Source organism: Pyrus communis, chromosome 15, assembly GCF_041283825.1.
Source record: "Pyrus communis isolate YQ-2024b chromosome 15, ASM4128382v1, whole genome shotgun sequence".
NCBI classification, from domain to species: Eukaryota; Viridiplantae; Streptophyta; class Magnoliopsida; order Rosales; family Rosaceae; genus Pyrus; species Pyrus communis.
In genome coordinates this window covers 118670-190758 of record NC_142579.1, presented here as the reverse complement: position 1 = coordinate 190758, position 72089 = coordinate 118670, and the positions used below count along the sequence as shown (strand labels likewise).

The 72089-nt window shown below is 37.9% G+C and overlaps 1 protein-coding gene and 1 pseudogene across 1 annotated transcript; one reads left to right on the top strand and one right to left on the bottom strand.

Moving 5' to 3' along the window:
* Positions 1 to 23357: 23357 nt before the first annotated feature.
* LOC148690309 (uncharacterized) lies at positions 23358 to 25004 on the top strand (annotated as a pseudogene).
* A 20843-nt stretch (positions 25005 to 45847) lies between these two features.
* On the bottom strand, positions 45848 to 49028 carry LOC137739251 (septin and tuftelin-interacting protein 1 homolog 1). Its single transcript, XM_068478810.2, is given in 3 exon segments — positions 45848 to 46158; positions 46161 to 48821; positions 48917 to 49028. Coding segments are annotated over 2 exon segments (2679 nt in total). The 5' UTR covers positions 48768 to 48821; positions 48917 to 49028; the 3' UTR covers positions 45848 to 46086.
* Positions 49029 to 72089: the final 23061 nt, after the last annotated feature.

The following is a 72089-nucleotide window of genomic DNA, read 5'->3' as shown; positions in this document are numbered from 1 at the left end:
ACATTCAGAGATCAAGTAAAAGACAAAACTTTTCGACGGTTATTAACGAAAACTCACAATTTAACGGTTATTTGAACTCCGATTTTGATGATTTTACAACTACACTCCCTGACCCTATATGAATGCAATGAATGAACTCGATCTTCAATTAAAAATTTTACACTAGTGGATACCACAAAATCTTATATTATACTTAATGAAAGTATGAATAAACTCTGAAGTGTTAGTGAATCTATTGTTTTGATGGGATACAGATTCTACGAAACTAGTTTCAATGATCCAATCGTCAAATATGTTTATATATACTTCAAGATCGCATATGCCAAAAATTGTAAAAAACAAATATTCAGAGATCAAGTAACGGACAAAGCTTTTCGACGGTTATCAACAAAAAATCACGATTTAATGGTTATTTTAACTCCGATTTTGATGATTTTTTACAGCTACACTCCTTGACCCTATATGAATATAATGAATAAACTCAATCTTCAATTTAAAATATTTATATTGGTGGATAACACATAATCTTATGTTATACTTAATAAAAGTATAAATAAATTTTTAGGTGTTAGTGAATTTATCATTTTGATGGGATGCGCATTCTACAAAATTAATTTCAACGATCCAACCTCAAATTTGTTTGTATATGTTTCAGGATCGTATACGCCAAAAATCACAAAGAACAAATATACAGAGATCAAGTAACGGAACAAAACTTTTCGATGGTCATCAACAAAAAATCACAATTTAACGATTATTTTAACTCCGATTTTGATGATTTTTTACAGCTACACTCCTTGACCCTGTATGAATACAATGAATGAATTGGATCTTCAATTTAAAATATTTACACTAGCGGATACCATAAAATCTTAAGTTATACTTAATGAAGGTATGAATAAACTCTTAAGTGTTAGTGAATCTATTATTTGATGGGATATGCATTCTACGAAACTAGTTTCAATGATCCAATCGTCAAACATGTTTGTATATACTTTGAGATTGCATACGCCAAAAATTGCAAAAAACAAACATTTAGAGATCAAGTAACGCTTTTCGACGGTTATCAACTAACACGATTTAGTGGTTATTTTAACTCCGGTTTTGATGATTTTTTACAGCTACACTCCTTAACCCTATATGAATAAAATGAATGGACTCAATCTTCAATTTAAAATATTTACACTGGTGGATACCTTATAATCTTATGTTATACTTAATGAAAGTATGAATGAACGCTTAAGTGTTAGTGAATCTATTATTTTGATGGGCTAATCATTCTGTGAAACTAATTTCAATTATCGAACCATCAAACTTATTTGTATATGCTTCAAGATCGCATACAATAAAAATCGCAAAAAACAAACATTCAGAGATCATGTAACGGGACAAAACTTTTCGACGGTTATCAACAAAAAATCATGATTCAACGGTTATTTTAACTCTGATTTTTTACAACTACACTCGTTGACCCTATACGAATACAATGAATTAACTCGATCTTCAATTTAAATTTACACTCATGGATACCATAAAATCTTATGTTATACTTAATGAAAGTATGAATAAACTCTTAAGTGTTAGTGAATCTATTGTTTTGTTGGGATACGCATTCTACGAAACTAGTTTCAACAGTCTAACCGTCAAACATGTTTGCATATACTCATGATCTCATGCGCCAAAAATTGCAAAAAGCAAACATTTAGAGATCAAGTAACGGGACAACTTTTCGACGGTCATCAACAAAAAAATCACGATTTAACGGTTATTTTAAATTTTGATTTTGATAATTTTTTACAGCTACAGTCCTTGACCCTATATGTATACAATGAATGAATTCGATCTTCAATTTAAAATATTTACACTAGTGGATATCACAAAATCTTATGTCATGATGATTGATGAAAATTGAGCATTTTGTAAATGGAATAACATGCAAGCTTTGAGTTCCATTGGCAAGGTTTAAACTTTTGAGAAAGTCTTCACAACCTTGAAAACAAAAACTCTTTCATTTTGCATATCCTTGCACATTTAATATTTTGTAATAGACTAGTAGTGTATGGATGTTTGTTTATGAGGGTCTTACTTTCTAGTGTAGATGTAATACTTAAACGACATGTGTTTTAATGTTTTGAAGTAATATTTATGTGGCAATGTGGCAATGTGTGGTATGTGCAAATTTAAGAAAAAAATATATTTTTCTTAACGGGTCATAACAGATCATAAAGGGTTGGGTAAAGTGACCCAACCTGTTAAGGACCCGTTAAGATAACGGGTGTGACACGACACGACCTATTAAGATAACAGGTATTACATGAAAATGACACGAACATGACAGACATGACCCGTTTGCCAAGTCTACCATGAACGCAAAACGGAAACACAAAAAAAATGATGTACCACCCTCACCCATGCCCATCCAACCTTTTTTTTTTTCTTTTGAACAAACTGCCCATCCAACTTATGTTAAAAAAAAGGGTAAATTACATTTTCATACCTCAGGTTTGGGGTATATTTCAATTCCTTACAACATCTTCAAAACATTTCACTTTCATACCTTCAGTACTATTTTATTTCAAAATAATACCTCCGTTACATTTTCTATCCATTGATCTGTTAAATGCTGATGTGGCTGCCAAATGTCTATCACGTGGCAAAAAAAAAGTAATTAAAAAAAAAACTTGAATTGAAAATAAAAATAAAAAATAAAAAAAAACTTGAAAACGTAGAAACCCACCCGACCCCCGTAACCCCTCTTCTCCCTCCCAAGCATCCCAACATCCCTAAACCAGTAACAACAACAACAACAAAGAGGAGGAAAAAACAAAAAAAAAATCCCAGAAATCATATTTGCGGGGGGCAGCCGCGACAGGGGGTGGAAGGGGGAAGGGAGCTGGGTCGGGGTGGGGGAGAGGGGGATGAGAGGGATAGTTTCAAAATTTTTTTTTTTTTTTCCTTTCTTCCTCCCTCTTCCTCTTCTTTTTCTTCTTCTTCTTGTTGCAAATGTGGGTCAGTTGGGAGGGGGGAGGGATAGTTTCAATTTTTTTTTTCTTTCTTCCTCCCTCCCTCTTCTTCTTCTTCTTCTTCTTGCAGACTGTGGGTCGCTGTGTGTTTCAATTTTTTTTTTTTTTTTTTTTTTAATTTTAGGTGAGAAAATTCAGGTTTTGGGTGGGATGGGAGGGGAGGTGAAGAGAGTGGAGGAGAGAGAGGTGGTTGGGATGCTTGGGAGGGAAAAGAAGGGTTGCGGGGGTGGGGTGGGTTTCTGCGTTTTCAAGTTTTTTTTTATTATTTTATTATTTTTTTAATTCATGTTTTTCAAAAAAAAAAAAAATTTTAATTATTATTTTTGCCACGTGGCAGACAATTGGCAGCCACGTGACATATATATGGCAGCCACTTTAGCATTTAACGGATCAATGGATGGAAAATGTAACGGAGGTATTATTTTGAAATAAAATAGTACTTAAGATATGAAAGTGAAATGTTTTGAAAATGTTGTAAGAAATTGAAATAGACCCTAAACTAAGGTTTGAAAATTTAATTTACCCTTAAGAAAACAAATTCAAGTTCACTTTATTTACAATTATACCACCGAACTTTAACTTAATTATGATACTACCATTGAACCTTCTTTTAATTACGATGCTACCACCGCACCCAAATCTAATATAATTATGATGTTGCCATCGCCTTCAAAACGTCCAAGCCTGTAGGATTTTCTCTGGTCAAATTTTATCCTTTTTTTTTTTATTTTTTTTATTTTATTATAGGAATCGTAGTAGATTGAAATTTCAAAAGAGCATTACATGCTTCCAGTTAAGGCGAAAGAACATCTTCTATGATTACACTTTTTGGGGGGAGGGGGGAGAAAACCGTTTGCTAGGTTGATAGGATGTAATACCAATGGGAGCAAGCTGATGAGCAGCTCCGTTAGTTAGTTGGCGAGTGTAGGCGAATGAAGCTTCAATGATTGATAGAAGAAGAGCCTTGGTGTCCTCAATCACCTGATCAACCAAGGATAGGTTTGGGGAAGAATCACGATCGGCTTCTACAATCTGAAGTGAGTCGGATTTGATCACAATATTGTGATAACCGCTGGCATGCGCCCAAACCAACCTTTCGCGAACAGTCATGGCTTCCACTCGGAGGGGGAGAACACGTCAACAAAACGACCGCATTTTGCAGCCACGAATGAGCCCTTGTCGTCTCTAAGGACAGTCACATAGCCATCTGATTTGGGATTTTTACCACCTACAAAAGTAAATATAAAAACACTTAAAAATACTTGCAAGAGAACAAGGTTATCGTAGTATAGCAACTCAAGCAAAGTCGTTTTCCACAGGGATTGAATGAAAAATTTGTATTTATACTAATCCTTAGTTAATTATTTAGAAAAAAGTTTTGAAAAGGTTGATTTTGAAATTTAAAATAATAAAAACGAATTTAAATAAAAATAATTAAATAATTGACAAAGAAAAGAAAGCAAAAGACAAAGGTTTTAGAAAACAATTTAAACACTAAGGTTCTGCTGTCACCATTAACAATCTTACGCAAATTTACCTATAATTTCTACATACAAGCTTTGAAGGTTAGGCTTTCCTAATACATATTTTCCTCGTGATGTTCAAGCGAAAACATATATCTAACATGCAACCTGTCTGTGATGTTCAGATCAAATATAAACATGCAAGACTCATTAAGCTTTGTGAAAACCCTTTGAAAAACCATGCAACCCTTAAGAGCGTGATGTTCGTCTTAAGTAAACTTACAATTACTAATCACAATAAGCCCTCTTCAATTTCAGGATGATGTCCGAACATAAATTACATCAAATTACTAGTCTAAAAATCCCTAATAGTTGCGAATCACTAAGACAATTAGATAGTTTAATCGTGATAATTAATAATTCAAAGCAAACATGCATCCATTCATAAGCAAATTAATAAAATCACATATTCATGCTAAGGTTCATGGCTTCATCCTAACAAATGAACTAGTTACGAACAATCATAATAAAAAATATTATTAAGAACATAGAAATAAAACACCTTGAAAATAAACTTCCAAAACTCTCTAAAGTAGTGCGTGTGTTCTCTCCCCCACAAAACCCTAATGGCTAAAAAGCCTTATTTATACTACTCCAAATTAAAATCCTCGTAGAAAAGGTTTTCTAAAAACTAGGAAATAAAATAATAAAAAGATATCTACGAATTACATTCATATTCTGACTAGGAAATCTGCCCAGCACAGAAATAACCACATTTTTGAACCTTCAGAGCTCCAAAACAGGCCTAAAATGACTCAAACTAAAGATTAGAGCCACCTCTTCAAGTTCCAAGAAGAGCCCAAGTCCAAAATGCATCATTTTCCAGCCCAAAAATCGCAAATAAACTCTGCAGCCCAATCTGCCAGCACTGTGCGCTGGGCATAAATTAATTCACCACCATCAGATGCTTCAGAATAAAATTATGAAATTTTGCTACAACCTTCTTGACAGACTCGCGAACCCACTTCAATTGGAATCACTCAAAAATTCCACAATTTGATTACTTTATGCTCAAAACAAGTTCGCATGTCCTACATTAAAAGCACATAGCAAAGCATCAAAATCTCGCCAAAATAATAACCAAAATACACCAAAAATAAGGAATAATATATAGTATAAAATCGACTTATCATTCATCATCGAATTCCAGGTGCCATCGATGTTCATCTTCAGTTTTCTTGCCGGAGGGCATAGCCATTTAGGCGAGGGAGGGTGTTGCATTGTGGTTAACGCAAGAGACACAAAGAGGTGGACAAAGTCCTACCACTAGTGGAGGCTCTTGGCCACTGAGATGTCTAGCGAACCGCAAGTTCCAATCCAGAGTTTAGTGTTTCGAGCCCTTTAAATTATCCATACGATCATCACGAAGATGTTGAAGCTAGATGAGGGACGTTTCTCTGCCACTTTCTATATGATAAATGAAACAAGAATATGTGTACAAAGTAAATGTTTGTATTAATGAATTTGTAGGGTTACAATCTCTTTACAACTTGATCCTCTTATTCGATCTCCAAAATGTGTAGATGTGTAGTGTTGTTCATCCAAGGGTCACGATGACTTGATCTTGGATGAACGAATGCCGCAAGGTTTTGGCTCTTGGCAATGGAGGAACCGGCATGTGTAGAGGTGCTTGGTGGTTTTTCACGGGATTTGACGAAGAACCCGAAGGATTTTCCGAGTCTTCTTGAGTGTTTGAGTGTTTGGGGGATTTGAGTGCCTACTTCATAATTTCAAAGCTTCAGTGTCTAGGTGTCAAATGATTTTTGGACCCTTTCTTTGTCTTGGAGCCTCCTATTTATAGACTCTCCAAACCTTGACTAAGGATGAATTTGGCCTTGATTGTGGGCTTGATTAATCGACGAAAGAATTAGGACTCTATTTGTGGGCATATTCGTGATTTGCTTCCATCAATTAACATTTGATTTAACTAAATTAAAATCAAATAATTCATTTCCACCATATCATTCTTGACGAATCGTTCGATTTTGATGAGTCATATCCATGTGTATGATTTTGCGAGACACATGGCGCATGCCACGTATGCCCTGGCCTGTCGAAACTTTAATGCATTGGTGGACATTTATTTCATCGAAATTTTGATGTTTACACTTTCATTGGCCCAGGTTGCTGGGGAGGAGGTGATGAAGCCCCTTAAAGGGATGCCTAGCGGGGAGGCAAGCCATGCACATTTCGCGTAATGGCAACTCGTCAACAAATGGATAATAGTTTCATTCACTTAGTGGCATATCACACATTCCCAATCAAAGGTGATGCGCCTTTTAGTGAGATTGTATCTGGAAGGGACGAAGTTGTTGCAAATTTTCCAGAAGCAGGTTTTGACTTTAGGGGGAACCTTGGCTTTCTAGACTTTGTCCCAAAAAACACCAGTGGAATGGGATGAGGAAGAAGCACGATTGCTGGACCTTAGGACAGATGAGCTAGCCAAGTGATAGGTAATTCGTAGTGAAAAGGTTCCCTTCTTCTCATAGTGCCAACAAAGTGAGTCCTAAGAGGAGTGAATGCTCAGTGGGATTGAGCGAATGGATTCCGCCTCACTGCCAGTGAATAAAGTCTGAATGATGTCATGCCTCCAGGATTTGCTGAATGGGTCGTTGAGGTCGGAGACCGCTGATACATTTCAACCAAGTGGTTTAGGGGAGAAAAGGCGAATTGAGAAGGGTGTAAGGATCCAAGGATCTTCCCAGATCATGATCGGATGACCGTCTCCCACTTTCCACCGATAGCTCACCATAATAACCTTCCGGGGCAATGCAAATATTGCTCTTCTAGCAGTAGGATGCACTTGGTTTGACAGAGGCCTCAAGGAAGTGTGGATTGGGGAAATACTTTGCTTTGAGGATGGTAGCAACCAGAAAGGAGGGATCAGTCAACAGTCTCTAGCCCACTTTGGCAAGCATACTAAGATTGAAAGCATGGAAATTTCGAAACCCAAGACTGCCCTCCGACTTGGGTAGACAAAGCTTTTCCCAAGAACATCAATACACTTCTTTTCCCCTTCATTACCACTCCATCAAAATGAAGCGATCATTATGTTTAAGTCATCAGAGAAATGCTTCAAAAGAAGGAAGCAGCTCATTGTGTAGTTTGGAATTGCCTCAGCCACTGTTTTTACGAGTAAATCCTTTTCGGCAGCCCTCAGTAGTTTTCCTTTCTAAGATTGCAACCTTTTCCCAAGATGATCCTTAATATCGGCAAATCACCGGCTCCAGTTGCTGCCCTTGTGGCATGCCAAGATATTTCTCATGGCACTCCACGCACTGCACCCCTAACAATGAAGCCAATTTGGAGTGGAGAGGCCGTTTGATATTCCGGCTGAAACAAAATGGTTGATCGACGGAGCACCCGAACAGACAGAGATACCTCGGAGAAGCCCGTTGTGTTCCTTCGCAATGACCAAGGTCGAGAGGCCCTCGGTACAAAGGAGAAATAATAGGGGAAATGGGTTCTCCCTAGTGGAGGCCACGAGAAGGGTGTAAATATATAGCCATGTGGGCAACCGTTGATGATGTAAAAGTAGGAAACCGACGATACACATACCATTATCAGTTCGATCCATTTCATAGAGAATCCCATTTTAGTTAGAACTCCACATAGATAGCTCCATTCAATTTGGTCGTAGGCCTTACGACTATCTAACTCCAAGGACATGAAGACGTTATGACCCTTATTGTGAGTTTTTTTCGTAGGAGAGGGCATCAAATATGTAGGGGGCGGTCAAATTTTTTCTTATCTTTTAGTGTATGTATCTTATGTATTCATTTTTTTATTAACAAGTTGCTGGCTTTTCAGCTGTTGTGCGCTAGCCCCCTACTAGTAAAGGGGTTGCTTGCTATAATTTATCTTTCATGGACGTTGATAAGATCCTTCTATTTAGCAGCACCTTAGGGGATGACATAGCCTTAAATATGAATAAATGTAAGTACTATTATTGGACTAATTTCGGACTACTGGGGTATCTAATCCCATTTACTCCCCTAGCTGACATATAATCGGAAATTTCTGATGCCAAGATGATGTTGTCTGAAATAAGTCATCCTGGTACGAAGACACCTTGGGATGGCGAAATGATATGTGGCTGCAGTGTTTTTAGCCTGTTGGCCATGACCTTCGAGGCAATCTTGAAAAACACATTGCAAAGGCTGATGAGTCTTAAATCGAATGCCTCCTTCGGGAATTTTATCTTATGTGAGGGAGACATAAATGAAGTTTATCTGCTTCAAAATTCTGCCAGAAGATAGGAAGGATTGGGTGGCGTAATGATGTCCGGTCCCACTAGCTATATTCTAGAATCGTTGAAAGAAAAATGGAGGCATCCTGTCGGGGCTAGGGGCAGTGGAAGGCTGCGTTTGGAACATTGCTTCCTTATCCTCAAGGGAATGTATTCTTTCTAGGAAGTGTTTCATTTCCGACCAGACACTATGGTTGATAGCTTGTAACACCACTTCATCCCTGGATGAATTTGAGGAAGAAAGAATTGATTTAAAAATAGTGGAGGATAGTGGTTTCAATGCCCTGATCATTTTCAATCCAATCACTATCCTAGTTGGTGAGGCCCCTAATTCGATTCTTAGCCTTGCGAGTGTTGGCCCATTGGTGGAAGAAACGGGTATTACAATCTCCATTACGAAGCCATATGATCCGGGAGTGCTGACGCCAGTATGATTCTTCTTGACTAAGGAGGTTGTTTAATATGCATAGAAGGTCAAACCTTTAAACATAAGCAGAATCGGAAAGGGGGTGGGCAAGGATAAAACCAAGCTTCGCATAGATGGCCTCAATTTCCTCTTTTCTGCCCCTAAACACCGTCTGCTGCCACTTGAGAAGAGTTACCCTTATAGCCTTGGTTTTTTTGTACAACCTGGTATATTAGCACCCCAATAACAGACAAGTTCCAAACATCTCGAATTACAATCTCACAATCTTCGTGACTCGCCCAAAATTCAAAACCAAAACTTCGTCGAAGATGGCGGCAGAGATGAGACGTACCGTCAGTTGAGATGATAATGGGTATGTGGTCCGTTGCACTTGGGTCGAGGTGCAGAACGGAGGCGTTATTGAAGGAATCCATCCAAGTCCTCGTAGCCAAAACTCTATCCAAACGTTCCTTGATACCGCCATTGCGAATGGTGATCCAAGTGTGGGGAGGGCCGAGGAAGCCGAGATCAACGAGGTTCCAGTCGTTGATTGCTTCTCTGAAGTTGAGTACCTAGATGATCGGTGTGAGAGAGAAGCAATCAACCACTACAACCTCGTTGAATTAATGTTAAAGCTTGAAACCCTTTTTAACATAACCTAACAAGTGGAAGAGTTTCAAACTCTTTCAAACTCGCTTCCGCTTGTTGGGTTTGTAATGTTAAAGCTTGAAACTCTCTCACACCCATTTGAATTAGTGTACCAATTTGTCAAATATCGATTTTTTTAGCAATTTTTTTTTCTAATTTGAAACTCTTTCAAACCACTACAACCTCGTTGAATTAATGTTGCCAATACTTTCTTAACTAACATATTAAGATTGAAAGTTTGAAGATTTTTGGATTTAAAGATCGAAAGATTGAAGGTTTTTACATGTCTAGATTGAAAGTTTGAAGTTTTTTGCATGTTTAGATAGAAAGTTCGAAGCTTTTGGCAAACTAAGATTAAAAGTTTGGATACAGACCCAACAAGAGGGAGAGAAAGAAGAATACAGAGACGTTTATACCCTTATAAGTTTCTAAGATGGATGAAATGTTTGGATGAAAAAATCAGAAATCTAGCAATAGGGACGAATTTGATTAATTATAAAAGTTTACTTGATAATTAGGTTAAATAAAATTCTGAGAGAAATTAGCAGTGCTTCACAATTCAAGAGGCAAATCAATAAATACTTCTAGAAAATTTAAAACACGCCCCCAAAAGAACCCAGCAATCTCAATCTTCGCAAAAAATAATCCCCAATTTTCTTCCATGATTTAGAAAGGCCAATGGAGTTTTTTTTTTTTTTTTCTTCTTTGAACATACGATATTATCTACATTAAGGGGAGGGGTTGGGCTAAGCCTTACAATGGGCTAACAGTAATGTGGTTCAAATTCATTTTTGACGAGAATCGAACTTCAGACCTCTCACTTACAAGTGAAGAGGAATACCACTAGACCGTAGTACTAAGTGGCATGCACGTGTTGTCCCATCATAGTTCCATTTAAACTCCACGAGAAACATGCCATTTTATGTTAATTTCAAGTGATATTCATTTTTATTTGTAAATTAAAGGTTTTAGGTTTTTTTGAACTGAAAATATCTTAAGTTTGAGTCCTATGAATTGTGAGTAATAGAATAGAAATTATTATAAACAAATATTTTGTTGTATAAAAAAAATTGGAAAGTGTTATAAATCCCGTATATGAACATTTTTTCTTTATTCAACTCCAATTTTTTTTGTTTATCTTCCATTCCCTAATTTGAAATTTGACCGATAAATTGTCTCCAAATAGAGGTCATTAAGGACTTTAGGGTGTAATTAATAGAATCAAGGGCTTCAGTAGACCTGGCAGCTTCTGACACGATACAAAAATAACGGATTTCGGGTCAACACGATAACTAATCTGGTCATTATCAGGTGATCCATTAAGAACACGTTAATAACGGATTCTTAACGGGTATACACGTGGGTAACACGTGGTGACCCATTTCGACCCGTTAAGAAAAAAATTATTTTGATAATTTTAAAGTTTAATTACTAAAAGATTTATTATAAAATACAATAGCCATATTAATATATACAATATATTCTATAGTAAATATATAGTTTTGTATTATTATTCTATATAAGTTAAAATAAAAAAAAGGTTTAGTCATTATTTATTTTTATTATGAGAGTTCCTTATTATCATTATTAGGATAAATTTTACTTAACATGTTGTTGTCCAAAATTAAAATAAACTAGTATAGTATTTGTGTAACAACCCGTTTCGAATTATAATATATTTTATCTTCGAAAGCGTGGAAATGACGAATTTGCCCTTGTAACGATGGGTGGTGGGTGTATAAGCATGCTAAGGAATTGGACCAATTACTTCACCTCCTACTTTCTTGGGTCCAATTAAAATTGTAGACTTGTTTTTGGACCAAATGGTTAGCCTAAACCTGCAACCCAATGGGATTTGAGGCAATTTAAAATTGCCCAGTTCCATGAGCCACACACACACACGTGCCCTTCTTCCCGTTTTTCTCTTCCTTCTCAAACTCTCTTCACGTCCGTACGACCAAACCCTCTAATCTTCAAACATCGTCACACACTCACAGATCAAGAGTGTAAGGATAACACTACCGTGCTTCCCTCAACTTCACAAGTCAAGCCGTACCCTTGGTTTAAGGAAATGACCACAGAAACTCAAGATACCCGAGCTCCGACAAGGAGTGTAATTTCTCCGACGTGATCGCGAAGTTCTTAGCTAGTTTTGAGACTTAGAAAGGTATTATTACAACTCATCTCGTGTTTTAGACTACTTTTGGTTAAGTTTGGACGTCGGAATGAGCTTGGTAGTGGGTGTGCAGGAGTAGCCAATTTTTCCAGCCATTTTTCATTGAAGTTAGGGCCTCATACAGGTATGGATGTGTTCTCCTCGTTGAGAGCTTCATTTTGGTACAAATTTCATGAAATTTGGTGTTGAAACGACGAAGATATTAAGGTTTAAAATTTTTCCAGAAACCGGCGAGTGCATCGGTGGCCGGCGCCGAAATTCGACGAACCATCGGAGAAGACAAGGAATATTCCGTCAACTTTGACAGAATATACTAACGGCGTAAGGTAACATCGTTAGTTTTTAGACAGTGCGTAAGGTAACATCGTTAGTTTTTAGACGGTATATGCTGATATTTAACGGAATATTCTCTAATGGCGTTAGGTTACCGTCTGCGTGCCAAGCACGTGCCTGCGCATGGCCGACGTGTAGGACGTTGGAAAATTATTCTAAAAACATGCGGATGCTCGGGGTGTTGAGTAGACCACGATAGTATATTCAAACACACCAATTGAGCAACGTATGAGAAGTTATTTCATAGTGATGGTTATGTGCTTTAAAATAACGTTAAATTAGTTGTTTCACATATAGGTGAGACGTTTCCGGAAGACGAACGCAGCCAGGTGAGACTTGGGGGTTACGACCCGGCTACATACCAGTGAATGGGCTTTTGGTTATATATATATATATATATATATATATATATATATATATATATGTGCATTATGTTTCCTAGAAACTGTTTAAATGGTTTTTACGTTTTAAATGCCATGTCATATGCATTACATTCTAGAATATGCATTTGTATAGTTGTGTATATTACTGCTTGACGTTGTGGACACTCAGGTAAGCCTCATGTGTGTATATTTTAATAGTAGTGATGATGTTGTGTATGATTATGCTGGATTACATTTAGTGATTTATATCCTGCACCCCGGTGTTAGTGCTTTACCCGAGGATAGGGCATAGCCTTCACGTGATCGTTCACTTGCCACACCACACATTCACCTTGGATCCAAGGCAGGTGTCAACCTGTCGTACAGACCACATTAGGTGGTTCCGACTCGTAGGTGACTTGTGATACTTTGCACAGCCTTCACGTGATTGTAGCACTTAAGCGTACTTATTTACACCTAGCATGTCGTACATACCACATAGATGGTTCCGACTCGTGTGCAGGATTTGATTTGATTGTTGAGTTATTGATTCAGCTGTATTGGTCACGTTAGGTGACTCCGGTTGATATGTCACTTTATATTAGTGCAACTCACCTGGCTTACTTATTCATGGTTAAGATGATTGTCATCGCATACACACGGTTTAGTTATTCTCGAGTATAGTTTTTATATATGTTTACAATATTATTCTCTGGAAAACTTATACGGGTTTTACAATGAGGGGTTATTACATTTGAAAAGATAAATGGATTTGAAAGTTTTGTTTTTGCCCACTAACACTTTCTGTTTTGCGCCCTTCCAGGTTCTAGATAGAAGTTCGTGTCGGTAGCTCACAAGGACTTCTCAGTGGTTCTGACAGACATCCACCAATGTAGGGTTTCTTTTATGAGCTATATAATTATTAAGGTAAGTTAACTAGTGGTTTTTATTTATTCGCATTTTTATATCATCACCACTTCCGCATGGCACAAATGGTTACGTCACCCTCACGTGACGGCCAGCATGCCTCGATTTAGGTCAGGGTGTGTCAATTGGTATCAGAGCCTAGGGTTGGCAGTCATGTATATTTTGTGAGTATTCTAATTATTTGATGTCTTGTGTCAAAACTATGCCGCCTTGTAAAAAGCCCCGCACTTTATCTGAGTCTAATTTCCCTGATATTACTCAACTTGGGGAAGCTATTGCTAATGTCATTTAGTCCTCATTTCATCCTTCCTAGAGGACTCATTTGGAGACAGTATATAACTTGAAGTTGAGTAACTTTGTTGGTACTGAGGGGCCCGAGGGAGCTGAGCATTGACTCAATCATGTCGAGAAAACTTATCAAGTGATGCAGAAGTAGGGAAATTTCCCTGAGGATAGGTGGGTTGAGACGACTACCTGGTTTTAGGTGTGGAGCCTGTATCTTGGTAGAGGCAGGAATCTTTTCAGTTAACACCAGTGGAAGCTGCAGATTGGGAGATTTTTAAGCAGTTATTTCAGAAGAGATTTGTACCCCCAGCGTATATAGACCAATAAGAAGCAAAAATTTACACGTTTAAGGCAAGGGAAGATGTCAGCTACTGAGTATTATCGGAAGTTTACCGATTTGTCTCGGTATTGTCCAGAGGTTGCTGAGATTCCCGTAGAGATGCTTCAACAATTTAAGTTGGGTACTAGAAAGAAATGGCGTTCTATGGTGACCACGACTCCCTACACCACATACCAGGAGTTTTATGAGATTTTACTGAGAATAAAGGATTCTGAAAATATGCCCAGTGACAGTGATGTAGAGGAAGAAAAAGATAATAGCCAGAAGAAAAACGATAGTAAAGATAAAGGTCAGTCATCTTTGGGACCTCGCAAGACGCAGAGTTTTATGAGAGGTGGTACTAGTTCTAGTTCTTCTAGTTGGGGTTTAAGTGCCACTGCGCTGCCGAAGAGCGGCCGTTCAGGCGGTTCCCCGCTTTTAGGGACAAAGAGGTTCTAGTAGTTATGGAGGTCCATTTTGCCGTAGATGTAACATTTGACATTTTGGAGAGTGCAGGCAAGGTAACAGGGGATTTTTTACTTGTGGCCAGACCTATAGCCCAATGGGATTTGAGGCAATTTAAAATTGCCCAGTTCCATGTGCCACACACACACACGTGCCCTTCTTCCTGTTTTTCTCTTCCTTTTCGAACTCTCTTCACGTCCATATGACCAAACCCTCTAACCTTCAAACATCGTCACACACTCGCAAATCGAGTGTAAGGATAACATTATCGTGCTTCCCTCGACTTCACAAGTATAGCTGTACCCTTGGTTTAAGGAAATGACCACGGAAACTTGAGATACCCAAGCTCTGGCAAGGAATGTAATTTCTCCGATGTGATCGCGAAGCTCTTAGCTAGTTTTGATACTTAGAAAGGTATTATTACAACTCCTTGTCGAAATGAGCTCAGTAATGGGTGTGCAGGAGTAACCGGTTTTTCAAGGATTTTTCTGATCATTTTTCGTTGAAATTAGGGCCTCAAACATGTATGGATGTGTTCTCCTAGTTGGGAGCTTCATTTGGTACAAATTTCTTGAAATTTGGTGTTGAAACGACGAAGATATTAAGGTTTAAAGTTTTTCCAGAAATCGGCGAGTGCATCGGTGGTTGGCGCTGGAATCCGACGAACCATTGGAGAAGACAAGGAATATTCCGTCAACTCTGATGGAATATACTAACGACGTAAGGTAACATCGTTAGTTTTTAGACGGTATATGCTGATATTTAATGAAATATTCCCTAATGGCGTTAAGGTTACCGTCAGCGTACTAGGCACATGCCTGCGTGTGGCCGTGCCTTGGCCAGCGTGTGAAGGTTCATGCAACTTCAAAAAATTATTCTAAAAATATGGGGATGCTTAGGGTGTTGAGTAGACCATGATAGTATATTCAAAACACCCCAATTGAGCAACGTATGAGAAGTTATTTCATAGTGATGGTTATGTGCTTTAAAATAACGTTAAATTAGTTGTTTCACATATATGTGAGACGCTTCCAGAGGACGAAACGCAGTCAAGCGAGACTTAGGGGTTACGACCCGGCTACATACCAGTGAGTGGGCTTTTAGTTATATATATATGTGCATTATGTTTCCCAGAAACTGTTTAAATGGTTTTTACGTTTTAAATGCCATGTCGTATGCATTACATACTAGAATATGCATTTGTATAGTTGTGTATATTATTGCTTGACACTACGGATGCTCACGTAAGCCTCAGGTGAGTATATTTTAATATTTGTGATGATGTTGTGTATGATTATGCTGGATTGCATTTAATGATTTATATCCTGCACCTCGATGTTAGTGCTCCGCCCGAGGATAGGGCCTAGCCTTCACTTGATCGTTCAACTCCAGCACCACATGCTAACCATGGATCCAAGGCAGGTGCCAGCCTATCGTACAGACCATATTAGGTGGTTCTGACTCATAGGTGACTTGCGATACTTCATATAGCCTTCGCGTGATCGTAGCACTTGAGCATACTTATTTACACCTAGCCTATCGTACAGACTATATAGGTGGTTCTAACTCATGTGCAGGATTTGATTTGATTGTTGAGTTATTGATTCAGCCGTACATGTCATGTTAGGTGACTCTGACTGATATGTCACTTTATATTAGTGCAACTCACCTGGCTTACTTATTCATGGTTAAGATGATTGTCATGGCATACACATGGTTTGGTTATTGTCGAGTATAGTTTTCATATATGTTTACAGTATTATTCTATGGGAAACTTATACGCGTTTTACAGTGAGGGGTTATTACATTTGAAAAGATAAATGGATTTGAAAGTTTTGTTTTTGCCCACTCACACTTTCTATTTTGCGCCCCTCCAGGTTCTAGATATAAGTTCGTGTTGGTGGCTCACGAGGACTTCTCGGAGGTTCTGATAGACATCCGCCAGTGTAGGGTTTTTTTTATGATCTGTATAATTATTGCTTAGTCTTCTGGATTGCACTTCGATACCTATGCTCTGATTGTGTGTCTTTACTCTAATCATATTCACTCGTACTTATAGGCTAGTCTACGGTAAGGTAACTAGTGATTTTTATTTATTTGCATTTTTATATCATTACCGCTTCCGCACAGCGCACATGGTTACGTCACCCTCACGTGACGGCCAACATGCCTCAATTAAGGTTAGGATGTGTCAATTTGTATAGGCAAGAACTAAGAAGACATACATACAAGTATGAAAAATGTGAAATAATATATAAACACTCGTGATTCATCATTATTCCTCCACGAGTAGATAATGGTTACACTTACATTATCGTTTAGATTTTTAAAATTCTCCAAACCCTTATGAATGATGTTTTTTATTTTAGGGAAAAATTAATAAAATTAATAATAATTATTGTAGAAGTGTAAAAAATGGAAAAAAATAATAATACAATCACTCATAGTGACAAGCTTTACAACTTTTATGAAGGGATCAGCTTCGAAATCCAACACTATGATCAATAAACCTTAATTTTTTATTTAACCGTCGATTGTCATTTACGTTTTATTCTTCTTACTAAATTTCATTTTTTAAATTTTATTTTTTGAAAATATGTTCATCTGGTGGATGTAAGAAGATGAACGGTTCAGATTTTTGATATCACGTTTCGATATTTACAGTTAACTGAAATATGAGTCAATGTCATATACTTTGTAGAAACTTTATAAACATCAAGCAATATTTTCACTAACCGTAAAACTCTAAATATAATATCAATGATCCAAACCGTTCATCTTCCTGTATCCTCTAATAGATCATGTTTTCAATAAAGAAAATCTGAAAAAACAAAATTTGATGAGAACAATCAAGCGTAAATGTAAACAACAATCAACGGTTAAATTTTGATTTATGATTTATATGATTATAGTGGCGAATTTCGAAGTTAAGCTCTTCATGAAAGTTGTAAAGCTTGTCATTACAAGCGTTTATATATTTTTTTTTCTATATTTTTTACACTTCTACATTAATTAAAAAACTATTAAAGACTTTACTTAAATAACAGCCGTAAGATAAATGAGAGTAAATCTGTACCGTTGGATTCCATTTCACTTATATTATTAGAACTTTTTTGGACGAAAAAACCCCTTCTCTATTCCAATATTTTCCAATTTCACCATTTGATCAATTTAGGTTAGCGAAAATATACTTTAAAGAAAAATGCGTTTTTATGTTTTGGATGTGATAACATAGTATGTATATACTTATTTACTATTATGTTTTTCTTTTGATTATTTATTGGTTTAAAATATATATTTCTTAACGAGTAACTGGTCGAGTCATATTACTTGTTAATATTATCGGGTCGGGTCATTTTACCCATTTATTTTAACGGGTGTTACACGACATGACCCGTTAAAATATCGGGTATGACATGAAAACGATACGAATGCCAGGTCTAGACTTTAGGTTATAATTAATAGAAAAAGGGAGCTATTTCATCAGGTTTCGTGGTTGGAAGTATACCAGTCATATCTTAATTCCCAAAACTGAAAAGAAACAAAAACTTAATCATTCATGTCTCCCGGTATTAATCAATAACCATCTTCAACTTCTACAAAGTTTACTTCGTAACTAATCAATAACCATCTTCAACTTCTACAAAGAATGGGGAAGTTGGATCCATTCTTTTTCCGAAAATGTATGGAGAGCATGACCCATCTTCAACTTCTACAAAGAATGGGGAAGTTGGATCCATTCTTTTTCCGAAAATGTATGGAGAGCATGACCACTAACAAATGCTTGAGACGGTATTTTAGACAGACTGGAGATTTTGAAGATCCTATGTATGGTTGCTTTCCTGCCGAATGCTTTGAACTGAGACCACCACAACACTAGCAAAGGATTGTCCCTCCTAATGATTTTCTAAGACAAAGGATTTTCACTAGCAAAGGATCTTCTAAGACAACTTGGCAAAACATCCCTCGTCATCCAACAAAGCAAACATAGGTCAAAACGCTTGATAGCATTATTTACCAAATGTCTAAAATCAAGTTACCGCGAAAGTGAGCCTTTCTCAAGCTTTGGCCAATGCCACTGGATTTGTGTGGTTTCGAGAAAAACGTTACCTTAAATATGCATCAAACTTAATCGCAGTCTTGGCAGAGCGATCAAGTCTTTAGAAGTTTTCATTCCAATTCGAAGCTATTTCACATAACGTACTGCTGTCAAAAAGAGAGAGACGATGTAGGAATCAATCACCAAGATAAATTATACCGACAAACATAATCATGCTGAAGAGCAGTACATGTTAAGATTTCCATAAACTAGTGCAAATCACAACACATAACTTGTTCGGGCTAGATCTATCCCTCGCATAGCTTCCTGGAATCTTGCCTGTCGGGCAAGGTTTTTACTCATAATATTATATGTCCAAATAAAAGGAGTTTAGGGCCCTTCCAACTATTTCTTTTATTACAATTAACATTAAAGAAGTAAGGTTAATTAGTTTAGCCCGATTAATCATCAAAATAAAACTTTGAACGAAAAGCAGTTGAAAATGATTTAAAACATAAAGAAAGATGCATTAAACGACATATCTACTTTACGTAAGTACAAACAAAAGAGGCTTGGGCAATATTATAACCTTGTCAGGCAAGGTCATCTTCTTGCAGCTACTTCTCTTTGTGTTTTACAAGGGTTGTAATCTTTGGAGAATGAAAGGTAAAACGAGTTTTACGAAAGGGATTCGATACTACAATGTTGGGGAGAACTAACAAAGCTTCTAAATCTTGACAAAAGATGGCTTTCTATGGTGAATCTATGACTAAGAGAACAAAGTCTAGACAAACTAAATCTTTCTGGTTTCTTACTTGTCTAAGGGCAAAGTGGGATGTCTTTTGATTGATTGGTTGAGTGTCCATGTCTCTGGTGCCCCTTGCTGCTTTTATAGACTTTTTAGCCCAACTGTTCAAGCCTTGCCTTTTGGTGATGGCCTCCGAAGCATGGTGAGTCACCACTTATTTACCTATCTATGCCCTCAAAAATTGTTTTTTTTGCTGAGGGTGAGCTGCCCTCTGTTGCCCATCACTTCTCTCATAGGCTTGTTGCCTATTCCTTGCCAAAATGATGTTTTAATTCTTCCTGGGCTGTCAACTTGTCCAAGCCCAATCCTCCCTTTGCTTTTTGTGGTCTCGGGCCTCCACTCTCACTAAGCCCATCATTAAATATCCACTCAAATAGTGCCCCCTTTAATCATTGTCAAGTCTGCTAATCTAGACATTGATAATGATTAAAATAAATTACATGCTGAAATTGGGTATTAGTGCCACTTAATTAGCCTTTTTAAACAAACCTTTGCACTAAACCACGATTTCCAAAGTTAATTGCCTGCCTATTAATTAACTTCTATTTCATTTTTCTCGACCACCTCCTTCAGCAAACTTGACTCTCTAAGTTCCCCAATCTCTTATTTTCAGCCTTTTCTTGCCTTAATTTCTAGCCACTCTTTCACTTTTTTCTCCCAAGTTCAACAATGGCTCCTAAATCGTGCACTGCATGTGAGTCTAGAGAAGGGATTGTCACCCTGCGTTGTCAGCTCAATGACCTTCATCACCTTCGGGCTGGCCTTAATATGTCTATTTTCTTTGACGAATAAGAAGTACATTCCCTAGGGCCTGCTTGAATTGCTCGAGTTCCTGTTGCAGTGGAAAACAACATGTTCACTGCCAACTAGTTCATTCCCAATCCTTACACAGCTGAGGTAGGAATTCTGCCTAAAATCGGTTTAATTTCAAGAGGGGTTTCCCCACACTAAAGGATGAAGCATGGTCTAAGTGGATGGATGAATTGGAGCCCATTTAGAAGTAGAAATGGACGGCAAATGGCATCTATGAGTTCATTATGATGTCTAAGACCACTATCCACATCAAGCACAAGCTTCTCTCAACAGTTATTCTCTTCTAGAACACAGGGACTAACACTTTTGATTTCAGAATGGGCCTTATGACTCCCACCATTCTAGACATGGCTTAGGTTTTTGGTCTGAAACCATTAGGCAGGTGTGTAGATATTACACATGACTGGTCAATCCCCTCTCATCCTACTGCTTAAGGCTTAGAGGTTTTTCAGTCCATCACTAGCTTGGAGTACAACTCCACTACATTCAAGAGATATGAGACCTCATTCGCGGGCTTCATTCCATTTACCAAGAAGATGTTCAGCCCGCCTTCTCCCACTGTTGACCTAACTCAGGAACACATGTACTTTCTCCTCTACTGGTTGAATAAGCATGTGTTCCCCAATAAATCCAATGGTGTGAAGCTAAAGTGGATCCCTCTGGTGGAGGCGCTGGATGTCAAATGACCAACTTTTCGCGAATAATGTCAATTGAGCTACCTAGATGGTGCAGCTCTAGCTTCAATGGTACTTCCCAAAGTTTCAGGCTGCCAAGTTAGACTTTCCAGAGGGAGTAGCTTTTGCCCAAATCGTAGCAGAGGCTCTCACCTCCAATCACTCTACCTTGGCCTGTCTATACTTCTTCAGAATCTGTAGAACTTGGGCTGATTTGGAATGAGGTGCCTCTATGCTCAAAAGGTACCCTTGGTTCTCGAACAACCTCTTTCAAGATTTCTTTAGGGATGATGCCAGAAGCTTCTGCAAGGAGAAATTTATTAGTTGCATCCAGCACAAGGACTTGGCTTAAGGAGTCCGGAGCAGCCGATTTCCAATCCCCTTCTTTGACTCCGTCCAGTGTGGAACTTCTTATCACCTTCGTTTTCCTTCTGAGGCTACATTTCGGGCAAGTAGGCGTAGCATAGAAATGATGAGCAAGATAACTCACACGCCCACAGCCCTCAACTTTGAGTGTACATCTCTGTTCACCACTTGGTGGTAGGCCAAGTAGTCTAAGAAGTGTGATGGAGATCTTAGAGAAACCCATGATAGGATCTTCGGGCAGGTCTTCTTCAAATCTTTTCCCAAGAAATAAGAATTTGAAAGCTGGAAGGAGGTCATCAACCAAAAAAACCAATTTATGCTAATAGGTAACCTACATTGCTGCCTCTTACTTCACTTTATATTTTCATAGTTTGTCGTTGCTAACTCCTTTCTTGATCTTGCAGCCCAAGGCAACCCTGATGAAATAGATGTCGGGCCAGAAGAATAGGCTGTTGATGCCTTGGTTCTTTAGGAGGTAATTGTAGAGGCAGCTAGGTAAGAAGCGGGCTCTAGCCATATTCCTAAGGATGCTGGGGACATTTCTGTGATGTTCAACGAGTCAAAGACAGAAGTTGGGCCTGAAGCAGAGATAAGGGCTTCTTGTCGGGCAAAATCTGCTGTTGTAGAGTCTTCTAACTCTAAGCCCAAGGGGACGCCTCAGGCTAGACTTAATTTCTCTGCTCCAAGAGCCACTTCTACCAAGAAGAGAACTAGGTCTCAAACCTCTCAAGCCTCCAAAATCACTTTCTACACTTCTAATTGAAACGGGCAGGAAAAAGAAAAAGATTGCCAGTAAGTGATTCAAAATTAGTTTTTCTTTATTTAGTTTCATATCCTTAAGTTTTGAGCTATTCCTGTTCTTTTTTGTGCTTAGGACCTGTTATCAGCAAAAAGCTTGATCCTTCTCATCAGGAGATGCAAGTGGATGAGGAAGGGCAGTAAAGTGATAAGGAAGTCATTGCCAAGATTCTGAAGGAGTTGAAGGTAACCTTTTTAAACTTTGAGTACTTACTTAATTCTGAAGTTCACTTCTCTTGTACTTAACTAGTTTTATTACTGTCCAAACCAAGCTTCTAAAGCAGAAGAAACTTCAGACATCGAGCCTTCTCTACCTCCAGTCCGACTTGCGCATCTTTCTCCTTCTCAGGCTGAGCCTTTAGAGGTAAAATTCTTCTTCTTAAAACTTGTCAACCTTATATTTCTAAGTCCTAGGTGTTGACTTTACTTCTGCTATTTTCCAGGCAAGGGGAGGCACCTCAGGACCTTAAGTCGGGCAAAAACTAGCTACTCATTCTTCTATTCCTCCAGCACTAGTAGTGATTCCTACCTCCCAGTTTAACCCAACAACTAGAGAAATACTCCACTTCGTAAAGGATGACAATGCCTCTGTAAGCCTTCTTCCCTTATGCCTTTTTTTAAGCTTTTCTCAACGTCTTTTCACTTTGAATTTATGCTTTATATTCTGTCTTTGCCAGTCTTCTCCCTTGCCAAAGATTACCACTCAACCATCACTAGCTGCTGAGGAGCTTATAGTCCCTTAGATACCAGTTGTCTCAGAGGTGACTAGTCCCAAGGATGCTTCTGCCTCTACTCAAACAAGCCAACCAATTCTTTCTAAGGCAGCTGCAGAAACACGTTCTCCTCCCAAAGGACAAGGCTCCTCTTAGGTACAAACATACTTGCAATCTTGTATTTTCCTCATTCTGGTCCAGACTGTCCTATTAACTTATCTTTTTTTTGTTTTGACAAGTTTCTGGTAAGGGCTCAGGCAATTCTCCTCAGCTCGTTATGAGTAGGGTAGTCCTTACTCAACCTTCACGAACTTCTGAAATCTCAAGGATCCCAATCCCTCGGCCTAGAAAGAGTGATGCTGCTAAGTCCTCCCTTTCTATATTTGTCGATGCTACCAGTGTTGTTGCTGACTCTGGTGGTGTCGGCGTGATGCCTTATCCTCTGGTTTCTCTTCTCGCTATAACCTATTTGCCCAAACTAGTCAGAGAGTTCGAGCAAATTAGGACAAAGCTGAGATCCCCAAAACGCCCCTATGAGCCTCATCACTTTCAAGATCAACGTATGGTCTTCAGAGAATGGATGCAAAGGGACTTTTCTGCCTCCTTCAGCCTCAAAGCTCTTCAAGATGATGAGAGAGCTCTCACTGACTTATACGAAACCCAGCAGATGACAAGGGTGCAGTATGAGTCTTTCATCTCCTTTTTCGAAAATCTGAAGGCTTTGAAGGATCAACATCTCAAGGCCGAAAGGCAAGCAAACAGTGTGAGGTGTTATTTTACAGCAACTGGTGGAAGAGGGCTTAGCCATGGAAGATCAAATAATGGTGTTAGCTGTTGAGATTTAGAAGCTGGAAGAACAACTCTTTGTTTTGAAGGCTGAGCAAATGACCATTTCAAGCAAGCTATACAAGAAAATCAAGGAAGTGAAGAGAGTTAACTATGAAGTGAATGAGTTTGAAGCTAAGTTAGCTAATAGTAATATAGCCTTAGAAGAGCCTGGTTGCATTTTCACCATTATGCAGACTTATCATTCAAGGATAGTTGTCTTGGCTAAAGATGTGAACCTTGTTAGGCTAAGGTCTCTGTACTTCTCCCAATTATTGAATGAAAAGAACTCTCATTGCTTCACTAATTTACTTATTTATTTACTCTTCTCTAATAGTTATAACTGCTTCAAACAAACAACAAAGGCCCTCACTTATTCTCTAAGTATTAGACATCACTAATATAATAGTCTTTAACATCCCAAAGAGTTGAGTGGTACTTCTTTAGAAATTTAGCATTGATTGGATGTCTTTGTAAGTCTCCATCTAAATCTGCCAAGTAATACTCCTTTTCTGTCTAATACTTTGGTAATTGTAAATGGACCTTCCTAAGTGGGACTCTACTTCCCAAAACCTCTAACTTGAGCTCCCAAGGGCAGAACTGCTTGCCTTACCAATTCTCCATCTCTAAAAGTCTTTCAGCCTTACCTTCTTGTTGTAGGCCTCAGCCTTACCCTCTTGTTGTAGGCTCGGGCAACGACTTGTTTTCCATCTTGGATCTTGTTTAGAGCTTCAATTCGGGCAACATCCAAATCCTCAATTCCTTGACACATAGCCTGAATGAACTCATCACTATATATGCCAAATTAGTTCTGAAGCCTTACAGAACTCACATTGATCTCCATAGGGAGCACTGCATCTTTCCTAAATGTAAATGCTTAATGAGTAGTCCTAATTCCTGTTTTTTTTTTTTTTTTTTTTAGGTTCTATAAGCCCAAAAAGTATCTCCTAACTTTTCATGCCATATTTTTGAACTCTCTACCATTATCCTTTGAATGATGTTCACCAATATATTGTTGCTAGCTTCTACTTGACCATTAGATTGAGGATAATAAGGGCTAGACTGGATCATCTTTATCTTGAACTTAGCTGCAAACTCTGCTACTTCTTTTGAGATAAATGATGGCCTTCAGTTTGTAACAATCGTTTCAAGCACTTTATACCTGTGTAGGATTTTGGTCTCAATGAACCTTTTCACAGTAGCTGAGTTAATGGTCCTCATAGCTGAAGCCTCAACCCATATAGTAAAGTAATTGGTCACCACAATTATGAGGGTGTGCTCTTTGCTGGAACTGGGTAAATTTGCCCGATAAAGTCTATGGCCCATCCTCTGAAAGGCCATGGCTTGACTACTGTGTTCAATGGCACTGATGGTGTGTGCTGGAGAGGTCCATGTCCTTGACATTCTTCACATCCTCTAGCATAAGTGTTACAATCTTTCTCCATGTCGGGCTGGAAGTAGCCATATCTTCTTAGCAACCATCTCATATTTATCCCGACTTAGTGTGCTCCACAAATGCCTTCATGCACCTCAGCCATCACCCTCATTGATTCTTCTAAACCCAAGCATTTTAACAAAAGCCCATCTGAAGTATTTCTTAGCACCGTTTTATCCCACATAACAAACTTAGTCGTTTGTTGTCTGATCTTCTTACTAGTGAGAAAAGAAGGGTCCTTTAAGTATTGGATAATAGATGTTCTCCAGTCCTCTATCTCAGGCTCTTTAGCCATTACATCTAGGCTAAATCCCCTTTCAAAGATGGAAGGGAGACTTCTCATTTGGATATCCATTTTCATTTTAGGCCCTCTCTCTTGAACCTGTGCTCCACAAGCCCATTATGCCTATTCATTAGCACTCAAATTTGCTTCTCTGAGAATATGGCTAATTGTTATTTCATTACCCCAATAATCTAATAATTGAGTAACTTCCAAGTAATAATTTGCCATTATGATATGTCTGCACTTGTACTCTCCATTTAATTAATTAATCACCAACTCAAAATCACCATATATGGCACGTCCCGACTCAGAATGTCCACTTGGACTCCAAATCGAGCTGTGTTGGCCGGCACCTGGAAGGTGACGAAGCCATAAAGTGTAGTGTAGTGGAAAATATGAATAAATTTAAACCTAAAAGTGCCTAAATATAAGAGTGCATTTGTGAGCAGGAATGAACCCATTTCACACGTGATATCAGAGCATAAGCAAAGTACAGTATGTTGGAAATGTACCTTAAGCCAATCATATGATCATACTTTACGGACATTTCATATGTTAAACTAATCTAGTTTAATATAAAGGGCAAAGATTATTGTTTAAAGCCGTCTTATATAAATGCCATATGCTTAAACAATAAGTCCAAGGAATATGTAATTGGGAGAATGTGATCTAAAGAAGTTAGATTCATGAGACCATTATCTTTCGTATACATATCTTAAACGTTTCTAATCATAGGATTCCCAATTGGGCATTGACAGTCTATTAAGATCAGTACGTGCTATGTCTTCTCTTAGGGAGAGTGACTGGTCTCGAGTCATTGGTGTGACTGACACCAAGACAAGCATGTAGGTGCTCAATAGAGGATGTGTCCACTGAACACGATTAACAAGGAGTTCTCATACTCATGTCACATGAGAACTCATGGTTGGGATAATGCAAAGTAGTCCTTTGACTTGAGGCATCGTAGTTGTCTTGTGGTTAGGTCCTTGATCTTTGACTATGTCAAAGTTACTCCATCAAAAGGTGTCCACGGCATAGTTGGGGTTAAGCCACTTAGTCATGGAGGCAAGTGAATGCACAACAAGAGATCTTTAACCTTCAAACCGTTTAAGGGAGAATACTCTATGATTTGATTAAGAATCTCTGGCCAGAGTATGAATGAGATTTAGGAAGTCGTTCCAAATCACACTCAAGGTAAGCATATAGGTAAAAGAATCATATTGGATAGTAGACATGAATAAATTATCAAACTAAACAATGTGGTCAAGAGTATTGTATTAGAGAAAGACCGTATTGCATTGTAATCCTAAACTGAATAGGTTCTCCACCTCTTATGATTAGCTTGGGTAACCATGATATATTGCTAGGTGTCACTCATGGTTTGTGGAAGCCCTAAAGGTTTATAATCACTAAAGGGAGAATTGAAAGTATGTTTCAATTCACAATCGATTTGAAGAGTTCTGATCGCCCACTACCTCGCTAAAAGGAACCTAATGGATCATACACTGAGTAAGGTAGAGATTGAAGAAACAACGGAGATAAGTGATAGAAGTATATTTAGGCGACTTACTTAGCTTGTTTTCGTGCATTTATAATGTTAATTCATAGTTGTTTTAGTAGTTTAAGCCATTCTCGTGTGTTTTTAGGTTCATATGGCTAAGGAAGCAAAAAGATGCATTTTGGAGCATTTTGGAGCAAAATTGGACTTGGAATGGATAGCATATGCTTGGAGCAAAAGGAATGGACGAAATTAAAGACCTAAACATGTTAGGATTCCTAATCAAAAGAGGCCCTAAAGGTTTAATTTGTGGAAGCCCTAAAGGTTTATAATCACTAAAGGAAGAATTGAAAGTATGTTTCAATTCACAATCGATTTGAAGAGTTCTGAAAGCCCACTACCTCGCTAAAAGGAACCTAATGGATCATACACTGAGTAAGGTAGAGATTAAATGGTTTAATTATTTATGGCTATGATTAATTAATATGTTAATTAATCAAACAAATAAGTTCGTTATAAACCTTGGGTTAGTTTTGGGCTGCAAGATCCAATGGGATTTGAATGTCAGACCCATTAACTCAAGTCGTATGACAACTTGAAAACATAAAGGGCCTCAAAGCCCAATAAACCCATCAAGGCCGGCCATAGGGTGAAGGGTAGGCAAACTTGTGTTAATTGCAAGTTTGCCACTCCATTGTGAGGTGGTATAAAGGAAACTTTATAGCCATTTCATCCTTAGGGTTTTCTAAGGGAAGAAAAGAGACCACAAAGCTCTATCATCTCTAATGAAGGTCGGCCACCCTAAAGGAACATAGCTAGCAATCTTTCTTCCTCTAGGTCACTCATCTCGTCATCAATGCTCTCCTTGGTGTGGAGACTTAGAGGTTCTCTATTTTGGGAACTTTGGGAATCCATTCATCCATCCTCATCCAAGAAATCCATGGAGCTAAGAAGTAAGGAATGAAGACCCTTTCTCTTGGGTGATTAGCCTTTGCTTATCCAAAGAGGAATCACCAAAGGTATAAGATTTCTCAACTCACTTTTTTTTTAGTTGAGTCTTGGTTCACCATAACTACTAGGCTTTGAATTTCATGGGTAAAGTTTTGTTTTTGTGTGCATACAAGCATGATTCCACCTTTTAATTGTTAATAGCATGCAAAGATGTTGCTCAAATGAACTAGTTTTCACAAATATTTCCTTCACAGTAGAGTGGATTGAGAATAATACCATCAAAGGTAATCTCCAACAACAAGATTTTCCATGAATCCTCGTCGATATGAAAGCTCAGCTACTAAAACCTGAAAGGGCGAAAAACAGGGGTGAGTGGGCTTGAAAATAAAGTTTTAATAAAAACCCTTGAAAACGGTATAACCCCTCGCCATAAAACATGTATAGTTTCCAAGATATACATACTACATATAGTATGAAAATACTCACCGTAGCCCGCAAAATATCAAGATATCAATATGGCACAATAGTTCATATATAAGTGCATAAAGTTAGTAATCGTATACTTTCGCACAAGCAAACATATTAAACCAAGTTCTTATCGACACATGCTGACACTTGAGTTCATGCAAAGTTATTCTGACATGAATAGGACTGGGTGTAATAATGGTATACGCTCTAGTGCTATAATCACGTGAAGAATGGCCTTATTCGCGGTCACATATGAGTCGGAGTTGCCTATTGTAACTTGTACAACAGGATTAGCACCTACTTAGATCCAAAGCGAGCGTGCGATGCGGATGTGAACATACACGTGAAAGACTGGCCTTGGCCCTGGGAGAACACTAACACCGGTGCAGCAAACGATGAGCATAAAACATAAATATAGTCATGCCATAGTGGTTCGATAGTTCTAATAAACATAATATCGTTCGTAGCCGTAGGTATAATCATGGCATCAATAAACATATGCATACATGTGCATCTTGTAGGATTTATGATCACTTCATAATTTTCCGTTATTTCACTAATTCCTATAAGCATTAGTCTAAGCTAGGCATACGTAATAAATTCTCTTTCAATGCATAAATGGAAACTAACAAATATGTATATACTATATAAAAGAAAAGACCCACTCACCTGAAGTCCGCGCTATAACTCCCTAGCATGAATATCGAGGCGTCACGTATGACCATCGCCTAGAACAAATATCAATTCACATCTTAGAATTCTTATCGATAGAACACGTAACTTACATAAAACGCATCCCCAAGGGTGTTCTAGAATGATTTGAAACTCATTGACCAAAAGTCAATCGCAGATCAAAGGTCAATGGTAGGGTCCACAACCCTATGCAACTAGATCCAGAAGATTCGTACCTCAGATTTCCGATCCGTAACTTCCAAAGACACATATTATGCTTCTAAAACAACATACTAAAATCTTACCATGATCAGACGGTCAAATCTTCGCCAATAACAATTCAAGTGGCAATCAATGTTTTATTTTACGAACTTACAAATCCAATTCGGGATGATCCGTACATTGAATTCCCTATCTATAAGTTCCTAATGTCCTCAAATATTACATACTATAACGTATTAAAGTTTGGTGCCAATCCAATGGCCGGATCGTCAAATCATAAAATGGTCAAGTGACGTAGTATTCCATACTAGGTTCAAACTATAGAACTATAGCAAACGATTATCAAATTGACATTAGAACATCAAATTTAACTCAACAAGGCAATGTCAGCCCGTTGGCCACGCGTCGCCGTATGTGGCGGTCGGTCGCCTTGGCTCACGAGAAAATCGAACAATTCCAAAAATTCCCAAATTTTACAAGAATGAATATCTCAACGAGTAGAGCAAGGTTTATACCTGTGGCCAAGTCCAATTTGGCCGGGAAAGGCCCTAAATTGGCTCGCACTCATCAAAAACCCAAGAAATTGGTGTGTTCGATTCGCCTTCTCTGGTGCTTTGCCGCCTCCAAGGTTATTTGGGATTTGCTCCTGGGCTCAAGGGGAATTGATTAAGGGTGGTGGTGGGTGGTGTAACTCGCCAGAACGGTGAAATAGAAGTCGAATACCGCCAGGTTCTCCGACACTGTTCTTCACGGTTTTGAACCAAAAACTTTCAATCTTGGGCGAAAATGGTAGATGGGAGGTTGAGGAAGAGATTGCGAATGATGGATGGATGAATTTCACCTGAAAAATGGTGGAAGTTGGACGAAATTACACCAGGTCGAACAAGTTGGGTGTACAAGTTGAAGGGGCGGTTGGGGAGGTCCTTCCCTCTCATCTCCTGATTGGTTTTTCTTTTCCCCCTCATTTCTGATTGTTCTAATCCTTTTTCCCTTAAAATTTTGATTCGTCACTCAACAACAATCTAATTGGGCCTCTTTCCCATAAGGTGGGAGTTTATTAATTTCTAATCTAAAAGGTAATAAAATTATTCCAAATGTCCGTGACTTTTCCGTTACAATCCCGATTCGCAACTAGCTTTCACTTATGCGTTCGTACCATCGAGTACTACACAAATATGCTAAAAGAATATTTTGTACGTCTCACTACACGCTAGTCAATGAAGGCAAACAATCTTGCCTCAAGGGCATTTTCGTCCAATCATTTTTTTTTAAATTAATAAAATCGAAAAAGTAGGGACGGGTTATCACAATATACTTCTACTTTAGCTGCCCCTAACTCTTTTAAAATCTATAAGCCAATGATCAGTGCCTTATATTCTACCCTGTTATTAGTAGTATCCTTGTAATCCAAAAGGAATGAGTAGCAATGCTGAATCCCTTTTGGATCAATGATGACAATTCCAGCTCCTGCAACAAGCTGTGTGCAAGATCCATCGAAATATAACCTCCAGGGAGTGATCTATAGGCTAGTTTTTTTTTATTTTATTTTTTTTTTACTTCTTGCTGAATCCATTCCTCCTTGCCCAAATGAGCTTTACTAGGTGGGATCCATAGGCTAGCCACTTCCAAAGTTCCAAGGATGTTGACAAGTTCCTCCTTGGATTCTTGGTGTTCAGCAAGGAAGTCTACAATTGCTTTTCCCTTTACTGCCATTTGAGGCACATATTGAAAACTAAACTTTGATAGTGCTAGGATCCATTTCCCAATTCTTCCAGTCGGCATTGGCTTGGATGATAGGAGCATATTTATGTGACTTTGTTAGCTTATTTCCTTGCATTTAGTTAGTTAGTTTCTCTTTATTATAGTGAATTAAGCTATTTTCATGTGTTTGTAGGTTCAATTGGCTAAAGTGGCAAGAAAAGGCAATTTGGAGTATTTTAGAGCAGTTTTGGGCTTGGAATGGATAGCACATGCATGAAGCAAGGTGGATGGACGAATTTGAAGTTCAAGAAGGGCTAAGAATTTGCTAAAGAGATGGAAGAATTAATTCAAGACAAAGAAGATATGGAGCTCAGCAAGAAAGAAGGAATGTTAGCCAAGTTACTTTGTTTTGTCCTAACCCTATTCTAATCCTAGACCACCTAGGTTCCAGCTGCAAGAAGGATCCCTAATTATATTAGGACATTTAAATAGATGACTCTAAAAGGCCTAATCCCATTCCTAAAGGGAGCCGCACCTATTTCTTCTAGAAAACCCTTTCCCTTGCCATGCAAGGCATTCCACTTTCCTTTAGGATCTACTGCACCTCTCTTTCCCTTTCCCTTTTGGATTCTAACATTTATTTACCCTTTTTCCTTGAGGATTTGGTGTAAAAATCTGTCTCCAAAATTAATTAGGGTTGCGACTCTCTTGCCATATAAATTCAAGCATCTGCCGCATAATGGGGAATTCCTTACCACAGACACAACCCATTCATACCACACCATAATTCGCACCACTCATCCATCATTCACCATAATTCGCACCACTCATCCATCATTCACCATGATTCGCAACACTCGTCCATCTCTGACCATAACCCAATTTCATACACAAACACCTTTGTACCATAGCCTTGCAAGTAGAAATGAAAGGAGACCCTTGGAGTCGTGCCTACTATTCAAGTTTGGATTGTTGGAATGTTCTTAGGTGTATTCTATCTTTTGATTTCAATGTTTAATTTAAGTTATCTTTGTTTAAGTGTGAACATCAGGAACTAAACTCGTTTTGGCTAGAGGAGAATTCAAAGCTATGAACATATATGTGATATGAATTGATTTCATCCAATTATTATTTCGTAAAACATGAATGTGATTTGCTTAACTACTTGATTGATAACTTATTATTGTATGTTGATTAAGTATGCATACTTAGTTTGCATGCATGAATTTGATACTAAAATATAGGGAATTTCACCTAATCGTTATGAACTTATATTTCCAAATAGTGGAGGTCGCTAGTCATGATCGTGTTAAGTAAATTCTTGGCAAGAGTATCATGCTTTTCATAGTTACGAATGCCATGTCAATGCTTATGATTTCCATAAAACTTAATGATCTTTGATATGTATCTCTATCATGTTGTTCATATAGGGAACTTGATAAGAATAATTTGATTGCGTCGCTGAGTCCAATTCAATGAAATTAGGGAAATCTGATGGTTAATTTGTGTAGTTCACAATTAACTTGGGGCATTGTCATTCATGGTTTGTTGGAATAATAATTGAAAATCGATTTGTATGCATATATGTCATGTGTGGAGAAGAACCCTCTAGCTAGCCTATTACCCATCAATTCACCCAAATTCGTATCAATTTATTTAGTTTCTGCAAGTTTGTTTGTTTAAGTTTTAAATTCGTCAAAATTAACTCCCCTTTTCATATTTCGTGTTTACTTAGTTATAACCAGTTTAAATTTGTTTCTTTTAGTGTTTTAAGTCAACGTTAAGTTAGAATTCGTCCAAAATCACTCTTAGTTTTGTGTTTTGAGTCAATTTGCTTGTTTTGTATTGTTTTCAGTCATTCTAGTTGTTTTGAGTCATTAGAGTCTAGTTTTCTGTTTTTGAGTCTAGTTTAGTGTTTTAGAGTTTAAAATTGAGAGATTAGCATCCCTTCTAATCGCCGGCCTATAATAATCCATACTTATTCATACTACAACTACATAAAAAGGGTTTAAGTTTGTGTGCTATTTTATATCACATCACTGGACGTACTTGATCACATGAGTTTTGGCAATTATATGGATATGGCAAGGTAACATATAGTGTCTTAATTTGCTGGCAGTGAAGTACAAGACCGAGCATAGCTTTTCAATTGGGATATATCTTGTTTCTACCTTAATGAGAATTCTACTGAGGTAGAAAATTGCCTATTCTTTTCCCCCTTTCATTGTTCTGAGCCAATAAACTCCTTACTGATTTCTTGGATGCTGAGATGTAGAGCTTTAAAAGCTTCCCACTCTGGGAGGCATGAGCACTGGAGGAGAGGTTAGGCAAGTCTTCACTTTATCAAAGGCTTTTTGGTGTTGAGGGCCTCACGTAAATTTGTCTTGACTCTTCAATCCCAACAAATGAGTCAACGGTTGGATCTTACCAGCCAAATTAGCAATGAATCTCCTCAAAAAGGTAATCTTCCCTAGCAGCCTCTGTAATTATACTTTGTTAGTGGGGGGAGGTGATTCCATTATAGCCTTAGCCTTGTTCTTGTCTACTTCGACACCTCTTTGATAGACCAGGAAACCCAGAAAGTTGCCCGATCTAACTCCAAGGGCACATTTTCTAGGATTCATCTTTAACATGTGGGTTCTCATTCTCAGCAAGGTTTGTCTGAGGTTTTCTAGGTGCTGATCTTTAGATATAGACTTCACCATGATGTCATCAATGTATACCTCTATGCTATGTCTGATCAAATCATGAAAAATGGCATTCATTGCCTTTTGGTAAGTAGAACCAGAATTTTTCAGCCTTAAGGGCATGACAACGTATTCAAAAGTTCCTATATGTCCTGGGCACCTGAATGTTGTCTTATGTATGTCTTCTTTAGCCATTTTTATCTGATTATATCCAACGTTCCCATATATGAAAGATAATACTTTGTATTTTGCAACTGCATCGATTGATAGGTCAACCATAAACATAGGGTATTCGTCTTTGGGAGTTGCCTCATTAATATTTTTATAATCGACACAATGTTGGCCAACCACTCTACATATGTTGCAGGCCTAATAAAGCCTACCTTTACTAGCCTCTGAATTTCCTCTTTGACTTTTTTTTCTATCTCTTTTGACATCCTCCCCGTTGCTTACTTTATAGATCTGTACCCATCTTTAATAGGCATTTTGGGCTTTACTAAACTGGAGTCTAATCTAGGCATTTTTGTTTAATGCCATGCAAGATAGTCTTTGAATTCGTGCAAAAGATCAACTATCTTTGCCCAATCTCCGGCTTCTAGTAGGCCACTAAGTTGTATTGACATTGGATCCTCCTTAGTTCCTAAATTAATGGTTTCTAAAGGGTTTTGAACTTTAGGTACTGGTTTATTAGGCTCTGTAGACAAAAACTCTACTAACTTTGGAGCCTCAGGCTCATCTTCTGGCCAATCCAAGTCATATATACATTCTGCCATATGAATGGCTACCTTCATTTCTTCTTCCAAAATTTCCCTCCCTTGGTCATCTTTGGTACCTGAAGTTCATTCTCCCTACTCTGCCATTTCTTTGGCCAAGCTTTCCTTGATCTTTCTTCATTCTTTCCCATAATCCAGCAACCCCTTGATTAAGGACTTGACTATTATCACTTGGTTCTTTCTCTTCTAGTTTATCATAATTAGTGTTGGCAGGCAGAGACAATACGAGGCATGTCCCACTCCTTCTGGGTGAGAGGAAGTCATTATTCTAAGAGCTTTTAGGTCATCACCTTAGTATGGTGGCCATTCTGATCAACACCTAGACATTGTAAGATCCCTACATTGGGATTGTAGAAATTAGCCTCAACAACATTAGCTATGGGAAAAATGGCTGTGACTCGACTTCCACTATCTCCCAGAATTCTTGTTCTACAGTGGTGGGTTCATGATAGACATGAACTTGTTGGTGCAAGGTAGATGTTATAGATAGACTCTGGTATATCCAATCCCTTCCCAGCAACGCCCCATAGGTAGAGCTGATATCTACCACAAAGAATGCCAACATAATCTTCTTAGATCCCAAGTCTACCTCTAAGGGCAATATCTCATGAGTTTTGGTGACGGCTCCAAAAAACTAGACACTGTGAGATTAGTAGGTATAAGGTCTTCTTCACTTCTACAAAGTCTTTTTATCTATTTAAGTGGTAGCATATTAACAACTGCCCCTCATCTATCAACACCCTTTTGAAAGAAACTCCTTCCAGATGAGCTGTCATATATATGGGCTTTAGATGGTCTGCTAAGGCCAGACTTGGCATTTTGAACACCATCTTGTCAGAATAAACCCTCTCGAGTTCTTTTTGCATAGGATCGGGCAAGTTTTCCAAGCTTGATTCCTCCTTACTAACTTCTTCAATGTTTACAAGTGCCATCATTGACTCTTGTACCAAATAATCATCCTTCATTACTACTAGTTGTTTTGATTCTACACAGAACATGGCTGACAGTACATAGGTTATGTTCACGTGAAAGTTGAAAGGTTTAGGTGTTCCTCCTTTTTTATCCCCAATTTGGCACAGGAACTGATCATTCCATGCTTGAGCATCTTTGGTTAACATTAACTCGGGCACTTCCTCCTCTCCTATGGCGTTAAAATCATGCAGCTGCCTTGGAGTTCTAAAGGGAATATCCTCATGTGGTAATGGAGGCATTTATCTTTCCGGGGAAATGGTTCCAAAACAAATGGGCCTTAGATTCCAACCTAGTGTAGGTACAATCATCATGCTTTCTTAGGCTCTTCTTAATATTATGTACTTCCTTGGATGAGGGTTTTGAGGAACATGATCCCCTACGCCTTCAGCTTTGCTATTAGCCCTCTGTACTTCTTTCTTACTCCTCCAATTGAGTCGTCTCTCTCCTCATTGGGTAAACTTCTTGAACTTAATAGTTTTAAAAGCTTCTAAAACAACAGGCATTTTCAGTGAGTTCATATGAGCTTTGTGTTGCCTCTGAACCCTTTTTATCATGGATGCCCTCATTTCTTGGACAAACTTTATGTCTCTGCCCACTACGTTCCACTTTTAACCCAATCAGGCTGGATTCATCTTTGTAACTAGTGGTATCGGGCTCATGGTTCTTTTAGCCTTCATTCTCTCATGCTACTGTAGTTGGTTAGTTAGGGAGCCTTAACATCCACCCAGCGTGGCAACCTCGCCTCATCACCTTTTACTTCTTTAGAAGCTTCAAATTTTCTAAAAACTTCAAATAAACCCTTAGGCTCTGAATCTTCTCCCAACCTTTGGAAAACATTCTTAGTAGTCTCCTTGTTTGCTTCAGCAGCCCGAAGAATACTTCTGCGGACATCATGTTCTTCTATCTCTCTCCTTCTGACCAACTCTTGATCAATAATGGCTCATGATGCTGGTACCTCAAGCTCACACTCACATTGACATTTGCTACACAAAACTACTCATTTGACCATAGCTGCTTGGGGCTTATCGGGCAACCTTTTGACGCCTTCTGTTGGCCTACCTGCTTACCTTCTTTCTCTTTTTTCATCCAAGGTAACTTTTCTTTTCCCCTTCTCTAACCAATTAAGGTTTATCATGTTGATTGGGGCTTTAGGGAATGGATCTGTGTTTACCACCATATTGGTCTGGGGTTTCTCCAGTAATAATTTCCCTTTGATTATAAGGTCTTGGATCTAATTTCTGAATTGCACACAATTAGCAATGGAGTGGTTGAAGGTATAGTAGAGCCTACAATACTTCTTCCCTCTGAGTTCTTTAGGTTTGGTCATCTTCTTGGTGCTATCAGGCAAGATTACTCGAGCCCTTACCAGTTTCTCGCAGATGTTTGCGGCCTTGGTTAAGTCAAAGGAATATAACTAATACTTTGGAGGCTTCATGGGTACAAAGCCTCCATCGTTTATCATGATTTTCTAGTCTTTAATGGGTTGAACCAATCCCTTCACCATCAAAGGTTTGAAATGAGTGGTCATCTCTACAGCACACAACTTTATCCCTTCTTCCAAGCTGTTATCATTTTCGTATTGGCATTTTGCTTTTATAAAAATGGGTCACTTTAGAAGAGTGCTTCACTTGTTGTTCTTTTGCCAACAACTTCTCATACTTAGTGGCTGCAATCACCAGCTCTTGAAGCTCTTTAAACTATACATTATAGAACTTCTTCCTCAAGGGTAGTCTCAGGGCCTTCTGGGCAATGGTTATGAGTTGAGGATGGTTGATTAGGAACTGGCATCTCATCCTGGTCTTTATGAACCTCATCATAAAATCCTCCGTAGTCTCATGTTCATATTGCTTTACTTCCACCAGATCATTAATGATCATTTCAGGTGCCACCCTATAGAACTGCTCATGAAAGGCCATCTTCATCTGCCCTTAGTTGGCAATAGAATTGAGGGGTAACAGAGGGTAACATTGGGAAGCCAAGCCTACCAGTGAGTTTCCAACAATCTGAGTTTGTAGTTGGGGTTGTCCTCGAATGCCACACAGTGATTTGAAAACTTAAAGATGTGATCTCTGGAAGACACATTACAGTCTTCCTCATTAAAAGTTGGGAATGCGGGCATCTTGAAATTGAGAGGAAAAGGATTTTGCTCGTCAATATGCTTAGGATAAGGCTTCTGATATGTTATCCTAAACATCAGGCGGGCCTGCTGCTGAGCATTATGTACTACCATCCTCTTCAACTCTACCAGTTCATTCCTGAGTTGTTGGCTAGCCGTGTTATTGTGCGGGGGATAGGGAGTTCCCCACTTCGGACTATGATCAATGCCCGAGAAAGCTTCCTGTTACCTTCTCATCCCCCCTTATTAGCGAATGGTGATGGCCTATAAAGGAGAAGCTTGCCCCTGGTTGTGGATGAGCCATTTCCGCTTGTTTCTCCCACCAGGTTGGACGTACCAATCTTCATCATTTCCTGCCCGACTTGCCTTCTAACATCTAGTAGTGGTGGTGGTAGAGGATCGGGCAAGCCTATCTCTTGAAACTCTTTTTCTTCTCGCCAGCTGGTTTTAGCCTCTTCCTTCATTTTCCTTTTGTTCTTGTTTTCCTTAAGTAAGGGAAACAAAGGAACTATTAGTTCCTTTTCTGGGCTTGCCTTCATGATTTTTTCCCTAGTGTAACCATTCTTCGGTGTGGAGTACTCTAACTCCAACTTTCTTTGTAGAGTTCATGTTAAGGAACATAGCCTGCTAACCTCTCTTCTGGTCTCCAAAGAGATCTTCTTCATACTCCTTAGTATTTGTACCATGGTGGCTTGTAAGTCTTCATTAGTGACCTTTCCACCCGACTTCTCAGAAGAGGTCGAGCTCTTTAGGAGTGCAGGGCCGTGTAATAAAGGAAAGTCCTCTGAGTGATTTGTTATGCCTACTTCTGTTACACAAAGAGGTTGCCCAAATTCCACCTTCCACCTAAACGTTCGATCCTTTCTTCGTCTTGGCATACAATATCACAAAATAGGTCCCACCGAGCGTGCCAAAACTATGTTTAGGCTAAATTTGTCCCTCGCACAGCTCCCTGGGGTCTTGCCTCTCGGGCAAGGTTTTGCTACTTGGTATGCTGCAATATAAGTTTGCTATTAGTTTGAATGGTGCCTTTGTGGGGCATTTATTAGGCCTTGAGGCTCACAATCAAAACTAATATGGATCTAAGTGTGCCACTGTTACCTTCGTATAACAAATTGTTCTTTTTGGTTATTAACTGGGTTGATTACTTGCGCCACAAGTTACTTAGACTTCTTGATCGTATTGGATTGTTACATATGGGTTACATCTGTATAAGGTTCTTGTTCTTGCCTTGTAAACAATGACTTTTATTCATAATATTATATGTCCAGATAAAGGGAGTTCAGACTTTGATTACAGTTAATATTAAAGAAGCAAGGTTAATTAGTTTAGCCTAATTAATCATAATCATCAAAATATAACGTCGAATGAAAAGCAATTGAAAATGATTTAAAACACAAAGAAAGATGCATTAAACAACATATCTACTTTACGTAAGTACAAATAAAAAAGACTCGGGCAAGATTATATAACCTTGTCAGGCAAGGTTCATCCTCTTGCAACCACTTTTCTTTTTGTTTACAAGGGTTGTAATCTTTGGAGAATGAAAGGTAAAACGAGTTTTACTCAAGGGATTCGATACTATAACGTTGGGGAAAAGTAGCAGAGCGTCTAAATCTTTACAAAAGATGACTTTCTATGGTGAATCTATGACTAAGAGAACAGAGTTTGGACAAACTAAAGCTTTCTGGCTTTTTGCTTGTTTGAGAGCAAAGTGGGATGTCTTTTGATTGATTTGTTGAGTGTCCTTGTCTCTGATGTCCCTTGCTGCTTTTATAGACTTTTTAGCCTAACTATCCAAGCCTTGCCCTTTAGTGATGGCCTTCGGAGGATGGTGAGTTACCACTTATTGACCTATCTATGCCCTTGAAAAGTGTTTTTTTTTGTTGGGGGTGAGCTACCCTCTGTTGCCCATCACTTCTCTTATAGGCTTGTTGCCTATTCCTTACCAAAATGATTTTTTAATTCTTCATGGGCTATCGACTTGTCTGAGCCCAATCCTCCCTTTGCTTTTTGTGTTCTTGGGCCTCCACTCTCACTAAGCCCAACATTAAATATCCACTCAAACATAACTATCGCAGCTTAAGGTTATAAATGATAGTTTCCTAGCGTAGGGATTGCAACAAATACCTCCAGCCTACTACCACTTTCACCTCTGTAAATGTTTCAGGATTAAAGAAAGAGGTAATTTAATGACATCCATGTTACAGAAAAAGAATTCAAGAATCCATTACATCCAAAATTGTTCAACGCGGTACAACTTTGATGCTTTCACTAAACATATTTTGTAGCAAACCTTGTCGAATCTACACCAATACACATAAGCCATTAAAAAGAAACAAAATAAAGATTGTTAATGCATAAACTAGAATTACAAATGTATGTGTGTGTGTCTGCATGTATGTATCAGGAGAACCATTGCTATCACATCACATGACATACGTACAGAAAACATATCTTCACTACAAACACAAATTACCATATGATTCCTTATTGTTGTTCTCTTCATCCCTTGTTCTTAGAGCCAGTACCGGATAATATATCACTCTGTTCAAACTGGTTGAACTCTTTTATAATCAGATTCACTGAAACTAAATCCATTTCTAACTATCATCCAATAACTGCAAGCCAATGAAGAATATTTACAATTTTAGGAAGATCTGAGGTGCGTGCAGCAAGTATAGAGGCGTGGTATATGCCAGCAGAGTACATGCAGCTACTAAAAGCTCAAAAAAGTTTACATAAAAGTTGTATTATAAAACTATCTAGTAAAAAAGTAGAATCTTTGTTCGCGAGTATTCTCTCCTTCTGTGAGAGACCTTTTCTCCTTCCGTGAGAATCTTTCTCACCTGAGTGTGAGTGTTCTTTTGATTAAACCAGTGTTGGTGGTAGTCCCATGCTTTTTCTTCCTTTTTCTTTTCTCTTTGCTATCCTGTTGTCTACACTTCCCACCATCCCTGCAAATATCAGTTTCCTCATCCGAATTCTATCCTTGCTTTTGATAGTACCTTCTCGAACTCCAACCCCCGATCATCCACTTGCTCCATCCCTCTTGATCCATCCCCTTCCATACCCCTCCCTCCATCTCCCTTCATCTTTTTCATCAATTGGCTCCCTCATCTCTCTTACCATCATCATTTTCGATCGATTTACACATACTTTCAACGCGATTCTACGGGAGGGTGTGTAGAGCTTCGGTGTTCGCACCACCACCTCTGCTGGCCTCAGTTGGTCTTCTCCAGTGTTCGCCGTTGGTGGCGATGTTGCTCGTTTCCCGGTGAGCTTCCTTTGCTTTGTGGAGACGGTTGGTTTGGTGGTCCATGAGGAGGTCTTCTTCTTCTTCAATTTTGGGGTTCTTGCAGGTATGACCTTTAGCGCTGGTGGTGGGCGTCGGATCGTGGTGATCGATGCTTACTTTTCTGATGGCGGCTGTTGTAGTCGCAGGAGAAGGCATTGTGTGTTTCTGTGTTCTGTTTTTTGTGCGGGCTGGGCTCCAAGGCTGGCCTTGGGCCTTGTCCCTTGTCCCTTGTGTTGTGTTGGCCTTCTTTTTATGTTAATCTTGTATCTAGGCCTTTGTACTTGCTTTTTGCTGGTAATAAAATTTACCTGTTGTCCAAAAAAAAAAAAAAATTGGGCTAAAAATTTACCTGTTGTCCAAAAAAAAAAAAATAAATGGGGCTAAAATACAAAAAACTATCTCAACTATTAAGGTCAAGACAGTTTCATACCTCATCTTTTAAAATTGACAATATCTTACCGTATCTTATGAATTTGTGACAATGTCATACCTCTGTCAATTTTTCTATTAGTTTTTATGTTAAGTGCTGACATGGCAAGAGACGGCGACCACTCATTAGTCCAGCTAGATTAAAAACTAATTAAATATTAAAAACTTAAGAATAAAAAAACAAAAAAAAAAAATTTCATAGGAGTGCGGCATCCCCTTTCCTTCACCCGCACCAATTTCAATTTTTTTTGTTCTTCTTTCTCCTCCTTCTTCTTCTTCACCTTCTTCTTCTTCTTCTTCTGGGGCGAAACTGGATTTGTCACTTTTTTTTTTTCCGTTCTTCTTCTTCTTGGGGCGAAACTGGGGATGAATTTTTTTTTTTTCTTTTTGTTTTTTGTTTTTGGTTTTTTTGTTTCTGGGTTGCAGGTAGAGGGAAAAGGGGACGAAGATGAAGATGGGGAGGAGACAGAGAGGGTTCTTTTTCTTCTTGGGCCGAAACTAGGTTCGAAATTTTTTTTTTTTTTTTTTTTTTCTGGGTTGCAGGTAGAGGGAAAAGGGGAAGAAGATGAAGATGGGGGAGGAGGAGAGATGAGTGCGCGTTGGGTTGGGGGGGGACGAATTGGGTTGGGTTGGGGTTTTTTTTTATTTTTTATTTTCTCCTTCTTCTACTTCCGCAAGAGGGGGTGTTTTAATTTTTTTTTTTCTTCTTCCTTTTCCTTCTTCCTTCTTCTGGTTTGCAATTTGGGTTTTTATTTATTTATTTTTTTTTTTCTCCTCCTCCTCCTCTTCTTTCTCTTCGCCTCCTCCTTCTTCTTCTTCCACGGGCGGGCCAGGAGGGGGGTTGAGTTGATGGGTTTTCTTCTTCCTTTTCCTCCTTCTCCTTCTTCCTCCTTCTCTTTCTTCTTCTTCTTCTTCCTTCTTCTGGGTTTTTTTTCTCCTCCTCTTCTTCTTCCTCCTCCTTCTTCGGTTCTTCCTCCTTCTCCTCTGGGCTTGGGGGGGGGGTGGGGTTGGGGAGTTGGGTTTTCAAATTTTTTTTTTATTTTTTTTATTTTTATTTATTATTTTAATATTTAAATAATATTAAATATTTTTTTTAGTTTTTAATAATATTAAATATTTTTTTAGTTTTTAATAATATTTTAATAATTTTTTAATAAAAAGTGGGCTCCGAATCAAGTCACGTCAGCACTTAACTGAAAAACTGACGGATGTCTAACATTGTCACAAATTCGTAAGATGATGTATGATATTGTCAATTTTAAAATTAAAAGAAGAATAAAGTACAAGGCTCACTGTACGCTGAATGTTTATCAAGTCTTCCATTCACTAATTGTTTCTTCAGCTTCATCCAAAACCCAGTAACATCTTAGCCATCAACAGCCAAGATAGAGCACTGCAACGCCGAATTCTTTGTTTGTAATGTAAAATAAATTTGGGATTCAAAGAGCAAACCCTTTCCACTCACAGAGTTTGTAAGCTGCGCTTTTATTCTATAAATGAGACTCACCAATGCTTCTCTTTAATTGGGGCTTTACTAACATTAGCAACAAAATTAACTCCAAGAACAAGGGATGTATCACAATTTTGAAAGAAGAGGCAAGAAAACAGAATAAAAATAAACTAGGGAAATTGTCGAAAATGACCAATTTTCTTAATTTTTGAACTTAAATAGGGCAAAGTGGCTATGCACAAGCTATGCACAAAAATGAAATGATGAAAATACCCACATATAAATTGTAAAAACTCACAGCTCATTGCGTCATTTTTCTGATTTCGAAGAGAGCTATGAATTATGGGTATTTAGGTTGAGTTCAGATCTATGAGCATATCATGTGCATATCGTGTACGTATAATGAGTTCGACAACCAAACTGGGTTTTTCTCCTTCGCTTCTCAATTCGCCAGACTCCATCTTTCCTAATCTCTCTCACATAGCAAAATCCGAACCAGGGTTGGTTTGGTATTGATCTGCTTCGAAAAAAAAAATTGTTTATGCTGTGATGTGAGAATAAGCTCATTTTTGCTGTTTCATATTTTCATCTTTTTTCACCCAAAACTGTGAAAATAAACTATTTTTAAGTGTTTACCAAACATATTTTTGAGCTCAACTTTTTTTAATACCAATTTTTTATAAAAATACTTCAGTACCAAACCAGTACTCTGAAACTCAAAACCCAATTTCCAGGTGTTGGTGGTAGACAAGGGCATATGATTCTAAAACCCAATTTCCAGGTTTAAGGCAATTTTGATTGATTTTTTTAGGGTTTTTGGGTGGTAGACAAAGGCATGTAATTCCGAACCCCTTTTCTTAAATCGTCGACGACGAGCCTAAACCCGACATAATCGATGACGAAATCGACGAAGAACATGGGGAGAATGGTGCAGACCATGGACTAGAAGCATTATTATATTGAGTAGGGGGATTCTTCATCTTGTCCGGGCTATTAAATAAGAATCTGGTAAATAGGGGCTTCTTCATCTTGTCTGAGCTTTCTTCACCAATTGTCAACACAGTGACATCATAGCCGGAACCCAGAAGCTCTTTTGCAAAGTAGAATCGGATCACCGCGTGCCCGCCAGTGTTGGAAGGAATTAATCCATTTATATACAGGGCAATTAGATCATTTTAATTAAAAAAAATCATTTTTCTATTATATTGTTGTGCACGTCGTGTGCATATTCTGTGGATATACCAAAAGTCCTATTTTAGTCCAAAAAGTAAAAATACTGGTCATTTATGTCAATTTCCCGGAAAACTATTTATAAGCGTGAATGGAATACATGAGATTCTACGTTTTCAATTTTCCCTTGCACATACAACACCATTAGGAAAGAGACATTAGATTTTACAAGGGAGGTGGATTGTCTGCCCTCCCATTTCCATACTTTTTCCACGCCCTCCTGTTCTTTTTCCACGCCCTCCTGTTTGTGTGGTTACGGTTAAACCACGTCAACATTTTATATTCCTATTACTTTTTGTTTTATTATTTCTATAAAAAATTAATATAAAATATTAACGTGGCTTAATCGTGATCACACATCATAGAAGGGCATGGGAAGAGTATGGAAATGGAAGAGCAGACAATCCACCTCCCTTTACAAGTGCAAGTGTTGTACGGAAAAGGATCCACCTGGGGACCCAGGAGAACCTGTAATCGTGTTCATTTATTGTACATCGTGCGGTCAGTTTTCATTAGGTACTATTTATATTTAATTTTAAATTTTAAATTTAAAAAGATTTCTAACTACATAATGTACGATAAATAGACACAATTACAAGATCCCCAAATTCCCAGGAAAATGTCCGGATCCTTTTCCGTGTTGTGCATGAGCAGTGCGCTCATCCAAGCACGAATATACACCAAGAAAGACAGAGATGTATTATCACATAACTCTCTGAAATAAGACCTACAATATATAACAGTCCGGATGAATCCAACTTCATCTCCTCCTGTCCGATCTGATCGTGACACTTCCCAATAAAGATGATAGAAAAGTGAGCTCCCCAATCTCATTCAAAATTCTGTAGAAGCCTAAATCTCAACTTAAAGGAAGCAAAAATCTATCTAGCATTCTTGCATGGGAACATTGTGATGAATGGACAATCTGTGTTGGAGTGAAACAGAAATGAGAAGAGGTGTTTCACTATCACCAGACCAACACTCTTCCCAAAACCACACTCCCCCATTAACCACCACATGAAGAAAGAGAGCCAAGCCATTTGGAAATGTGTTTCATGCCACTAGTTTAGTATCCCACGCATTGTCATGTAATCTATTTTTGCTTCTCGACAGCATGTCATAAGAATCAGTTTCTACAGAAACTGCAAAACCATTTTCCAAGAAACGCCTCGTTTCCCTACCAAATTTCCAACCCCCAAACCACCCTTCTTTCAGACCTGAAACACTGACTCAGAACTCCTTATCAACCACAATGTTCTGCCACAAACCTTCATTCACTGTTTTGTAATTTACAGTAAACAACTTTATTGAGAAAATTGAAAAAAGAACAATGTCTAACGGTCAGCAAGAAGTCCACCATCCAACAAGAACAGAAACAACCCTACCCATCCAAGAAGATAATACTAACACCACAACACCGAACAGAAGAAGAGCAGCACCACAAAAAGACTACTCAACATAACAATCAACAGAAAACTAGAACACTGATTAGTTAACATAAGCTTAGAAATTGAGACACAGAATGACTAAAGAAGCCGAAAATCCCACTATACCCCACAAATCTTCACTCACTTCGCTCTTTATCTTACTTAAGTTTTTTTTTTTTTTTCATAATTTGACATAAAAACAAAACATATTTAACTTGTCTGAGTAAGACTAGAGTATCTGCCAAAACTCCACTTCTGGTCATTCCTAGTGATGAGATAGTATAACCATCACTACTGAATCTATGCACCGTACTTTCAACCTTTTGCTACATTTAAAAACTGCATAAGCTCTTCTATTATGAAGACATCCAAGAAAATCATAAACTGTGTGCAGAGAGGCCATAGCACACCCAAAATAGTTATGCATGCATGTTAGTTTGGATTATAAGCACAAAAACAGGCATTTCAATGAAAACTGGGCAATAATCAAAATTGTTGGTACTATTATAGCAAGATGTATTTATACAACCTAGTAACTGGAGTGAATCCAACTGCAAAACTAAAATAATGAATGAAAAAGTTAGATTTTGCAAATACCATTCCTTACAGCAGATCTTCCAGCTTCCAAAGACAAGCTGAAAACAGTATAACAAGTTAATTTTTGAGTTCTCGATCCAAGAGTTAGGCATGCAGCATTACAACCTAATGCATCAGCTCCATTCTCAGTCCAGAGTCACCACACACACCTCCAACTCTTCGAAGACCTTTTTAAAACTCAGCGTCTCCTTGTAAGTAAATTATTGTGCATGTCCAGCAACCTTTCAAGGGATACAAGGGACCAAGTTTCCTCTGTTTGGGCATATACCTTTTGATTTAGGGAGTCAACTATTATGCTTACATTACCAAAGCCATACATCTGGTGACCATTATGCATCCTCCCAGGCTTAGGCCTAAATAGCAGGCCATGTTGCTGCGCATGGGCTTCAATAACATCTTTCAAACTCATCTCGTGACCATTGCCATCCATTTGAGCAGTGCCACCCAAGTTTGCATGTGCTGCTGCTGCTGCTGCTTTCTGCTGTGCCTCAAATTGCCTTTGCTCAAGCACCCTAAGGTAGCTAATATTCTCCTTCAAACCAGGTTGGACCACCTCCATACCCTCAACAGCCCGATTCATCATGTCAAGACCACAATTAAGCTGATACCGGATACCTTCATTTGCATGAAGCTCCTCAGGAATGAGTTCCTTCCAACCTTTGTACCAATTTAAAATCTCTTCAAAGTTCGGGTTCGAACATAACCAGTGATACAAAACCTGTAGCCACTTGGTGAAGAAAAATTTCTCCATCATATCTACCATTAGATGAATTGGAATAGCAGAAGCCCAACTCATCACCCAATTAAACTGATCAAGTGTCTGATCTGCAGGGTTCACTTGGAATTCTTGTAAGACAAGCTGCAACTTGGGTACTATAAATCTATACATAAGCTGTTCCCAACTCGCGGCATCAAACACCTTCTTCCACGGTGAGAGTATGGTATAGGCAGATCCATCGCTTGGGTGCCAAGCACCCAGAACATTACTCAACTTGAATCGTATTATGTGATACAAGTCTTCCAACTTGTGTCCCAAGAGTGGTAGCCACGGATGCACCCACACATGGATGGGAACAGTGTCCCGGTGAGGTTCCCACAAGTCAACCGCGTCCTTCAATTTAGGAAAGATTACCATATCCAGTATGGAATGAAGGACAGAAAGAGGCAGCAAGTTCTCCCAAGACTCCACAAAGCGAAGCATGGGTTCAGGGTCCTTGGGCTGCCATGTATTGACGCCAGCAATCCTCACGGCGGGTACCACCACCTCGGAAAGCAATTTGGTGTAAGGGGACATTGAGCTATCCCAAATATCCAGGTACTGCTCGCTCTCCCCCTCTCCATGAAGCAAAGCCTTCCAAGAAGATACTACATCCAACCCATGCGAGGGGTTCCTAAGAGGATCCCAGCCTTGAAACATCCTAATAAACAGAGGCAGAGCAAAGGAGCAGGCAATGCAAGACAAGTTACATAACTTATAGTCATCAGCGTATCTCTTCTGCAGGTCACGAAAGCCCTTTGTCAGGGAGTCCAGCGTCAATGTTCCCATGCTATTCTCTTCTCCCAGTCGATCTAAGACGGTCCTAATATCCTCCAAGTTATCCAGGTGTTGCTTCTGCCTGGCCACCTCCGTCTCCAACCTCTCTTTCTCCTGGTTCAAGCTGATGGCCGTGTCCCGCTCATTCCTCAGGTCCCTGTCAATCTTCTGGATATCGAGCTCAGCTAAGTCCAGAATCAACCTGACGTTGTGCTGTAGCTCAGGCATGGGAACATCCTCTTCCCTTGCTTTCTCTTCGGCATTCAAATTCTCCAGATTGGTCAAGACTCGAACCTGAGGTCCGCGCATATCAACCACCTTGTGCACAAGGACCTCTGTGCCTTCTTCCTGCTTCTGGGCTAACAACTCCTTGGCAGAGACATAATGGTCCTTGTTAGTCTTGTTCTTCTTCCAGGAAGGCTTCTTTTTGGTGGAGGTGGCAGCGGGCAAAGGCTTGCTCGGCTTTTCAGCTTCCAATTCTTGCAAGCTAGGCCGCTTGACTTCCGTCTCCTTGTAATCATTGAAACCCATGCCCATATTCTTTGGCCTCAGCTTGGCTTCAATAGGAGCGAGAATGCCTTGCTCGTTCTTCCCAAGTCCGCCTCCTTTGTAGCCCATGTTCTTAAGCATCTTCATTCCAATGCCCTTGGTGTGTTTCTCGAAGGCCCCCAGACCCCCATCCCCACCGCCCTTTGCTCCTAGTCCTGAAAATTGACGTTCTTCAGAACCTCCTCGACTCTGAGACTGACTACTATTAAGCTTGAGCAATTTCATTTTTTCCCTCTCCTTGTGTCTCCTCTCCGCTCCCTCCTTTATCTTCTTCCCAAAAGCCGTCGGCAAAAAACTCTGCTCATCGTCCACCTCCTCCTCCTCCTCGCCACCCAACGAATCCGAATTCGGATTTTTAAAACCTAAACCGGAACCCGTAGTGGCACCAAATCCAAGGCCAGTGGTGGCGCCGAGGCCAGGCCGCTTATCATCGTTTTGCTGCTTTGAATTGTCGTCGACCTCCTGGTTGGGCATGACGATTCCTGTGGAGACAAAACTGACGGGCTTGGTGAGGTCGACCCTTCGGTCTTTCCTGCGTTTTCTGGAGCCGTCGTTGTCATCGTCGTCGTCGGAATCGGCAGTAAATATGCCGTAGAGGACGTCGTCTTTGGTTTGGACGGGCTTGTCCTTGCGCTTGCGGTAATAGAACTCGCCGCCGATCCACTGGGCGTCCTCGTAATCCTTCTCCATCCCAAACCTCTCCATCTCCTGATAATCATCCATCACCCTCCCTGCCCTAAAATTGTACCTCTGATTTCGATTGCCAAAACCCTAACACTGGTGATTGAGGGATCAAATCATAAAAAATTTGACCAGAAAATGATATACATCCGAATAAAATGGAATAAAAGTGAAAATACAAAGCAAATTACCGATGCAGTGATTTAAGGCTTGTGGTGGCTGTCTCGGGCGTAAGAGAGCCAATATGGCTGCGTGAGAGAGTGATTAGGGTACGTTTGCTGATTACACCAACTTGTGAACGTCTTTTCATTTTTCATTTGGGATTTTTTTTCGTTTTTTCATTTTTCGTTTAGGGTACGTGGAATATTACCCCTGAATTTTTTTTTATTTTTTATTTTTTATCGCTTGGATTCTTATTTTTTTTTTTATGGTTCACTAGCATATGTGCATACATAAAGTGTGTGTGGGAAATTTTTTATTTTTGTTTTTGAAATAGAAGGAGAGAGGAATGGCGTGATAGAGAATGTGGGAGTGCAAATGCGGGAGGAAGTGGGCGATTGAAGAGGCTTTTGGCGAGACAACTGTAGAGAGAAGTCAAGGAGAGTTGATGAGAGAGAAACATGAACGAAGAGAAATTTTAAATAAAATCTGTTAGTATTACATGATTGTGATGCTCAACTAAAAAACTTTTCGAAATAGAAAGAGAGAGAAAAAAAGTGATAGAGAATGTGGGAGTGGAAAGGTTTTTTTTTTTTTTTTTTTAATTAGAGATATATTAGGATTACATGTAGTTGAGGCTTTGGAAAAAAAAAAAAGCAAAATTTGGTTGTGTGAAATTACATTTCTGCCCCATATTTCTTATTCATGTTTTGTTTTAATTAGAGGGTTAAACTGGTAATTTCATAGGGTTTTGGTTGATAATGAGTGTTTTATTAATTAGTAGAGATTAAGTCAAAATGCCCTTTAAAACCGCCATTGAGTCTCAATTTACCTGTTGAAACTGGTTTTGTCTCACTTTGCCTCCTGAAAACTGATATTTTCAACTATTTTGTCTCACTTTACCCACTTCCGTTAATGGAATGTTAAATTTAAGGGTATTTTATAAATTTCAGTTTTTACACATTTATTTATTCTAGCCTACACACTAAACAAGTCTGAATTTTATTTTTGACAACTCTAATTCAAACGCAAAAATTTTGGGCATTTTTAAAAATAAATTATATCAATAGAAAATTTTTGAGCAACAAATCACTGTATCAATCAAAATGAGGGTTACATTTGTTTGTAGAGTCATTTCACTTGCATGACACCCATGTATTGGCTCGAAACTTTGCAATTGAAAAATATTCATTACAACAAAATCATTATACCATCAAGCTATCCTATCCAAAATACTTCTCAAACCAATAAAAAAAAAAATCATTTACAGCAATTGTGCACAATTTGAAACAAAAAATTTCACATTGTTGAGCATTGATTCCACTAGGCATGAGCTTGTTCAAACTGTGCACATTTGCTTTAAATATTTTTTTGGTTTGGGAAGTCTTTTGGATAGGATAGTTGAATGGTATAATGATTTTGTTGTAAAGGATTGGAATAGAGAAATGCATGTAATGTACCTATAACGATGTTCAATTATCAGACAAAGAATTTCCAAAAACTAGTTTACAGACGGCATTTAGATCAAGATCCTATTGTCTTTTCATCTTTAAACCTTGGCACAAATCTAAGCTACGAGCCCCTTATAATAATCCAATGAAAAAGCAAGGTCAAAAAAATGATTTTTTTTTTTTTTTAAACAATTTTTGGAATGGAAGCTGAACTACCTTTTTGTTTCCCTATAATTGGAACGGTAGTAGGGCTCTACCCATTTATTCACTCGACCAAATTCATTTTTTTTTATTGCACGACAAGAACTCAAACGATTTAAATAAGGTTTTGGACCTATTCCGTAAGAATAAAATATTCTCAAAATTATCCATATTTTTCAATTGCAAAGTTTCGAGCCAATACATGGATGTCTTGCAAGTGAAATGACTCTACGAACAAATGTTAGTTTTGGTTGATACAAAGATTTTGTTGCTTGGAATTTTTCTATTGATTGAATAATTGTTTTAAAAATGCCCAAAATTTATTTGTTTGAATTAGAATTGTCAAAAATAAAATTGAGACTTGTTTAGTGCGTAGGTTAGATGTAGTATCCCACATCGCCCGTGAGGGCGTGGTATTTGGGCCTTATATGTACATGCCTGGTGGTACCCTTTGAGGAGGCCTTTTGGGGCTGCGGCCTGCAAAAACAAAACCGTGCGGTAGCCTGGTGTCTGCGACCTAGTCCAGGCCAGGAATGCCAAAGCGGACAATATCCTCAAGGCGGGAGACCGGGATGTGACAATTTGGTATCAGAGCCAGACTCACGGCCGTGGTGTGCCGACAAGGACGTCGGGCTCCCTAAGGGGGGTGGATTGTAGTATCCCACATCGCCCGTGAGGGCGTGGTATTTGGGCCTTATATGTACATGCCTGGTGGTACCCTTTGAGGAGGCCTTTTGGGGCTGCGGCCTGCAAAAACAAAACCGTGCGGTAGCCTGGTGTCTGCGACCTAGTCCAGGCCAGGAATGCCAAAGCGGACAATATCCTCAAGGCGGGAGACCGGGATGTGACATTAGAGGTAAATAAATGTGTAAAAACTGAAATGTTTAAAATACCCTTAAATTTAACAATCCATTAACAGAAGTGGGTAAAGTGAGACACAAGAGTTGAAAATATCAATTTCAGGAGGCAAAGTGAGACAAAACCGGTTTCCTGGAGTAAACTGAGACTCAATGGTAGTTTCAGGGGGTATTTCGACTAATAAGCCTTTTTTTATTTATCTTAAGGGCTAGTTTGGTATTATTGTACTACTTAAAAAATTGCTTCTGTTGTGTTATAAGAATAAACAGTAGTAAAATAAAGTTGTTAAGTGTAACGACCCGTCCTTAAAAATTATAATTTTAATAAGTGAATTTTCGAAAATGCCCTTCGAGGCAAAGTGTTGGCTTTTGTGGACCATCTTGTCATTTCACGTAAGATTCGTTTTCTTGGTGTATCCTCGTAGTACTCATCGCTACGAACGCGTGGGCGCAAATGGAACACAATTTGGAGTTATAATGAAGCAGTTATTAACGAACAAAGTTAGGGACTAAATGGTCATTTGAACATTTTCTGGAAGGCTCTAGATTTTTGGAGCAAAATCTAGAAAGCCACGTGTGTGGCATAGATTAAAGGAAAGTTGAGATGGTCGGTGGAGATGGACAATAAAGTAGAGAAATGGGAGGGAAACCGGCCAATGAGGAAGAGAGGGAAAAAGGGAAGTGACCAATGGGGGAGAGAAGAAAGGAGGTGAAAGGGGAGAGAGAGAGGGAATGCACCGGATCACCCTTGACCCAGTTACCCCTCAGCCAACCCGCGTGACCTGGTTGACCTAAAGCTATATCTGGCGGTTTTCCATCGTTTTTTCGGTGATTTTCATCGGTTCACCACCTGGAAACTTGACATTGGCCTTTTATCTTCAATTTCCACCCATGATTGACGGGTTTTTGGCCCTAGTTTTGTGAAGAACACGCATAGTGGTGCTGAGGGTCCCACAATGGCGATTTTTCCGTTCTTGAAGCAAACTCCGTCGACCACCACCATGGGTCGATTCCTCTTGAACCCAGGAACAAGTCCTAAGCCTTGATTGGTGCGGCGGAGCACTGGAGAAGTCGAATCGAAGGCCACCATTTTTAGGGTTTTCGGTGGTTTCTAGGAAAATTGAGGCTTTTCTTGACCAAATTGGCCTTAGTCACAAGTATGGAAGTTATTCCTCTCATTGAGATCTTCATTCTTGTAAAATTTGGGAATTTTTGGAGTTGTTGGATTTTCTGACATGTCACGGCGGCCGGTCGCCACACGCGGCGGCGCGTGGGGGAAAAACCTAAGGTTGCTCCTTAGGTTTCTCGACGTGCCAAATCTGAATCCGCCATCCATTTACCCAAATTCCAATGTTTTCATAGAGTTTTATTAAACGACCTTTAATTGTGTTTAGGTGCATCGGTGGACATGATCCAATCCTTGATAGTTCGAATAGCTTCGGGCAATGGAAAAACTTGTGAGTTAACCCTTTCTTAACTTATATATTTTTATAAAATACTAGTCTAACATGCATGACATATTTCATGATTTGGATACGATTTATATTTTGCCTTTATAGTTTTCTATAATTATGATTTAAGAGAAATTAAGATTTATTAAAATTACTTTTACAAATGCCTTTTATTTATCGAAACTACATTCTACTAAAGGTTATGAATCATGGGTTGGCATTTATGTGTTTCTATGGATATGAATTGTTGGAATTACATATAAGAATTCTATGGTTTTCAATTATGATTTATATTATGGATTTATGAATATGTGCACATTTATGGATTTATGAAATGAGGTTCTGAGCTTTCGAGCTCTAGTGTTTTAGTATGAATTTTGAGATATGTTTTTGGTACTTACCTAGCGGGTTATCATACGGCACATCCGCACACCACGATTATTATGTTTGTAGCCATAGGACATATATGATGGAGGAGTGAGATATGATATATGATATATGATATACCCCCAGCTTCACTGTCGAAAGCGGTGTCGGACAGCTTCACTAGCCATGGCTAGTGTCGGTGTAAATGTATGCTATTTTATATAGCTTCACCTTCGGGTGATGGACAAGTATTGCCTTTGGACGACTGTGATACCCCTAGTTAAGTACTTCACGGATATGATTTACAAATGTTTTACATGGCATGCTAGGGTTTTTCATAAAACCTATATGTAGTATTATATATGTGTTTTCAAAACAAGGGGTTAGTATGTTCATAAATAAAATGGTTTTCTTATTATTAGTACTATTATTATAAACTCTGGTCCACTCACCTTTTCTGTTTTGTGTCCCCTTCAAGATTTAGATTTGAGGCACATTATCTCGGCGTCAGGACTTTACAGCATAGATGTTCTTGAGTCTTTTCAGTATAGGTATCATTTCTTTGTTCGTACCTTTTTATAATAATTTCTTCCATATTATTCTTAGTACTTGTATGCTTTGAACATGATTCTGCATCGGTTTATATCTTTCTAATTAAATATTTTATCGGTATGCATGTTTTTAATGGCTTCGTTCCCTCGGGTGTAGGCTAGCCCATGCCTACCCTGGTATTTAGGGATATTGAGGTTGGGGCGTGTTAGTTTGGTATTAGAGCATGGTTTGTTCAGAGCATACTTAGGATCTTCTCCTACTCTAGTGATATGTTGGCCTTGATATCATTTGGATGTCACGGCTTCCGTTGATCGTTATTTTTCGGCACGGTTGTGCAATCCTCATTCAGCATGAATAATCACATCTTATAGGAAGAATAAGAAACTCGTGTTGGGATCGTGCCTTAAGTTGATATAAGTGATTGAGGAAATGAACAACCTCAGTATCAGACCGATATTCTGTGACCTGCGTTCCTTTGGAATGGCAGGCAGAGTTATATCGATTGAGAGATTACTCAACATATCTAGAGTTCGTGTTAGAAGAAAATCAAGGAAGCATCAGTTGTAGAAAATGTTAGATTGTGTTTGTGGGGTAGACCGAATCAATTTTCCTTATTTCTGTTGAGGGAATGCGTAGGGACCCTCAGGAAAGTCTTCTCGGTGATTGTCTTAGTGATAACATTCTTGCCTACTCCACTACTCCACCCACGATGTCAGCCTAATAATTATCTATAGCCAGATTGATATCCAATTTCTTAAATGTCAACCCTGCTTAAACTCATATTTCTTGGGAAGTGTGAGCATAACAAAGGTTGTTCTTATCAAATTCAATACTGTGATTGTTAGAAATCGAGAATTCTCTCGAGTGTCGTGAAACTCGAAATACCATTGGGCTTGTCGATTGCTATCGACAGTTGCTAACAATTCTTTGACCATAGTCCTATTTCCATTTCCTTTAGTTAGGAAACAAGTTAGTTTTGTTCAAGATGTTGCCTCACCCTATCATTGTTCTTAAACTCTTCAGCGACATTAATGAATTTTGAATCTGATAGTGATGTTTTGCTGAAGGTGGAGTCGTGCAAGGATGTAGTTTGATCAGGTGACACTCTTACCCTTCCACGGTTAGGACCACATGATGCGAACCGTCCTAGCTACGACCTTGAGTCATCTTTTACCATTCAGGTTTGGAAATTTATGGACACCTTCACCATGGAGAAATGCGTAAGATCTTTATGAACCTCGTGCACTACTCGGTTAGCTTCACTCAAAATTAACTAATTCTCTAGAAGCGGCGATAGATTAGATATGTCAATGTCTACAATTGCACCATTGCATACTATCCCGATTGTGCAATTGTAGTTACTAACGACCTTAGGAGAAAATACTTAGGTATCAAATGCTCTTCAGTCAGTTCTAGTTTTCACTTTATTCGAAACTCTTGAATACTTTTGCGACGTTACCTTTTTAATTATCAAGAAACCTTGTTGGCTAATTTTCATGTTTGACCTTTCTACCTGTGGCCTAAGATGACAAAGGAATTGGTTAGTCATTCGACATAATCCTTCATTTTCGAAATTGTCAGATTTTTTGATGTTTTGGTTTGCATCGACTCTATTTGTAACCTTAGTTTCACCTCCTGGTACTAAAAGATATCTTAGTCAATCTTGGATCATTCTTGTATTCTTCGTATCATTTCTGAAGAAGACATACCGTCTAAGAGGACCACTCAGATGTTGAAGTTTTTAGTTAGGATTATCAGTCCTTGAATCACCTAATCGAGCAAATCTTCACCATTGGTAATTTAATATCCCTGGGGCTACCATTGTAACAAGTTGTGAATTTTGGGATTGGGGAAAAATCTATGTCTCTATTCATTAGTCTTCATTAGACTATCATTTAAGTTGAGTTGGCGTTCGACCATTTCAATCTTTATCACATGATCAAGTTAGATACTTACACGCATTCAAGCATATGTTCAATTCAGATATCTTGTACTCTTGATGTGAGGAACTTGTTTTGAACCTCAAATCCTAGAGTATTCATTTAGCCTTCTAAACATGGTTTCTCACTCAATCAGTAAGGAATTCACAATAGATCGATTCAGTGGATGTGTACGCCTAGTTTCATAATGAGGCTAGCAGGGACAATTGGAGCATAATCTTCTCATGAGTTTACCAGACTTACCAAGAAGAGTTTCAAGTGGTCTTGAAGATTGAGCAGTAGTTCAACATGGATTTGGTGAAGCTATAACTGTAGGTTTTGAGCTTGGCGATTGTGGCGCTAAGTGGGTACAAATGGAACACAATTTGGAGTTATAAAAAATGAAGTTAGGGACTAAATGGTCATTTGAACATTTTCTGGAAGGCTCCAGATTTTTGGAGGAAAATCTAGAAAGCCATGTGTGTGGCCTAGATTAAAGGAAATGTGAAATGGTTGGTGGAGATGGAAAATAAAGGAGAGAAAAGGGAGGGAAACCGGCCAATGAGGAAGAAAAGGAAAAAGGGAAGTGACCAATGGGGGAAAGAAGAAAGGAGGGGAAAGGAAAGAGAGGGGATGCACCAGATCACATTTGACCAGATTACCCTTAGCTAAACCGCGTGACCTGGTTCACCCGAAGCTATATCAGACAGTTTTTTCATAGTTTTTTCAGCAATTTTCACTGATTCACCACCTGGAAACTTGACACCAGCCTTCTTTCTTCAATTTCCACCCATGATTGACGGGTTTTTGGCCTTAGTTTGGTAAAGAACACACATGGTGGCGCCGAGGGTCTCATGACGGCAATTCAGCAGTTCTTGAAGCAAACTCCGTCGACCACCACCATGGGTCAACTCTTCTTGAACCCAGGAACAAGTCCCAAGCCTTGGTTGGTGTGGCGGATCACCAGTAAAGTCAAATCGAAGGCCACTCTTTTTAGGGTTTCTGGAGGTTTCGAGGAAAATTGGGGCTTTTCCAAGCCAAATTGGCCTTAGTCATAGGTATGAAAGTTATTCCTCTCATTGAGATCTTTATTCCTGTAAAATTTGGGAATTTTTGGAATTGTTGGATTTTTCGATGTGTCGGGGCGGCCTGCCACCACCCGCGGCTGTGTGTGGGGGAAAAACCCGAGGTTCCTCCTTAGGTTTCTCTACATGCAAATCTGAATCTGCCATCTATTTACCTAAATTCCAACGTTTTCATAGAGTTTTATTAAACGGCCTTTAATTGTGTTTAGGTGCTTCGGTAGACGTGGTCCTATCGTCGATAGTTCGAGTGGCTTTGGGCAATGGAAAAACTTGTGAATGGACCCTTTCTTAACTTATATATTTTTATAAAATACTAGTCTAACATGCATGACATATTTCATGATTTGCGTACGATTTATATTTTGCCTTTATAGTTTTCTATAATTATGATTTAAGAGAAATTAAGATTTATTAAAATTACTTTTATCAAATGCCTTTTATTTATCAAAACTACATTTTACTAAAGGTTATGAATCATGGGTTGGCATTTATGTGTTTCTATGGATATGAATTGTTGGAATTACATATAGGAATTCTCTGGTTTTCAATTATGATTTATATTATGGATTTATGAATATGTGCACATTTATGGATTTATGAAATGACGTTTTGAGCTTTCGAGCTCTAGTGTTTTAGTACGAATTTTGAGATATGTTTTTGGTACTTACCTAGCGGGTTATCATACGGCAGATCTGCACATCACGGGTATTATGTATGTGGCCATATGACACAGATGATGGAGGAGTGAGATATGATATATGATATACCCCCAACTTCACCGTTAACAGCGATGTTGGATAGCTTCACTAGCCATGGCTATACAGCTTCACCTTCGGGATGATGGACAGGTTATACAACTTCACCTTTGGGTGATAGACAGGTTATTCAGCTTCATCTTCGGGTGATGGACAGGTTATACAGTTTCACCTTCAGGTGATAGATAGGTTATTCAGCTTCACCTTCGGATGATGGATAGGCATTGCCTTTGGGCGACTGTGATACCCCTAGTTGAGTACTTTATGGATATGATTTCCAAAGGTTTTACATGGCATGCTAGGGTTTTTCATAAAACCTATATGAAGTTATATATATGTGTTTTCAAAACAGAGGGTTAGTATGTTTATAAATAAAATGGTTTTCTTGTTATTAGTACTATTATTAGAAACTCTGATCCACTCACTTTTTCTATTTTGCACCCCCTTTAGGATTTAGATTCGAGGCACATGATCCTAGCGTCAAGACTCTACAACATAGATATTCTCTAGTCTTCTCAATATAGGTATCATTTCTTTGTTCGTACCTTTTTATAATAATTCCTTAAATATTATTCTTCGTAGTTGTATGCTCTGAACACGATTCTGCATCGGTTTATATCCTTCCAATTAAATATTTTATCGGTATGCATGTTTTTAATGGCTTCGTCACCCTCGGGTGTCGGGCAGCACGTGCCTACCCTGGTATTTAGGGATATCAGGGTTAGGGCATGTCGGTTTGGTAAACTTTTTTTTTTTTTTTTTTTTTTTTTTTTTTTTGTAAAATTGCTTTTAACAAGAAAAACAGTGTATAAGTATTTGATAATTTTTAATATAAAATTGTTGTGAATATGTTAAATGACTAAAAAGAATATAGTATTTTAATGTGATATAATAATTGTTAAAGTGAATAACACATTTAATATTTTAGATTTTTTAACAAGCTATTTTTTTTTTAAAGCACTACAACCTAGGGGTGAGTTCGATTTCATTTGGTTCGGTTTGGTTTTATTTTTTTATTTATTTATTTTTTTCAGTTTGGTTATGTTCAGCTTGGTTCTAGTTTTTTTTTTTTTTATTTTTTTTTATTTTTAAAATTTTATAAAACCTTTCTTATTTTTATTTTTTAATATGAATTTTAGAAAAAAGCTTGCATTGGTAGACTAATAATAAGAAAATTGGAAAAGTAAGAAGGGTGTACGTATACAATATCATACATTTCAAAAAGAGGTTTACATTGGTGTACTAATAATCTAATAATTCATCTCAATAAACTGACTTGCAACTACAGCTACAAGTCTTAAACCATTCATTGCTTTTTTTCCAAATGAAGTTACCAACTACAAGTCCCTGTAACAGAAGTTTCACATAAAAAACAAAAACAATGACAAAGTCAGACTAAAAAAAACAAACGAACGAAGGTTCATAAAAAGAAAAAAAAAAGAAAAAAAAAAAAGAAACAAATGTAGGTGTTTGTGTTTTTTTTTTTTTGTCTAGACTCTCTGGATTTCAAATAATGTCGTGTGTAATTAAGTGTGAAAGGATTTGGTTTGGTTCGGTTTCCAAACCTCTAAAATGAAAACCAAACCAATAAAGTTGGGTTCGGTTCGACGTTTTCTTTTTTGGTTTGGTTTTTTTTCGGTTTTCGGTTCGTTTTTTTTCGATTTTTTGAACCCACCCCTACTTGTTGACCCTAAAAATTACAAAGTCTATGTGGCATGCAAGCCGAGTAACTAATGAGCTAACTACGTCATTCGGTTGATGTGAGGCGTGCCAACTCGTCGGCCGAGCTCGGCTGAGGAGTAAAATTTGTTGATGTTGCGTTGAGCGCGTTGCTGACTTCTTGATCTTGCGATTGCGGCTGAGGAAGAAACAAGTCTCGGCCCTTGGATTCTCAAGCCTGAAGACAAGGCTGCTAGTTCTGCTAAGTTCACGAATTATCGGCGCCGGATTCAGTCACAGTGATTATATTCGTGAGAGTATAAACACGTCGAATCGACATTAGGCTATATAGACACAAGTACTCAAAGGCGATGTATGTCTTGATGGTAAATGTAGTTCGGTCGTCGGAATACCGAACTCTGAAATTCACTTTGATATCCAATCATAAAATCACTTGGCGTTCAATGTGTCGAATGTCGTAACTCGTGACACCTTACTTTGCCGAGAAGGCTAATAAGATGACCTCTGCCAATAAGGATTCGGAAACCCTCCTGGATCGAGATTTGGATAGATAACCAGTCGGCTTCGACACAGTGCTGTTTATCCAAATTGAAGGTGCTCATTGGTCGGCTAATTCTACGGCAACAGTGCTGTTTATCTAAACTGAAGATGTTCCCCGGTTACCTTCACAGTGTTGTTTATCCAAACTGAAGGTGTGCTGGCGGAAAAAGAAAATAAAAATTCTCAAGATGTTTCAGAGGTTTGCGCAGGGCAATTGTGTGTTGAATTCAAGGGGGCTTGAATTGTGCACTTCGTTCTCTATTTATAGCAACAAGAACAAATCCTTCTTACGATCGAGTTAAAACCATACTCGGACCAGGACTCCTCACCCCAATCTATCTTCTCTCGGCCAATCCTCATTCCATTAGGATTTTGAACTCAACCCTTTATCAGGCCACATTCACTTCCAAGTTTTAGCGTTCTTATCCAGCCGAGAATCTTTACTGCATCAAGACTTAACTTCTTCATCCATCCGCTTCGCAATAGGGCTCATCCACTTTCTATTCATCTGGAATATTCCTTTTCCAAACAAGACTTGGCCGACCTTGGTTAGACGGCCCATGAACCGGACGGTTCATAGCAATCCTCAAGCAAAGCTACCGGGCCGAGAACAATTCTATACTTGGCCCAGCCCAATAATTTTAGGTCCAAACACTACTACAACCCCAAAACTAGCCCTAATTAATGGAATTTATAACTTACGTAACTTTCTATCCATTTTTCCATTAAAACATGTCACATGTAGGGATATCTTCGATAATTAACTTCATGGGGCTGAACAGAATCAAATTGGCTCCAAAATAATACTTCCTAAGTCAATATGGTGCCAAAATTGGGGGTTTGTACAGTCCCAGTTTGGTAATTCTCTCCATAAGCATTTGAAAAATTAATATTTTAATAAATTAATATGAACTACACACCTACTTGCTGACCTACCAAAAAAATCTTTAAAACTCATTGTAAATGAAAGACTAGATTTTTGCATAATTTCTAAGCATGATATTTGTCATTTGTTAAGGGTTAAAAACAAGCATAAATTTCTACACAAATTTGAACTCACTATCCTCCATCTTTATCACTTAATGCAGATATAGATCCCAGCAATCAATTTTCACTTCAATTCTTCAACAACCCTTGACAAAATCAGACTCGAAATCAACTTGTCCCTTTCTCTTCATGACCTGATTCTAATGTTGCTAAAAAAAAATGTATTTTGCCTTTGTACAAGTTGATTCTAGTGAGCCATAGGAAGTGAGTTGACAAAAATATCCCTTCACGTGAGGGGCATGTGACATGTTTTAATGGAAAAGTAGATGAAAAGTAACATAAGTGGTGGATTTTAACAATTAAAAGAATGCAAGCCGTAAAACAAAATATTGAAAGTTCAGGTCATATTGGCTTACATACTTGTAATAAGTTCATTTGGTACTTGTGCAAATCCCCTTTTTCTTTTTCTTTTTATTAATACAAACCATAAGATTTACTCGAAAATGTTAGGGAGATCAACTATTTAGACTAAAATTTGTACAATATATGATAAGGTGTTGATGATTGAATTATTACTTAAGTGTTGATTAATGCGCTTATTTTCTATCGGTGATACATCATATGATTTGCAAATTTGGTCAAAAAATTGGTCTACCTAGCATTAGTCTTTAAACTAAATTCATCTATTTACAAGGAGAGAATGTTTGACCATTTGATGCAGTGAGTTAGAACAGAAATGGTCTTAATTAACCACTTCCATATCACTATCACAGTTATATCTAATAGTTTTGTAGTTAAGTATGCAAGTTGGATCGAAATTTCCGATTTCGGCATGAAAAATTTGTGATCTAAACTAGAAAATTTTCGAATTCAAAAACTTCGAAAAGCTTGGATAGAAATTTGAATGCATTTTGAAATTTTGTAAATTCTTAATTTTCAATTCGAACTTGTTTTGATAAAATAATTGAAATATTCTAATTTTGTACAGCTATTTACTAAACATTTTTGTTTTTGTTTTTTCTGTTTTTAGTTTTGAATACATTTTATTTACAATTTCTATATTAATCATGGACTTGTATTTTAAAAATAATAAACATCCTAGTATATTATAAAATTAATTAAAGGCATATTTGGATACGAGTCTTCAATGTTTTTTAATTGAAGCCTTATTGGTTTTTATCTTTTGATCAAAGTCTGGATTTATGTACATCTCAGCAAATTAGGATTAATGTATAATATTTTTTAATTTTTAATTTTATAATTGCAATTACCTATATTTAGAAATAAAGAAACTCATAATTTGAGATTTAAAACATTAAAGATAGATTAAACTCTTAAAAATCCTCATCATCGCAATCTTCACCATCATCAATATCAGCCTTAAAACGAGAACCTTGAAGAATAATGCTAGCGCAATTAACCAATAGGCTAGAGACAAAATTATGGTTTGTCATAAAAAAAGTATGTACATGTAAAATTAGTGTATACATATATATAACAATAGTCTAATAATATTCCTCTTCATTTGAGGATGGGGGTCTATTTGCAGTGGCACTAGAGCCAAGAAAACTCCCACCTCACCCAAGTTCGATTCCCTCCACCCCCAAATCTAACTAATGACAAAAAAAAAAAAATTCCTCTTCATTTGTAAGTACAAGGTCTTAAGTTCGATTTTGCTAAAGGAAAATTTGAACCACATAATTTTGTTGGCCCATTTAGCCTACTCCCCACCTCATTAGTATAGATAATATTGTTTGTTAAAAACAAAAAAAAAACTATGACTACATTCATCAAACCAACGAAAAAATAACGTACCATGAAACATTGGTATTCTTCAAACCAAAAACATGGTTTTGTGGTATTCTTCAAATCCAAAAACATGGGTACATTCTCCAAACAAAAAAAAATGTACCAAATAACATGGGTACATCTTCAAAGAATTAAACCTTACATGGATATCTATAAGGTTTATTCTATGACAGAAAATAATAATAATAATAATAATAATAATAATAATAATAAAATAAACCTCACGTGGATTCATGTTACGTACCTATGTCTATAAGTGGGTACAATATTTACTGGCATACGGGTACATTCTATGACAGAAAGAAAAAAAACATATGGCTAAGTAATGTGGGTACATAATATAAGCATAAAATATTATACCCACTTATAAACATAGGTACATAACATAATAGAGAAATATTGTGCCCACTTATATATGGACACACAATATAAATATATTTTTCCCAGTTATTAATTTATAAGTTTTTTGGTAGATTAAAAAAATGAAGAAAAGATTTAAGAATTTAATTGTATTGAAAAGGTAATTAATTAAGATAATAATTAGTTATTTGAAATAAAGGAATTAAACATTCAATTAAATTCTTATTGATAATAAAATGCTAATGTGGAAATAAGTCAAACGACTTGAATCAAAAGTTTTAAGACCATCTTCAAAGGAGATATCAAATCCTAAGTGAAATGCCGCACAATCAAATTTGAACGTAGGAAGAAGCTACAACCAATATGCCAACCCGTGGATTGACATATGAATTTTTTGCTGTCAATTAATTTTTAAATTATTTTATTGTGTTTATTCCGTTAATGCACCAATTATAAAATTTGAAAATTTATTTTATTCGATTTCCTTTTTTAAAAATGGGTCCTAAATATATCATTTATGTTGGAACTAAATTCGCGAACATCTACGGACGGAGGCGAAATCCAGTCAGACAAGCCCATGATCTCTGATGAGAGGAGAATGGGATTGATTGCGGGGTGTGGTTGAATTTGAATATGGTTGCCTACATATATCTGGGAAGGAGAATTAAACCACAGGTATAGCTATAAGAAAAATGGTGTGAGTCATCCTTCTATATGTAGACGGCAGTGTAGGGATCTTTGTTTGGCATATGTGTATTGTAGAGAATATTAGACTTAGAGAGGGGTCTGAAAGAGAGAGAGAGAGAGAGAGAGAGAGAGAGAGAGAGAGAGTCCTTGTAGGGAAAATAATCTTCATCAAATCGAGAAATTATTTAGGAGGAAATCTAGGATAAGGTACCCAATCCTCTTAGGATCATGATTATGTTGCCTAATTCCTAAATATCCTAATTTGACTTGAATTAAGGTTTCTTTACTTGGGAGGCAAGTAATATTTTAAATAGGCCTAAGCCTAGCTTTCCCAACTGTGCTTCATGAACCATGAGTATTCTAATCCTTCTTGCATCGTGTCCTGGGCCCAGAAAATCATGGTCCCATATTTGCCCCTAACTATAATTCTAAGAGTGCGCTTCGCTTCAAAGATGGATAATTACCAATGAACCATGAGTAAATCATCTCAGGATAATTTTTCCAAAATGGCCTTCGAAGTACTTGCGTAATTCGGAGCTAACCAAGTCCGGCTAGTTTTGCTTGCTTGTCTTTCAAAGATTCAATCTTTTGGAGTTTCGAACCATATTGTATACCCTTGATCGAAGTTCTTGATGCATAGCTAAAGAGTTGGATGCGAGGCGAAACGTTCTTATATATTTGTGTAAGGACTTAGATGCCTTAGGAAATATTTTGCTAAGTTTATTTTACTCAAGTCATTAAGCCTGTTAGAGTGCAATACCTAGAACTTTTTTTCATTTGCTTCTTAATTGTTGAGTATAGTTTAATTCGTCAATCTTTCTGAAGCAAGCTAACTTCAAAGTAAAGAATACTGAGCTAAAACATGAGCAAGCCTTTGGACTGGGACAAAGCTTGAAGCCCTCCCCCCCCCCCAATAAGTATCGTTGATTCGAAAAAAGTCACATCCCAAGCTTAGTATTTATAAAGATTTTCACTGCGATAATTGGAGTATCACCTAACTCCGTCACCAGGTCTAAAGCCCATGAGAAACCTTCTACCCTACACTTGTAGTAATGCATTAATCGAATTAAGGATGAGAAAGTGTTGAATCATACTTGGAATGACCAGATTTTAATGTCAATCTAACATGTTTGAATCGTCTTGTTTTTTTTATTCCGTTTGTTCTTTCACCTTGGCCCCATTTTAGGACAGAGAATTTTAATAGAGAAATGTGTAACTTAGAAGAGGCTTCATTCTCAGTCTGAATTGAACATTCCTCCCTAGTGAATCTTAAACGAAAGTTCGTTAGGGACTTGGTCGCCTGCATGTGAGTCGGAAACATCTTTAGACTCTTATTGTCAGAATCTATGTGTCAAACTTGAGTGTTTCTGATCAAACTACACTTAGCTAACTTGGTTAAGGCACTTCCGCATAAAATTCCTCTTGAGGATTTTCTTGTCTAGATGCCTTCTTTGGACCTACTTAACACATGGTGTTGGAGAATGTACTTTGTTTAGTACGTTGGTGTGGATAAAATTAGTCGTACTCAGGTCGGGGTTCAAAGTCATCCCTCGAATGATTTCTAGATCGCATTTTTCACTATTCCTTTGAATGATGTAAAATCTAGGTTGAATGTTATAACCCACAACCTTCAGGCTATATAATCTTTCCGCGAGGTAAATGGTGCGCTAGACTTCTGGGTCAGGGTGCCATGTGCTTGTGCTTGTAGCTTGCCAACCATAATTGCACTTATTACGGCTTGAGCCTCTTAAGCTGCTAATTGAATAATATGAAATGAGGTAAAAGTGGCTCATCTGACGTTGTTACTTTGAATTCTTAGATTTGCGATTACGCAAAGTTTTTCAAAGTTCGTCATAATCCTGGAATTTAGGGTATTCCATGTATTGAAATGAATGGTGCAAGAAAGAACAAATAATGGTGAAGATAAGAAAAGATATGTGAAGTCAAGACTTTTAAGTTTGGCTTTCCTTGTCATATATTGTAATTGAATCACACACATGTTCAAAATAGTTTTAGGCTATACTATGATTATGGGTTGTTGTTGCTAGAGTAAATGTTCAAGATGTGGCACATTTCACCTTAAAAGGTTTGTTCATACTTGTGCATTTCATGTTTATATTCGTGTTGAATTATGTCTAGTTTGATTTTCTAGTCAGCTTTGCACGCTGACTTCCAACTGTCTGGGCACATAAATTAAGACAACCCATATAGGCTGACTGACACCTTTTTGCCGTACAATTTCTGGCCATTAATCTGCTTAGATCTCTTTTGCAATTGGAAAGTGTCCTTGGCACAAGTTGGCTAATGGAAATCAGATTTCCATGGGTTTATTTGTTCTCCAGGGTTTCAATTTGCAAGTTATGAGTTTAGAATTTATTTTAGAGTGAGAAAGTTGTCTAAAAAGCTTTGAGCTTGCCTTTTCTTTATTTATGAAACCCTAACATCCAAATTCTCTTCATGCATTAAACACCAATCATTAGGAAGTAAGTTTGCACTGTTTTCATGGTCTTGCATCAAGTTTCAAATCGTTATATAGTCTTGTTTTTAGGATTCTCATCAGTTTCTTCCTTCAAATGTTTGACTGGAGAAACTGATTGGTCATGGAATCCAGATTTCACATAACCATCATTGTTATATCACCTGCATTGGTTATGTTGGCTCTCGGTGCCACAAAGTGAAAAGCTCAGGAGGAGTTGCCACTTCGTGAAGATCAAATGAGTTCCTCTCGTGTAAGGTAAGGTTGCACAAAGGTAAAGGTGCTCCATAGATAAGGATCTATAAATTGAGCTTGTATGGTCTTTGTATAAACCTTGTTTACACTAGTGGATTGGACTTAATGGTGAGTTTTCAGTTTTTTAATCCAGATGTGGGTTTTCCTAGCCAAAACTCCTTGCGTTGATTATTGTTATTCTTGTTCACATATCTTGTTGATTTGCATGTAACTCATTGACTCTAGGGTTAACAAATAGATATGTGTTTTCAACTAAATTTTACAAAGTTTAAATGTGCATTGAACAAAACCTTTGTTAGCTAGGGTTACATTAGTAAACCAGGTACAATTGTTTATTCTTGGTTTTGGTAAACTAACAAATATGATCTTAGACTACTCGTTATGCTGACTAGTCAGTCATGCATATCGAATTTTAAATTATAGGATATTCTACCTGGTACAGGTTTCAATTTTTATCAGAGCATTGCTCTAAATATACATAGAGTGATATCTGGGAGTGACTGGGATTAGGTGGAATCTCATTATGGATCGCGAACAAGCTTTTGTTTCTTGCAATTTTCCTTCATACTTTGATGGAACTAATTATGATGCATGTAGTGAAAAGTTTCAAATCTTTTTAGAAGCTCAAGACTTAGTTGTAGTTGACTATCTTACCTTGGAATGGAGGGCACCATCAAGAAATGTTAATGATGAATCTGTGGTTAAGCGCAAAGGTGAACGAAATAAAGGAGAAATTACTTCTGCCATGGCAAATAGGAAAGCAAGAAATGCTATTGCTTCTGCCATTTCGTCTAATCAGTTTGTTTATGTTCGTTACAAGCTTAGAATACTTCATGAAGGTGACAAGCTAGTGAGAGATCTAAGGCTCCAGATGACCCTTCAAGATTTGAGGATTTGAGAATGCTCGAGTTTGAGACTTTTCTCGATCTTCTACGAGAAAGTTGAAATGTTAACAAATGAAACCTTGGGGGTTAGGGAAACCTATTGATGAAACAATCGTTGTCCAAAAGATTTTGAGATGCTTGCCCAAGAGATCTCTTACAAAGAAGGTTGCCATTCAAGAGCTTCAGGACCTAAATGACATCAAGCTAGGAAAATTGGTTGGTAAACTCATCACTTATGAGATGAAGCTTGACATGGGTGAAAGTGACTCCAAGAAGAAAAAAGAAGTGGCTCTTCAAAATGTTGAGAACTGTGAGGTTGTTGGTGATGTGTGTAGACAAGCCTCAAAAGATGATCTTGCCTTGTTCATCAAACAATTTAGAAGAATTCTTAAAAACAAAGGAATACTCTAGATGGTTTGGTGAGTCATCAAACAGTCAGGAAAAACAGTCTACTGGAGTGAAGCATATATAGTTCACTAGAAAATGAGACAAGGGCTTGTCAAAGGTATTTAGCCTATACTTTGCATGTGGGGGAAGTAGGCACTATGTTGCTGAATGTGCTAACACCAAATTCCTTAGACAAAAGCATGAAAAAACAATGATGGCTACTTGGAGTGATAATGATGATGAAGATTCTGTTTTGTCTGACAAGTCATCAGATGATGAAGAAAATATTGTTGTTTTTGTTGCTCAAATGCAGGAAGTGTCTCCAAGTGATGATGATACTATACTTTATGACATTGAAGAGTTACTTATGATGAATTATCTATTAAGCATGATACTCTCTTTGATGAAACCTGTACTGCAAAAATGGAGAAGATTGAGCTGACTAAGAAGATTGCTGAGTTGCAAAAAGGAACCAAGTCTCTTCGTATCGATGAAAAGATTGGTTATCTTGAGACCCATGTCAAGGAGCTAAATGAGAATGAATCTAATTTCAATGAAAAAGATGAGAAACATGATGTTATTGCTGCTCTTGAAGCTCAGGTTCAAAGCTTGATGGTATCTCAAGAAAACCTGATGAATCAAATTCATATGTTGAAGGCAAATAATGTGATGTATCATGAGACTAACTGGAACAACTAATTGAGTTAAATGAGGCAAATGACAAAGTTATTTGTTTTACTATTGGAGCTGAAAAAATTGACAAGATGCTGAGCATTGGGAAACCACATGGTGACAAAAGTGGTATTGGATATGTTGAAAGTGGCTTAAGACCTGGTTTGGAACTGAGGTTATTCTGAAAAAAACTGCTATAAAAAAAAGCTGGGAGCTGTTTTTGTGTTTGGTAAACACTCAGCTTCAGCTTTTTTTCACAGTTTTGGATGAAAAAAAGCCAAAAACAAGCAGCTGCAAAACCTAGCTTTGAAAAACCGGTTTTTTTTCACATCTGTTTTACATAAAAGTTTACCAAACACTCTAATACTGCTTTTTTTTTTTTTTTTTTCAAAAGCACTTTTACAAAAAAGTTTACCAAACACTCTGCTGCTTTATTTCACAGCTGCTTATTCTCATAGCACAGCAGAAGCAGTCTTTATGAAACTAGCCCTAAGCTCAATAACCACAAAATCGAAGTTTATGAAAGAATATATTCTTGTGGCACCTAAAGTCAATTCAAGTTCGAAGACTAAATTTATTCCCATATGTCGTCATGTGGTGAATTGGGCCACATTCGACTGAAGTGCAAGAAACTCTACTCTAGCAAGAGTGATACTTTGAAGAATCAGATGGACCGACTGGTCAATAAAGTCAACAGAAATCGCACAACTTGTGCAGTCATCTAGTTTGGGAAGTGTAAAGCCTTGTTCAAAATTGACTCAGAAATTCTTCAATCGATGTTTGGTTGTTCTCAATGCACTATCTGCCACTAAACCAAATGTGTGGTATCTTGACAGTGGGTGTTCTCATTACATGTCTGGGGACAAGGATGCCTTTCTATCCGTTTCACGTTTCAATGGTGGTGGTGTAGTTTTTGGTAATGAAGATAAGTCCCAAATCATTGCAAAGGGGGTTGTTAATATTCTTGGTCTGCTGATAGGATTTTTACCACCTACAAAAGTAGGAATAAAAACACTTAAAAATACTTGCAAGAGAATAAGGTAGTTGTAGTATAAACGGCTTAAGCAAGGTCATTTTCTGCGGGGATTGAATGAATAATTTGTACTTAAAATCAACTCTTAATTAATTAGTTTGGAAAACATTGATTTTGGAATTTAAAATAATATATATATTTTTTTAAATAAAAAAATTAAATAAATCAACTAGAAACCAATTTAAAGAAACACTAGGGTTTAGCCCTCACCTTAACAACTCTACGTAATTCTTCCAATTACTTATGAATTACCCATGCACATTTCGAAGGTTAGGTTTTCCTAATATATATCCTACTTGTAACCTCCAACATAGAATGCATATCTAACATGCAACCCGTTCGGACGTTCGGATAAAATAGGAACATGAAAGACTCATTAAGTTTTATGAAAACCCTTCGAAAAACCATGCAACCCTTAAGACGTGATGTTCATCCTAAGTGAAATTACAATTATTAACCACAAGAAGCCAGCGCCAATTTCAGGGAACCTTCCGACCAAAATTGCATCAAATTACTTTTCTAAATATTCTAATAGTCGCGAATCACTAAGACACTTAGATATTTAAAACGGTGTAAAAAGTTTCCTATTTAAACTGAAATTCGGACTTCTCAGAAAATTAGTCTTTTGACCAATCAAATCAACTTCAATTTAGTCCCAAAAGGTCTCTTTTGAAAGCTGGAAATGTCCCCTACAAATCATCAAAAGGAATCTTCCTCAAAATATGCCATCTTGACCTCCAAAATACCCAAAACGTCCATAAATGTCAATCTAGGAAAGCTGTTCGTTGGGCCTTTATTTCATTGCCACGGTCAAACAGCTTTGGTAGAAAAATCTGAAACACAATCATCTTTAAAGACTCACGAACATCCTCCAATTGGAACCACTTCAAAATTCGTCTGTTTGGTTACTTTATGCTCAAGAGGAAGTCGAATGTCCTATATTAAAAATCCTTAATAAAATATCAAAATTCACCAAAATAAACCAATAAATTGTAACTAAGAATAGGGTAAAAGATATAGTAAAATATTGACTCATCATTTGCTTTAGCTTAAGAATGTTAGTTATGTGGAAGGTTTGAAGTCAAGTTTCATTAGCATTAGCCAATTATGTGATGAAGTGGCGGATGAAGTTTGCTTCTCCAAGAAAGGCTATCGAATTGTGTATGAACATGGAAAGAATATTATGGTTCTTCCAAGATCTGGTGACAATTGTTACATTTTTTATGCTTCAAAGGTTGGTGATTCCTTAAAGTGCAACAAAGCAATTAATGATGCTAATGTGTTGTGGCATAGAAGACTTGACCATGTTAACTTCAAAGATCTTCAAAAGTTGTCTAATTGTGAGGCTGTTAGGGGTTTACCTCATCATTCAGTGTCTGATTCCTATGTTTGTGGATTTGGTCAGTTGGGAAAGCGGGCCAAAGTGCCTCACAAAAGGTTGAATGATATTGCAACTTCCAAGACTCTACAATTGGTGCATATGGACCTTGTTGGCCCAATCCAAACACTGTTCATTGGAGGGAAGAAGTATCTTCTTGCAATCGTGGATGACTTCTCTAAGTATACTTGGGTGTGTTTCTTGAGGGAAAAATCAGATATTTTTAACAGTTCTTCACCATGTATAAAGTAATGATGAATAAATCTATGTCTAGTCGTCATTTTCTTGTCAGAATCAGAACTCATGGCACTGAATTTGAGAATGCTCAATTTGATGAATTTTGTTCTATTAATGGCATTAAACATGAACTTTCTACTCCTATCACTCCTTAATAAAATCGGGTTGTTGAAAAGAAAAATCATGTTCTAATTGAGATGACTAGGGTGATGTTGAATAGCAAGAATCTAGCAAAGCACTTTTGGGCCGAAGCTATAAGCACTGCATGTTACATCTCAAATCGTGTGTTTCTTAGGCCATGAACTGATATGACTCCGTATGAACTTTGGAGAGGTAAAAAGCCAATGTGAAGTGTGGATGCAAATTTCCGTCGTCTTCTCCTTTGACGAAAATGCACTTGCAAAATAATAACACCTAAGTTTAAGGCCAAAAGCTTCATGCGCCCACAATGAATGGGGGGGTGCTTTGGCCGAAGAATCTCCAATGCCAAGTTAGAATTTGAAAGAGAATGTGTTTAGGAATTTATGGGTAGAGAATGGCTTGCATTTTGGTGTGAAGATGAGGCTACATATAGGGGTGTGGCCGACCCTATTTGGAGAATAGGGACCAACCACTTATGGTGGTTTTATGAGATAATATCTTGCAATTAACTTGGTAATCAATCCCAATTTAAATAGAATAATTAGGAGTTACCTTTAGGGTGAGGATTTGATGAGGAGTGATGAGATGATTTTGAATAAACACCATTTTGGTCACCTTTGACTTTTCTTTGATTGAGTTATCATTGTTTGTTGTATGCGCGTGGGAATCCCGGTGTGCCTTGAGGGTAATTTTGTCCTTTTTATCCAAAAGTCCACATGTCGCCTTCATAATTTTCTTGATTATTTTTTTGCTCCACATGAAGTACTTTAGAGTTTTTGGTAATGTTTGCTACATTCTGAGAGATCGGGAACACATAGACAAGTTTGACACAAAGAGTGATGAAGGAATTTTTATGGGGAACTCCAACACAAGCGGAGCCTATAGAGTTTACAATCCTTGAACAAATACCATCATGGAATCCATAAATGTCAAAGTTGATGACTCCATTGTTTCTCCTACTCCTGATGTTGAAAATGTTGATTTGTTCTCTCCTCCCTTGAAGTATAAAGGCGATGCTTCTGTTGAGTGAGATGAGTTGTCA